This window comes from Ictalurus punctatus, chromosome 24 (assembly GCF_001660625.3).
Source record: "Ictalurus punctatus breed USDA103 chromosome 24, Coco_2.0, whole genome shotgun sequence".
Lineage (NCBI taxonomy): Eukaryota > Metazoa > Chordata > Actinopteri > Siluriformes > Ictaluridae > Ictalurus > Ictalurus punctatus.
In genome coordinates this window covers 7,691,154-7,763,242 of record NC_030439.2, presented here as the reverse complement: position 1 = coordinate 7,763,242, position 72,089 = coordinate 7,691,154, and the positions used below count along the sequence as shown (strand labels likewise).

The window sequence follows — 72,089 nt, the reverse complement described above, 5'->3', positions numbered from 1 at the left end:
TATACAGAACACACTGAATACTGGCATTAAGATGACAATTCATAATTATAATATTATTATTATTATTACTACTACTACTACAACAGTATTATCTTTTCCTTGTCATATAATATCACTCTATACAAGTTAACCTTTTTAAATAATTTAATGTGATTTACTCTTTACTGAATACTATGTGTAGTCCATGTATAAAATGTGTTATATGAATATGTTTTTAAATCACTCATGTCAGTATGGTTGATAACCACTATACCAGTGCACGTAGTCTTTAGGTCCCAGTTTGCTGATAGATGGAACCACAGTGTGCAGCCACCAAACAGCATCTCTCTGGATGGCAGCAATCTGGTTCTGAAAAGCTCTGAGCACTTCCAGATCTGCTCCAAAAGCAAAACACACATCAGAAAAAGAACACTGCAATAATAACTCCAATAATGACCAAATTTGTTGATTAGCTGATCTATGTTAGGACAAAAATTGTGTTGTGAGTTCTAATCGAGTAGGTTTTCAACCTAGCAGTGCTGATAAATGGTACACTGTTTAATTTCTCCAACATAGACAATATATGGTATACACAATATGACCATAAGTTTGTGGACACCAGAAGGGCTGGTTTGAGTAGTTCAGAAACTGCTGATTGCCTGGGATGAACACACACATAAACACACACCAGTCACTAGAGTTTACAAAGAATGGTGCCCCCAAAAAAATGCATGAGCTACGGGTATGTGTGTGGAAACGCCTTGTTGATGAGAGAGGTCAGAGGAAATTGGCCAGATTGGTTTGAGCTGCCAGAAAGGATATAGTAACTCAGTCGCTCATCTCAGAGTGATGAGAAAAGCATCTCAGCATGCACAACACTTCAAACCTTTAGACCCACAAAAACTGGACAGTTAGAAGAAAAAAGATTAGAAAAAGAAAATATCACCTGGTCTTTTTCCAGTCTTTAACTGTCCAGTTTGATGAGTTTGTCCCCATGATAGCCTCAGAACCTGACCTGGTCTTCTGCAGTTGAAGCTCATCCACCTCAAGGTTTGATGTTCTGAGATGGTTCTCTACTCACCAGAGTGATTATATGAGTTCCTTCCTGTCAGCTAGAACCAGTCTTGCAATTCTCCTCTGATCTCTCTCAACAACAAGGTGTTTCAGCCTGCAGACTCTCTGCTCACATGATGGGGTTTTTTTTGTTGGTTTCTCGCACCATTCTGTGTAAACTCTACAATTCTGTGCAGTTGGATACTTGACTTCCTGAGCAACAGACCACAGGTTGTCAGAAACGAAACACAGACCTCTGAAACCATCACGCTGTGCACCACAGGGCTGTGTACAGAGTCCACTGTTATAAACCCTGCTGACTCATGATTGCATTGCAAAACACCAAAGCAATAGCATCATTAAGTTCACTGTGGGGTTCAACGGCAATACAGGGACGAGCTGCACCAACTCATAGCCTGGTGTGATTCCAACAATCTCTCCCTGGACGTCAACGAGGCAAAAGACATGATTGTTGACTTCAGCCGTACCAAAGCTCCACATGAGCCACTATTGCTCAACGAAGCAGACCTTCAAGTTTCAGCACATCTCTAACGACCTGACACAATCACTGAACACCTCCTCCTTAATAAAGAAGGCCCAACAGCACCTGTATTTACTAAAGAGGGTGAAGACATGCCCCCCTCCATCCTCACTGGTTTCTATAGATGTGTCATTGAGAGTGTACACACCAGCTGTATCACTGTCTGATATGGAAACTGCTCAGCATCTGACAGGAAAACCCTGCAGCTTGTGACAGGAAAACCCTGCAGCTTGGGTCGTGAAGATGGCACAGCTCATCAATGGTACCAACCTTCCAGGAATTACGCACATTAACACCACAAGGAGTGTGAGGAAGGCAACCTCCATCAGGAAGGACCCCCCTGACCCATCCTACAACTGCTTTAAGCCCCTCCCATCTAGGAAGAGGCTAAGAAGTATTCAAGCCAGAATGTCCTGACTCAGGAACAGTTTTTTTTTTTGCCATGTCTATGGCAAGCTACAGCCATAGTGCTCTAGAACACCCACCACACACCAGCTATAAGTGGAGAGAAGAGAGTAATGTAGCCAATTCAGGGATAGGGATTATTAGGAGGCCATAACAGAGAAGGGCCAATGGGAGAATTTCACCACGAACCCCGCGGGTTATACCCCTACTCTTTACCAGGAGTATCCTGGGATTTTTAATGACCACAGAGAGTTAGGACCTCGGTTTAACGTCTCATGCGAAAGACTCTGCTGTTTTTACAGTATAGTATCCCCAGTGACGATACTGGGGCATTAGGACCCACACAGACCACAGGGTGTGCGCCCCCTGCTGGCCTCACTAATACCCCTTCCAGCAGCAACCTTAGTTTTCCCCAGGAGGTCTCCCATCCAGGTACTGGCCAGGCTCAACCCTACTTAGCTTCAGTGGGAAACCAGGCGAGAACTGTAGGGAGATTTGGCACTGACAATATTTTACTTTAGTTTTGTATTTTTAAATAACCTAAACTAATCCAAGGGGGAAAAAATATGATATACTGTATACAATATTACACAAATAGCCACTTACTCTTCTTTTCTCCCTTGTCCCATGCAATGCCAGCTTCTTTGACTTGTGCTGTGATGCCCAGCATCATGGATACGGTTAACAGATCCGTCACCTGGATAACAAAACGCTCCTGCATGCAAGAAAAGAAAGAAAAATAAAAAAGTAGAAATCCTATTTCACTTCAAACATGCTAATAATAATGCTAATATTAATTAATGGAAGCCAGTAGCTCAGTGTCGTGAGACACAAAGTGAGACACTTCTACTTAGTGGGTTCTAACTTTAATGATATATTTTTGTTCACATCTGTGGATAAAGTAAAAAATATTATTTATCTAGAAATGGCCTTCTTAATCAGCACCCTAAGAGTCCCACAGTGTGGAAGGCGCTCACTTTAAACTCCATGTCAGCATACGAGGCCTCCTTCCTCTCCTGCATGAGGCCCAGACAGAAAGACTGGAAGTTGATCTCATGCTTGGTCTGCTTGATGATCTCTCTGAGCAGGGCACGAGATGCTCGCAGGTAATCATCCTTGTTGGTCAGTAGGTCCTGGAATACCATGGCCAGGAACTGGATGGAGAAAGAAAGACGTGTGGAGCTTTACATCAACATAAAATGATGCTCGCGTCACGTTTATAATCAGTAGTACAATGAGAGCGTGAACGTTAATGTTGATGAGATAAAGAGACCAGATGCTTCAGAGCTTAAATCCCAGCACTGCCAGTGAACCACTGAATGAATGTGATTGTAGGTACAAATTCGATCAACACAATTACATACATTTAAGTCTTTTGAAAAAAATAATAATAGCAAACATCCAAGTAGTTTAGACGAAACAGAGTTCCCCAGCGTGACACAGGTAAGATTCGGAAGCTAATAATAAAAACGTTTCCTTATCATTTTTGGTGAAATACACTCGTGGTTTTAAAAGAAGAGATGTCAGAGTATATTACTGGCAGAAAAACCTGAATTTGGTCAAAACCCAAAATGCTTGTTCATTTTTTTTGTTGTTGGTTGGTTTAAAGAATTCTGCCGCAGCAACATTCGACATTTTCCCCACACGTTATGTGTTCTTGGGTTCTCCATATGATTGGATTTTCACTAAAAGCATCTGCTATGTACAAAACACTATTTATAGAGCCATATTGATAAACCCAAATATTTTTTTTTAAACGGTACACCTAAGAAGAAAGGAAAAAAAGAAAAAAAGAACTTGTCACAAGCAATCAGATGAAAACAATGGTATTAACTTCAGTTAGACTGTATGAGGCTCACCTTCGGGGCCTGCTCTGGGCTGTGCTGCAGGACCGTATGAAGCACTTGCATGTTGTTAGGATTTCTAGCATTGGACAGCTCGTTAAAGATCACGAGTTTAATCATGGTGCCCAGGTTATCTCGGTGTGCATTCAGAAGCTCCCTGCAACGCAGCCGAGTACAACACAAACATCAGAATACAACAAAACACTGACACAGCGAATGCCAGGAAGAGCACGGCTTACCGGACACACAGCATGTAATGATTGAGGAGGACTTTCGGCTTGAGACGGATCTTGATGAGGTTGGAGATCACGTCCATGTCGTCAGCTCCGTGAGTTCTACAGTTCATGCACAGAGACATGAGGAGGTCCTGCGCTGGTCTCGTCAGCTGTAACGAAACCGCACAGAATAACAGCGTTACGTCGTCTAGATATTTCCTAAACGTACCCAAAGGGTCTCGATAGCCAGGATCTCTTCGCTCTTGCCTTTGGATTCTGCAGCCACATCTCCAGCCTCTGGACAGCCATCAGTCGCACCTCCTTGTAGCCGCAGGTGGCCGTTAGCAGACGCAGCAGGTTCCGTGACACGTTATCCATGGGTTGTCTGCGGTTCAGCTGGTCCCTTAATACGTCCAGGACATAGTCCTCCACGCTATCTGCCAGCTCGTCGTACCTAAGTGTGTGTGAGTCAGCGACAAAACCGCCCAAAGTGACCGCACGGCAATACGCTCTTATATCTGTAATATCATATCAACTACGCTCAACAGTAGTTCACTCGGAAACTAATGGAACGGCAGGGCCGATCCATTTGTTTCTGCTGTAGACTGAAGACATTTGGGTTTGAGCTCAAAAGATGAATATGAGAAGAGAGTTTAGAATTTCAGCTTATATTTCCTGGTATTTAGATGTAGATGAGTTAAACGACATAAAAGCATCGCGCATTTTGTATCAGATCACCCATTTTGTAGGCGAATATATAAAAATACTGGAACATGTGACTGACAGGTGTTTCTTGTTACCCAGGTATGTACTGTTAGATTGATTAAATAATAAATGCCTCTGAACATCTACTCTTGGTTTTAGACTTCAGTTTCACCTGTGAAGACTGCTTTTGATGTTAAAAAGGGATAAAGCAACATGAAGATCAGAGAGCTGTCTATGGGAGAAAAGTGAGCCATTTTGAAGTTGAGGGAAAAAATAAGAGTGAAATTGCACAAACATTGGGCATACCCAATACAACAATTTGGAATGTCCTGAAAAAGGAAGAAAACCTCCCTTGTCCCAGGCCTAGGAAAACAACAACATCTGATGACAGAAACATCGTAACAGCTTCACAAAAGCAGAAACTAACTGCTTGGTGATGTTAGTCGGTGAGGCACAGGCTTGATGCTGTAATTGCAAGCAAATGATATGCAACCAAATATAAAGTGTCATTTACTTCGTCTTATCTGTTCCTATACTTTTGCTCACCTAAAAATTCATGTGGTCTGATACAAAAGTCTCCATGTTTTATGTAATTTAACACATCTAGATATAAACACCAAGAAATAAAAGCTGAAATCCTAAACTCTCGTCTCATATCCATCTTTTCATCTTAAACCCTAAATGTCTTCGGTGTGCAGCACAAACAAATCAACCGGCCTCGCCGTTCCTATAGTTTCGGAGGGGACTGTAGCGAACACATCTCTAATAATTCAGTACCTGGGCATGACCTGCCCTTCCTCTTCCGGACTAAACTTCTCCTCTGCAATTAGAAGCTCAGCTTGATTGTCGTCCTCGTCTGGAGTGGAAGGGTGAGGACTGTTTCCTGAGAAACAAAAGGGAGAACCTTTGTGCGTTACATTAGACATCCTAATTTATTTCATTCTTGAATCAGAAACCGTAGAACATAGGCGGAGGAGAGGAACTTGACATCCTATCGCTGGTCCATAAACTGTACGTTTTCCCCACCCGCGCTAGCATAGCAAATAAATATTAATGTTTCACATTTTATTATTATTATATATTATATCCGGTGTCATCCAGATGAGGACGGGTTCCCTTTCGAGTCTGGTTCCTCTCAACATTTCTTCCTCATTATGTCTCAGGGAGTTTTTCCTCGTCACCGTCACCAGGGAAACGTTTATCAATTTAAAATTTATGGATAGAGTTTATAGATTTCTGTAAAGCTGCTTTGTGACGGTGTCCCATTGTTAAAAGTGTTATATGAATAAAAACTGAACCGGCAGCCATTTACTGCTTCCGACTCTTCTGCATATACTGTACATCCCACAGTATACAGTACCTGCGCTCAGATCTCCTCCGGAGCGGCCCGTTTCAGCCTGCAGCAGCATGGTCTTTGGGGGCATCTTGGTGTTAAATGCAGTCTGTATGTTGTCTACGAATGTTTTACAGTGGGAGCTATCCACCCAGATTCTCTCGCCAAGAGAGTCCTCGATGTACACCTGAAGGAAAGGGGGAAAAAAAACCACACGTGAATATAAAACATTTCTTCCTCCAGAATAAAGGATGAGTATTAAAGTCACTGGACGTGCATGTGTCTAGCTTCTAACTTTGACAAAGATCTCAGGCCAGTTCTCGTCCTCTTCGTACGCTGCCATCAGCAAATTGCAGGCCAGAACGGACACCAGGCTGTTCCCTTTAGCCTTAAAGTTAATGGAGGCATCACGCCGAAGTAGGCTGCACAAAGCCTACCGGAGGACACACGGCAAAATGAGCAAGCGGACTGACAAAACAATAACAAACAGTAATAATAATAAAACCACAAGAAACCAAGACCTCAATGACTCCTTCAGTTGCAAACACGTTGGGTTTGATCTTGGCGAGGAACATGAGGCTGAGGTAGAGTGTGATATCAGGCTTGGCCCGGTTCATCTTCAGCTGTTTGACTGCACCACACAGCAGTCCTTCGATGCGCTCATCGTTGCCTTCAGATTCCGCTGCCTCGATCTCATCCAGTAATACCGCCGGAGGAACTGCGAAACAAACCGCAGATCATCTAATCGAGGAGCTCAAATGTTCGGCGTTTTAAACACAAACCCCTTGATATGATTAAAAAGAACTAAAAACATACAACCAAAAATGTCATCAGATTCAGTAACACTCACGAAATCCTGCCTCACCTTCAATAGGAACCACAGACGGCTCTTTGATCGAGGGTGAAATTGCTCGTTTGTCGACGGCAGCTACTTCAGCCAGACGTGACAGTGCGCTGGGTGGATTGGAAGGGTGCTTGGGGCGTTTCGTCAGGTTGGACAGGCCTGAAGAGGAGGGTAAAGACGAGGACGCCTCTCTCTTGCGGTCTGGTGGTAAACCTGTGGATGCTGGTTTGAGCAGAGTCGGGTTTGCTTTGGTCTCGCTGGCCTGGCTTTTGGCCCCCAAAGCGATGAAGTCTCCTGGAGGAGCGTGGCCTGAGAAGCAGCAAAGAAACAGAACGGAAAACTGACACATTACCAACGGTCTCTTTTCAGCACTTTAGTCAGAACGAACCGTGCCACCACATACCTGAGGTTTTGGCACCACTAGGGCGCCTAATGCTGGTCGGCTTCGGTCGATTCATGGCGCAAGACGTCGGCCAATAATCGGGAGCACGGGAGCAGAACAGTGAGAAATGTTACGATTGTGGATATCGACACCAGGGTCTGGTCGGGTCGGTCCCTGCCTGACTCGGCTGCTTCATAGAACCTGTGAGAAGGGGAAAACGATTCAAGTTAGGTGTAGGAAGTGGAGACTCTGTGGTTTGGGTTGTTGGGTTCTCGAGAAAAGCTGCACAGCTGTATCCTGTCGCTTTGGGTTAAAAAAAAAAAGGAAATAAAAACACTGTAAATGCTTTGGGATGATTTACACTGAAATAAGATCCACCCAAACTCCCTTTACTTTTCCGAGCTTGCTTTTCCAATAACGTTGTATTATCGAAGCTCTGTACAAACACACAGTCAGGCCGTTTTCCAAACGCCTGTCCTGTTCACTGAACCCTATTAAGGATGTCAAATAACGGCGCTCTAGTACCTACGTAGTGCTCTGTATGACTGTTAGATTCAGCCGTGAAATCGGTAACAAACGAGATTTAAGAAAAATCTAAGACAGAATCCTTTGTTGGAATTTTATCCGTAATGAGATAAACGATACATAATTTTCAATTTAATTGAATATCACTGTACGCAAAGTATGTATTAATTGACACATTTATTCAGACACAATATAGAGCTGCTCATTAAGGAGAATTTGCTACTCCCCCAGTGCGTGGCTCACATTTAGTATCGGCTCGGCTCACTCGGAACCTCGACCTCGGATGTGGTACTAAAAAAAGTACCAGGTACTATCTACAGTGGAAAGCCGCAGAAAAAGCGTGCAGAGTCGAGTCGTACCATGTAGTGGAAAAGTCCCATATACGACCGTGGGCATACTTGTTGAACATCTCATGCCAGATTTATTCCCCACTTCGCCGTTATAATGCGCTCCACTCCTCTGGGAAGGCTTTCCACTAGATTTTGGATGTGTCTTTGGGGATTTGTGTTCATTCAGCTACAAGAGCTTTAATGAGATCAGGTACTGATGTTGGGATGTCGAGTTCATCATTTATCCCAAAAGTGTTGAGTGGGGTTGAGGTCAGATCTCTGTGCAGGACACGCGAGCTCTTCCACTCCAAAGCTGATAAACCGTATCTTCATGGAGCTCGCTTTGTGTACAGAGACCTCGTCATGCAGGAACAGGTTTGAGCTTCTTCGATTCCAGGGAAGATAAATTTTGAAGAAGACCCACACATGGGTGTGATGGTCAGGTGTCCACATATCTGTGGCCATAGTGTATTTCAGTAATGATTGTCGTATTGTAAGCCTTTCCAGCGCTAAATTCTTTAGTAACTACAGAGCTTATGTGAAAATACAACTTTGATCAGACATAAATAGCTGTCTCTCCTGAAGCTGTCTTAGTAGCAAACAATGCTAGTTAGCATTAACATGTCAGCTAAGCTATTTTATCTTAATTACCAGCGGTTTTCCCCCTAAGTGGATCAGCCATTAATGATTTATTACGCTCAGACTGGCGGTTGTATTTAAAAACGAACTATTATAATTATTATAATGGTTATAACGACTTACTTTTGTGTTTCACTGCCGCTGCTCCATGATAAAAAAAAAAAAAAGTCGCTTCTTCTTCTTCTTTTTCTCGGTAAGGCTGTGCCCGTGCGGCTCGTGAGCTGAATAGCGCCGCCTCGTGCACCGGAAGCAACATGGCGCTTATCGGCAACCCACCACAAACAAACGTTTTACTGTTCGCGTTAGAAATTTTTACGTTCTTTATGAAGTAAATGAGCCCACACATGAAGCTCTGGATGATATAGATTAAGTTGTTTTTTTCCAGAAGTAATTCAAACACTATTAGAAATATATTATATTTTTTTATAATATATTATTCTGAACAAATTGTCGGAAGATCTGTCCATCCATCTTCTATACCGCGTATACTACTGGGTCACAGGGAACCTAGAGCCTATACCAGGGAGCATGGGGGTAAAGGCAGGGTACACCAATCCATCACAGGGCACAATCACATATACATTCGTACACAACGGACACTTTGGACATGCCAATCAGCCTACCATGCATGTCTCTGGATTGGGTGAGGAAACCGGAGTACCGGGAGGAAACCCCTGCAACACGGGGAGAACTTACAACATGCAGGAATCGAACCCCAACCATGGAGGTTTGAGGCGAACATGCTAACCAACAAGCCAGTATGCACCCTATGTCTGAATATTATCTAGGAAAACTAAGAGCAAAATGGTAATCGGGTATCCAGCTTCTTGGTTTGGTCGATTTCTACATTTTCGGTCACAAACATTTTAGGGCGTAAAATCATCTGAAAAACATCTGATAAACAATTACACTATATACAATACAATTTTATTTGTATAGCACTTTTTACAATTGACATTCTCACAAAGCAGCTTTACAGAAATACATACATTTCCAGTCTAAATTTTAAATTGATAAATTTGTCCCTAATGAGCGAGCCAGAGGCGACGGTGGCAAGGGAAAAACTCCCTGAGATGATATGAGGAAGAAAACTTGAGAGGAACCAGACTCAAAAGGGAACCCATCCTCATCTGGGTGACACCAAATAGTACGATTATAAATAAATCCCTTCTATAACTGTGTACTACATGATAAAACAAAAGTGCAGCTGTGTAACCAGGAGATACACCGCAGTCTCAACATGAAGTCTATTCTGCTGAACTCATGTACTGTCCATTGATGGAGACGTGAGCGCAAAAAGACATTGCACCAAAACTCTATATGTGTATAGGCACACACACAGAGCTCCACCCATCCATTTTCCATACTGTTTATCCTACACAGGCTGCCTATCCCAGGGGGATCAGAGTACAAAGCAAGGGACACCTTGGACAGGGTGCCAACCCATCACAGAGCAATCACACACAGCAGACGATTTAGAAATGCCAATCAGAATACAACACATGTCTTTAGACTAGAGGAGGAAACCAGAGTACCTGCAAACTCCAGGGCAGTGGTGGGATTCAAACCGCCAACCACAGAAGTTCAAGGCAAACATGCTAACCACTAAGCCACTGTGCCCATATACAATGCAAAAGTGTTAGGCACCCTATTTTTAAGTACAAATTTTGTTATAGATATTTATGTTACAACTCCTGCATTGGTGAGTCCCTACAAAAACATTTTTGATTTCCAAACATTACTTTCCAACTAAAAATTTAATGTTACACAAAACTGTTTGTATGCCCCCCCCACCAAAAAAAATCATCATATAGGCTGTGACAGTCTTCAGAAGAATTGTGGCAGAAAATTATCCGCTAATTTCCTTAACCATCACACCCATATGTGGTTCTTCCCCAAACTGTCGCAACAACGTTGGAAACACACAATCATATAGAATGTCGTATAGAATGTCTTTGTATGTTGTAGCGTTACAATTTCCCTTCACTACAACTAAGAGACCCAAACCTGTTCCAGCATGACGATGCCTCCAGCATCAGTACCTGACCTCATTAATGCTCTCATGGTTGAATGAACACAAATCCCCACAGCCATGTTTCAACATCTTGTGGAAAACTTTCACAGAATAGAAAAGGAGACCGACTCCATATTAATACTCACGGTCATGGAACCGGATGTTCGACAAGCCTGTATGGGTGTGTTGGTCAGGGGTCAACATACTTCCTGCCATATAGTGTAGATTTGTCATGAAAAAGATGAATATCTATAAAACCCTACAGTGTGTGCAATTGGCAAAGTACACATGAGCGGTATGTACAGAATGAACAGATTTCTGAACATGTGCAAATGAAACTATATGTGCAAAATTATGAATACTGTATCGAGCACACGCTGGTGAAGATACAGTGCAGTATTTCATCAGTGCTTTGGTTTGGTTTTTGCTTTTATGAAGTTTGCCCAGTCTATTATAGAGCAGGATTACAGTGTGGGGGAGGAAACTGTCTCTATGCTTGGTCATATTTTCATATGGTCTGGTATCTCACCCCTGAAGGAAGTGGTTGAAATCATGGGTGAGTAGGGTGAGAATGTTCCAAAACTGTCTTAACTGCTCACTTCTCATCTTTGCTGTCATAAAGGTTGTAGATCGAGTGACGCGTAGGAATTTGGCCTTCTCCCTTGATGTGGTACAGCCAAACCAGACCGTGATGGTGGATGTGAGTATAGATTATATGATGGCATTGTAGAACTCTAACATTGGTGCCTGTGGTAGTGTGAATTTCTTCAGTTGTCACAGGAAGTTGAACTCTTCCTGAGGTATAAGAATACTTACATTTATTGGCCGTTTGATCAGGTAAATCTACCACATTAGCGCACTTTTTAGATATATAATTGCTGACTGTAACTCATCTGTAGACCACAGGATTGCTGTGGACTGGATATATTCGATTGGTGGACTGTTTTCAACCCTTTGTTAACACTGCTTCTGTATATCTGATATACACATATCACTTCAGCACACACTATCATACCACCAGTTTGTAAATGTCATCGAAAGGTCCATCACCCAAGTAATATTCTTGGCCAGTAATGCCTGTATAGTGATAGCAGCAGATCCTGTATGTCCTGTAAGTTGTGAGGTGGGGCCTCCATGGATCAGATTTCTTTGTTCAACACATCCCACAGATGCTCGATCGAATTGAGATCTGGGGAATTTGGAGGCCGAGTCAACACCTTGAATTCTTTGTCATGTTCCTCAAACCATTCCTGAACAATTTTTGCCATTAACGTGCTGAAAAAGAAAACTGCTGTAAGGGAATACCGTTGCCATTTATCCGATCAGGCCACCTTCTTCCATTGCTCCATGGTCCAGTTCTGATGCTTACGTGCCCATTGTAGGTGCTTTCGGTGGTGGACAGGGTTCAGCATGGGTACTCTGACCGATTTGCAGCTACACGGCCCCATACACAGCAAGCTGTGATGCACTGTGTGTTCTGACTCCTTTCTATCATACCCAGCATTAACTTTTTCAGCAATTTGTACTGCAGTAGCTCTTCAGTGTGATCAGACCAGATGGTCTAAGCTTCACTCCCCACACGCATCAATGAGCCCTGGGCATCCATGACCCAGTCGCCGGTTCACCGGTTGTCCTTCCTTCGACCACTTTTTGTAGGTACGAACCACCGCATACCGGGAACACCCCACAAGACCTTTCGTTTGGGAGATGCTCTGACCAAGTCGTCTAGCCATCACAATTTTGTCAGCCGAGTGATCTGTAGATTATATCTTATAGAGCCAAAGTTTCCAGAGATCCTCTCAAAATCTGTAACTGTAGCTTATCAATTGTCAAATTCATCTTAGATGTTTTAGGGATACACATTTACACACCATTAAACCGTGTAAGAAAACCACGGCAGAGCAGAGAAACACGACCTTACTACACCCCTAACTGTTGCCCAAGCCTTAGTCAGCAGTCTCCCAGTGTGTCTCATTTACCTCATACTAAATAAAACTTACGACTTAAGAGCTTTATGAGAAAAAATTACATTGTTTTTTTTTTCTGTGATACATAATCAGATCATATTAAACTTTCAAATGAACAATGCCAAAAGAAAATGACACACAGATTTCAGACACATTACAGTTTCTCACAATTAGAAAGGTTGAAGGTTCCCACAAAGGAGCGTTTAGGAAACTTCAAGGAATAGGATTATGGTTCCTAAGAATCCTCACATTACAAAATGATGTCAGGCATGGAGACAGACATTACTTGTGCTTCCTGCCAGACAAACTTTCACCCAAAAGAGAACAGCACATAGAGTGAGGGCTGTGCTGAAAACAACATGTGCTTGTTACCTAACCTCAGGGATGTAAACACACACAGGGTTTATAGCCACAAACATGTATGCACTGTATGCATGCTATATTTCTCGTACGCTATATTTTCACTGTATGTGTACAATATATTTCTCTTTTGTGAAAAATCAAACAGAATACAACGTGCATTTGGCTTTCTTTAATCTAGCGTTCCAAGTTCTGGAATAACTTCATACTTTTCCTTCCACTCACACATTACTGTGAGCACAGCGTGGCGGTTCAGGTCTTTTTTTCTTTTTTCTTTTTTCCTTGCAGGCTGATTCAGGGAAGAGTGATATTAAAAGCAAATGCAGCATGTGACTCAGTATGTGATCACCCTTTTTTAAATAGTCCTAAGGTGAACCCTGTCCAACACTCTTAAAAACTGAGAATAATTAAAAGTGGCAATGCACGAAACGATTGCTTCACCATCTGTCTGTGCCACACCAACTTGTTATTTAAACTGTTTTTCATATTAGGCATTTTTTTGTTTTTCATGAAGTCAGTGGAATGCTTAGTCAAGACTCCCAATATAACTCTGGTCTCACAAGAGAGGTCTATAAACCTGCTCAAGCATTTTGCAAATAAGCCCTTTCTCCCGAAACCACTATGTGGTTATGAGTCACTGTTTTTGAGGTAAAATGTTCAAAACATTGGAATCTCTCCTCTTTTTTTGAAATAACAATAAAATCATTTACTTATTTTTTTTAACTACTATTCCCTGTGGCTAGAGTTCAGTTATGTTGTTGAAGCTCCAATACAATTTGATGTCTGCACCACACCTTCTGCTAGATTTACTACTACAATTCAATGGGCTCATCATGGGCTCGCCACTAAACATTTTAGGAATGTTTGAAAACCTGCTAGAGATGGCGCACTTGTTTTTAATGTAAAACGAGCTTTCCTTGTCTCTGTGTTAAGGCAATGGTTTCCGATCAGTGTGCAGTAAAAGCCACCCAGAATGCAAACATGATTACTCATCAAGTCGTGCAGCCAACTTGCACTCGACTTTATACTGTGCATGAAAGAACACATTGCACTACTATGCAATTAGATCCATATGCCTCTTCAGAAACAAATGCATGTGTGGTGAGTCACTCAGTGGCGGTGCTGTTCAACAGAAGAAAAGAATGAGCCAGCTTGGCTGGCACGCTGCCTGTAGGCCCAGTGGATAAGGCCCGCACTTAGTCAGTTTCTTTGGAAGGAAATGATATGGCAATTTAGCATCTAGTTGTTAGATCCAATATTTGCTTAAGGGGGTCTTTGATTTACTCAGCAGATTATCCATGACATGCCAGACTGCTGAAAGTAAAAACTGTCGCATATGTGACTTGGTGAGATCCGGAGCACAGTGCCACAAAGTAATATTTCCATCAACTCCAAACTGCTCATGTATAAATGCATGAAAATTGAAAGTCTGTTAGACTTTTAATGCCAGCTGCTCTTGCCAGAACAGAGTGCAGTTTGTTAGAAATGTGGTATGCAGAACTAAGTTATTTCCATCCTGCACCCGCTCTTGACTGTAGATAGAGGGCGCTGCTGATGCCTTTTAGTGTCTCACTAATACAAAATAACAACACATGATAAAGTTATTAAATTGATTAGATTGAGTAGGCTGATTGGACATTATTAGTTATTTGTCATTTTGATGATTCACCGCAGGCTGATAGCGGCGAGAGCAAAATGTTTAAAAGAGATAAAAGTACTGTAGTTTAAAGGCAACAAATGACCAAACTAATTTTAAAAATACTTTAGTGAGAAAAGTAGTGTAATTTTAAAACAACAAGTAACCAAAAAATAATAATAATTTAGTTGGAGAAGTGGTGTAGATTAACTGCAATAAGTGATGACAACAAAAATACTACTACTACTACTACTACTACTACTACTACTACTACTTTAATGAGAAAATCAGTGTAGTTTAAACTCAATAAATATCCAAAATAATAATAAAAATTACTTTAGTGAGAAATGTAGTGAAGTTTACAGGAGCAGTTTTTGTGAGGCTTACTCTGAAGATGACGTGTGCCAAGTTTGTTCATTATTGGACAAAATTTTTAGGAGGAGTAGTGAAGAAAACGGTTTCTGACAAAATCCAAGATGGCAGAAGATCTAATTAGTCTAATTAGTTTGTTGAACTTGTCTAGACCCAGGGAATCCAGGGATGCCTGGCTTTTAAATTTTGGACTCACGGTATAAAAGTTATGACCATAAACGTACTTCCAAATTAGGCCCAAATTTGACCTGATGGTGGCGCTAGAGCATTGGCAGAACTTGGCCCAAATTTGGTCCGAATGCTCATTAGACCCTCCCAAACCAGTGTGCCAAATTTCACAACTCTTTACCAAATGATTCTATTGGCTGTCATAGACACACTAGCCCGGGGTCGGGAACATATATATATATATATATATATATATATATATATATATATATATATATATATATATCTATATCTTTCAGTGATTGCCTATGGTTCACTGGTGGGAAAGCTAGTGTTTAATAATTCAACTGAAGTGTTAATTCAATTAAAACACTACATATTACATATTTTACAGTATTACGTTGATCATGTATACACCAACTTGTTGCACCACAAGCTCAAATTTCATTGGACAATGTGGAGCAAAGTGTTAATTTCCTGGTCTAATTCATAAATTGGTTGAAAACTCCATAGCCAATCTGTTTTCAGTTTTTAAGTAAGTAATAGTAAGTAATGGTAAGTAATATTGAATTTACTCTTGCTCATGTACTGCATCTTGTGTTGATTTATCATTTGATGAAACGATCATAATTGGTTAAATGACGTCCAAGTGCCACCTACAGGCATATTAGGTGAAGTGCAGGCTGTTAGGTCAAGAACATGCAAAACGTTAAATGGCCTTTATTACATTACCACTTTTATAATTATGCAATAATATAAAGATAATAAGAATAATAATAAGTAGACATAAAAACATCAAAACATTTTTAACTTTTATCTGGCTCTTTAAAGAAAATTAATAACTTTTTTTTGCTTTCATGGCTCTGCTAGCTGAAAAGTTTCCGACCTCTGCCCTAGCCAGACGAAGAAGAAACAGAAGAGGAAACAGAAGAAGAAGAAGAAGTAAATGTAGAATAACAATAGGGTGCCTATGCACCTTCTGTGCTTGACCTCCAAAAATTCTTCTGTGAGAAATGTAGTGTGGTTGAAAGGGAAAAAATGGCCATAATATTAATATTAATAATAATAATAATAATAATAACAACAACAATAATAATAATAATACTTTAGTGAGAAAAATAGTGTAGTTTTAAAGCAATACAGCTCAATAGCTTACAAAATACTTTTGTAAGAAAATGAATTTAGGTTAAAGGCAATAAGTCACCAAAATGATAATTAAAAGAAACAAGTCTTCAGTGAGAAGAGTAGTGAAGATTAAGGCAATAAATAATAATAATAATAATAATAATAATAATAATAATAATAATAATAATAATAATAATACTTTAGTGAGAAGAGTGGTGAAGTTTAAAGGCAATAATAATAATAATAATAATAATAATAATAATAATAATAATAATAATAATAATAATACTTTAGTGAGAAGAGTGGTGAAGTTTAAAGGCAATAATAATAATAATAATAATAATAATAATAATAATAATAATAATAATAATACTTTAGTGAGAAATGTAGTGTAGTTTAAAGCGGAATAAGTGACCAAATACATTTTTTAAATTAATTAATACTTAATATTTGAATACATCATTCTCTCTCTGTTTTTTTTTTTTTAATCATTATTATTTATTTAATAAACACAGATATTTTACTCACTGGTCAGATTAATTTAGCTAGCCCGATGAAAGAATTTGCCAGCTGCGTCTATTTCTGGCCTCCCCTAGCTAGTTTCCCGCCTGGCTGACGTCAGCAGAAAGTTATTTTCATGAATGGAGGGGGCGGTCACGAGGAGCCGGTGACGCGCGTGCTTGCGGAAGCACAGAGTGGAATGTCGATACATTGTTGTTGTTTTCGTGGCTGCCTGACTTAGTTCACGGTTACCGCTTGGGCTCGACGGCGGGACGCGCATCCCAACAAGTGCGACGAGGAGCCGCTGACTGTTCAAGGCTACTGTCAGGATATTGCTCTCCAGGCTCGCGCGACAAATTCCGCGTCCACAAGGTAAGCTGAGGTGGTGCTGAGGTGGTGGAGGGGGGAGATGTTTTGAAATTCCCGACGAGATCTCTCATGTTCTCCTGATGATGGATCTGAGAGTGGAGTAGAACCGATTCAGACCTGTTCAAATCGGATTTAATGCGTTAGATGTTTTTACTTACTAACATAAGTCTTTGGAAGTTATATATATATATATATATACACACACACATTGTTTTTTTTAATTATTATTATTATTTTTTTTTTTTAAAAAAAAGTTTGCAAAATATTTGGGCACGTGTGAAAGCTTAGGTAGACTTGACAGCTAGGCTGTAAATAACAACAACAACAACAGCAGCTCGTGCGCATTTTCCGATTTACTTAGTAACTACAAGCTGTAAACATTGCGCGCGCGTTCCCTCTTAAATGAAAATGACAAGTTCTTCCTAAAAGAAAATGATTCTCTGGTAAACTTTAGGTACGTAACAGATTCCATTCTTATTGCAAGGAAAGAATGAACGACTGAAGAACAGTAAAAAATAAAATAAAAATAACTTTTCTGCGTGTTTTTTGTGATATTTCTTATGGCACGAGGGAACACGTGGTCTGCGCTTCAGAGTCGTAGCACAAAGGGCGCAGTGGTCCAGTGGCGCGAGACTCACTTTGGGGGGGGTGTCTTTCTTTCTATCATTTAACATGAAAACCCCCCCCCCCCCACCCCCCCCCCCCCCCCGCTCCGAGCCAACACCCCCACACCCCTAGCTTGCACATCTGAGCGGCTGTGATGAATTTGGGTGTTTTTTCTCCGCGTAGTTAGCGCGCACGCGGAGCTCAAGGGGATGAAGTGAGTGCGACGTTACGTCACGTCGCGTTAGTGAGTTCACGCGGTCGTGGGCGTGGACATTTTCATCACTACCCTTCATGCACCATCACCCTGCAACCTCCTTTAAGCTCATGACAGGGACTGTACTTGTAAAGCAAGCTTGTCATTTGTTAATGACAAAATTCTGCCATCACTTGTCTCATGTCTTGAACTTTAATGTGACCTTTTACCTACAGTCCAGTTTTACACCTTAGACCTAGACTTTATCCAGAATTCCACAAGTAACATACATTTCAAAAGACACCAGACACAAGGAAAGGTTGTTTTTTTTTTACTTTCCTCCCAGTTTTTTTCCCAAAAAAATGCCTGCTTGTTCATAACCGATTATATTAATCGAATTAGGTCGATACGAAAGCCTTTAAAGTGATCCTGAACAGTCCACTTTGAAGAAACATTTCAACAATAGGTCATTCTGTGACTGGTGGTAGCCTGCAGCTACGCCCTCGAAGGGAAAGTGAGTCATAAGTGGATAATGTGATTCATTTCCACAATGGCTGATAAAGGAGCTGCCATTAGCCCAATTCAGAGGCAGCAAGCCATTCAAGGACCCCTTGCAGGCAAGCAAGCAAGCGGTGCACTTGATTCCTGATGAACACGTGCTGTGCATGTTCGGTCCGAAGCGTTACCATTTATGGGGAATAATTTAACAGGGTGTGCGGTTTATGTGTGTGATGGAGTGCTCTCTTTATCTGTGTTAGTGTTGAGACTGGCCTTTTGTTGCTTGAGCAATGGGATAACTGTTCTACTCAAGGCTTCCACATAGAGTATGCTACTTGTGGTTATAATCTTGATAACCTTGCTGTGGTCGTTTTTGCTGAACTGGCTGTGACGGAAAGGATTTCTTTATTGAATGGAAGCACTTGGATGAAATGTAAGGTGTGCCAAAGAGAAAAAAGAGACATCCTCCTACGTTGTTGCAGATTGCATGGCTCAGAGGTGGTAGCGTGTGCGTGTATTAATGACCTTTGCCTTGTGATGTGGAAAGTCTTGGAGGAGTCCCACCTCAGCATGCCTCTTTATGTCACACTGTACGCAAGCAGTGTGACCTCATCCGTGGCTTACTCTGACTCACAGTGGCTTAGGTGTCTGTGGTGTTGACCTCCCACACCTACTGCGTCGTCTGCCTGACTTTTTTAGAATCCTGGAGGAAGTGCACATTCGGTGCTATCATAAGACCCACACGTGGACTGATCATCAGTTGTTTGTACTACCCTACATGCATGTAGTTTCAATCGTCAGCGGTGGCCACATATCTCGCTGGAGGTAGTTAGTTGTGTGTGGAGTTTTGATGTTTCTCAGCAAAAACTTATTGTCTAAATATGACTGTCTGTGGCTTCTTGTGGTAAGAACTGCATGCTTGGGTGAACAGAACAGGATGCTTACTGTACCCGTTGTGGTTTTTCAAAGCAGACATTGAAAGTGAATAAAACTGAGGTGGCTGCTGAATTAATCACTAAGGTTGCAACATGGGGAACTCCAGACTGCCTAAACCTTTCTATTTGAGTAGGAACTTTTGCCTGAAGCTGCAATATTAGCCTTAGTCATCATGATACAAGCCGTAGCTATTTGGATTAATTTCATCTCCAAGATCAAAGGGTCGAAGGTCGGCCAATATCTGATGATTTCAGGATACGCAGTCAGTTCATGTGTAATTCAGGAGTTATTAGTGCTGCTGGATTTTGCTTGGTGCATGTTGTAGGGCATGTCTTAGCTGCGTCTAGGCCCCAGTGAGAGAGCCCTGTGGGGGTGTTTAAGCCATAACGCGCCAACTTTACCCTGCCCTTTTCCTGCTACTCTCACCAATTCCTGGATCTGACAGGAGTGACCACACCATGCTGTGGTTTTGGGCTGCGGGTGAGCCGTCTGGAACCAAGAACCCATTTGGGTGATTCGGTGTTTATGCTTTGGAAGAAGCCTCCCTGTCTCATTAGCTGCTGTCTACAGACATACACACACGAGACTATGAGATTTGCTCAGATCTGTTTTCCGAACACACCTGCACCAATGTGGAGTACACCGGGTTTATCACCATAGCCTGCACACACGTTCTTTCCGTGGGATCGTGTCGGTTTACTTTCTCCATGTTGCCCATGGGCTTGTCTTTGTTTTTGTGCATACTTTGCATTCCTTCGGATCCCCGCGTCCCAAGTTGGAGGGGGGGGATAAAAATCGCCTTGCTTAGATATCCACCTCTCCTCCTTATCCGCAGAAAGTTCCGGCAGTCACGCCAGTCCTTTTCCCCGTACTTTTCCTTCCGCTCTGCGAAACGGTGGGATTTTCCAGGAAATGTCAGTTCGGGAGGGTGTGATTCCCTGCTGCTCGTCCTAGCTCTTACCAGTAAACAGCATGACTCACTGCTCGGCTATGTGCTCCGTTTCCTTTACATAAGATCCTGCCGATTGTGCCGCCGCCGCTGCTGCGCTACAGGCCTTTTTTTTTTTTTTTTGCCTCCTTGTGAAAAACCGAGCAGGGAGGAGCTATTTCCCTTCAAGATTTCTCCACAAAACAGAGAGCAGTGAAATGTGCTCAGTGTTGAGACTGACTAGTAGATAGAGAGACAGGAAATCAAACATCAAGGACACATCAGTATTGTATGTGAAATAGCCAACTGACCGTCCACTACAGGCTGATACCTCAACGCTGAAACGTGGCGGCTTCATATTTCCGTCCACATCTGGATTCTGTAGCTGGGCTGAGACTTTGCTTGTCTGAGACAAGCCTCGAATTCTCAAAGCACTAATACGGCAGCCACCCGACCATATCGCTGTCTGGCCCCACAGTCGACCTTTGCGACAGTAAAATCTGAACCGTGTAATGCTTAGCAAATATTATCACTTTTGGCTGGAGGTTTATACATAAACCAACTACGCAGATTGTTTTATTGGTATCAAAATCAACCACACCAGGAAAAAAGTAATGACACGGCTTGCAACACTTTACGTCATCGACTGAGGTTAATGGAAAGTGCTCAGGATTTGGCAGTGCTTTTTTTTTCTTTTTTTTCTTTTCAGAGATGTACTTTTTTCCTTGTTGTGAAACCCAGGGCTACACATTACAAAAGTTAGACATGTCTTCACAATAATATTATGGTCTGTAACCACCTCATGGGCTTCGGTACCGTGACTAACATCCTCATGATACCACCTACATGCTTGAGAACAGGGTGATGACCAACTTTCCCTTGTGATCCTCAAAGTTTTGGTTCTGTTTTGGCTACTTCCGCCTGCAGTTAAGATTCTTGTGACTGCACTCTGGGCTTGCATCGAGCGGTGATTCTCAGCTCACACAGCGCCAGGTGTGGAATTACATAACCATAGCCATAATTACCTGACTGCTTACATTTTCGGTGATGATGTAATTCATGGTCATTGGCCAGAAATCTCTTGCTGATGACGCCATAGCCTCTTAGACTGTTCTGTAAGTTGATGGCTTTCCAATATCATCATGTCCTGAAGGGGTTTATTCAAAGATGATCGTACTTTTTAACCGCTTATAGCTACGTTTAATACTATGGAACATCCGGGAAACAAGTTATTTCAAGTTATAACAAGTCTCCCTGATTTTCTTCTTGGTTTGAAGCCATGTTACCAAGAACCTGCAAAAACACAGTGTGATCTCTCCCGAAGAGGTAAAGGAACCTCGATTACAAACCTCCGACACTGGAGACTCCTTCTGTAAACAATAAATAAACACGAAAGTTGTCCTTTTGTTAAATAGCAACACGATATTAAACGGTTATTTATTATAATTATTATACGCCGTACAACTCCATGCGAATGAGGACGAATGAGGATGAGCGCATTAATGTAACGTATACCTGTGAGTTGTCATGGAGCAGGAAGTACTGTCGGAGCCATGCTGTTTTAGAAAATGAATCAACACCTTCTGTCTAATCAGATCTGAGAATATAATGTGTATCTATATAACATCGGTGCGGGAAAAATAGGTTGTAACACATAAGCATATCTTATGAAGCTAGAATCAACACTGGTTACTGTATGTTGGCGCCTGCCTTGCGTTTTATTGTTCATAATGACGTCTGATCACCCGATTCATTGAGGAAATACTTGATTGTATAGTAATGACTGACACACTGATAAGTGTGCAACAGAATGACTGTAGTTTACGTCTATTCTGAATGGAAAGTGCACGGAAAGCAAATTAACGCCGGCTGATCGATCTATCTATCTATCTATCTATCTATCTATCTATCTATCTAGTCTGTCTGAGAAACTGAACATTTTTGAAGCATTACCAAATTTCAGTCACTAACTCTGTCCAAAAAAAAAAAAAAAAAAGCACATTTATAACCTTCTAAATATTTCAAATGACAGCAGATTTGGAACCTTGAAGCTCAGCCAGAATGTACACTACTCCAAGAGCACAAGCATTACATGCACAGACACACACACACACACACACACACACACACACACACACACACACACACACACACGCACACCCTTATCAACATAGACATAACACCACGCACATAAAATCTGTGGATTGTAAAGCTTTGTAAATCAGACACTCAGAGAATTTGTAAAGGAAGTAATTACAGGACGGATAATTAACTCCGCCAAGATCTTAGGCCTCGAGGAGTAGAGTTATTCTCCATGTCTTTATTTAGACGATTTACAGCCATTCTGATTTGGCCCGAGTATGCCATATACCAGTGCAGTCCTTCTCAGCAAATCATCACAAATCAAATCACAAATTGTCTTCTGAAGTTGCTACAAAGTCGGAATCTTTTTTTCTTTCACAAACCACTTCCTTCTTTCTGAGACTTCTCACTTTCATATTTTCACTTGGATTATTAGTTTAACTTTGGTCTTTTGGTTTTTTATTTTTTATTTTTTATTATAAAGATATAATATATATAACGCTCCCTGGGATAGGCTCCAGGTTCCCCCACAACCCTGAAGAAGGAGTAAGTGGTAGAAGATGGATGGATGGATGGAATATATATATATATATATATATATATACATAACTGAGAGTAGCTAATACACAGGCTTTTCTGAAGGTGAGAAGGTAACTACAGTATAAAGCTTTCCAAAAGGAAAATAAAGCCCCTTCCTCAGTACATGTGCGTGTATGGTGAGAAAAGTTACCCCGTTATCCCTGCTTTTGCACATTCTCTATGGTGTCCCTCCCAGGGCCCTTCCCCTATGACATGTTTTTCTGTTTTCCTAGCCTGGCTCTCGATAGCCTGAATAAGAGCTCCAATGTTTCGGCGTCCCGTTGAACGCACGTCGCCAAAGGCAGTGCTGAGTTGGGCGGAGGGGGAAAAAATGTGTCCGTTGTTCTGAGAGAGCGATGATGAAAACACGGCCTTGGAATGCCAGGGCTTTTCCTTTTTAGCAGGACTGAGCAAGTGAAGTGGGGCCCCACTCTCTCTCTCGCTCTCTCTCTCTCTCTCTCTCTTCACTGTGGACTGGGAAAAGTGAACAGCGAAGGAATGTAAAGGAAATTCACTCTGTGTGTGTGTGTGTGTGCGTGCTTGGGTTAAAGGAAGAACTCAAAGGTTAAAAAAGCCCTATATATAGAGAAGGGGGTGTTTTGTTTTTTTTTTCTTTAAAAACTTGATTTGTGGTCTTCCCTGGAAAGAAATGCAGGAGCCCCTTCTCTCACACAGCACTTATGAAAGCTTACTGTCTATGAAAGCTTCTCTCATTTCTGCTAGCCTTGCATGACTTGTCTAATATTTGTGGGACTTAACCCATAGGGACTTTGCTGGTTTTTTTCCATGTTGAGAGAGAGAGCGAGAGGAAAAAAGAGAGAGAGAGATCATTTCTGGATTGCAAGTTCAGAGCCAAAATACAAGCCATGTTGTCATCTCATGTGCATACCACTGTTGTGTTCCCCAAACTTTAGCTATATATGGTTTCAAGTGGCATGTTTTTTTTGGTTACATTCTCACTATACGCTTCTTATTATAATTAGTTCTGTGTGGCGCTATTTTGATCTGAATCAAACGCACAATGGGGCCAGTTTGGAGACCTACGCTATAAAGGTCCAGATGGTACGAATCAGGACTTGAGCGTATTCTTCTGTGGAGTTTTGTTTCAACGTTGCGGTTCATTATCTATGCTGAACCTGACCGAGGATGCCTAGGCTCTGCGTTTGATCCCGTCATGGCCAAACCGTGCAGACTGCCGGTTAATGCGTGGCAGGTGTGTTTTACTCGAACTCGACCGAAGAGTGACTAAGAACTTACTATTACAGCCCCAACATCTGTGCTGGAATGGAATATCACTGGTGGCACAAGAAAATCTCTGTTTCTATCCATTTCAAATCAATCCTACGCATTACTTTCTTCAAACGTTTCATACTTCAGTCTAATATGGTTAAAGGGTTTTAGGATGACGTGAACAGGCCGCAAAGACATAAGCAGATAACTTGCATTCCCAGGCAGGAAGTCTTATGACACCAGACAGGAATAGATGTTTTTCCTTGGAGTAAAGACTTAATAACTCGCTGTTCTTTTGATAATCGCTGGATGAGAATGTTACTGCCTTTGGTCTGCACCAAGAGCTCTTTCCTCACTAATGAGGTATCACTTATCACATTTCCACTTAAATCGCATTGTTGGCAGAATTTTACGGTCAGCACACTGAGCTAAATATAACCGGGAGAGTTAAATAAGGGCATGAAGCGAGCCAGGAAAGCCCGGTGTAACACAATCCTGTCAGCCGTGGCCCTAAAGCTGATAAAGCACATTATGTAAAACAACAAAAATATAACCGTGACTGTGTAAGGGAAACTATTCGTAGTGACACAGTGCCTTCTGGTATGTTCAGTATATCTCTTAAACAGACAAGTGTAGAGTACAGTGTGTACAGCTTAGTGGAAGTATATCCCAACATGCTCCCAAGAAAACTGCATGACCGTTGTCTGGTGACATGTTGTTCTGTTTTTCAGGGTGAGGTAACGTTTGCGCGTTAAAAGAAGCCCATCAGGGACTTTCAGTTGTCATTTGACTTTTGAGCTCATGCTGTACAGAGGAACTGAGTTATAAATCAGAGAGATTGTAGCATCGAGGAGGTACTCTATATGTTATTGTACAGTCGAGGTCATAAGTTTACATACGCCTTGCAGAATCTGTAAAATGCCGATCATAATAATTTCTATTGTTATTTCACATAACAGATGTTTACATATGGTCCACAAGGGAGGCGGTAACAGGTTTGAACAGGCTGATTGGTGTAATTTGTTATAATTTTATTTTAAAGATCTTCTTCTTTTTCATTTTTACTGCACTTCAGCAGCTACATAAGCTACTTGCACGTTTCCCAGAAGACAAAGTCATGAATTGTTTTCTTCCTCCCATGATCCTCAGGAAACTCAGATGATGCAACTTGTGCCAGCACAAGATGTTAAATGGATTCTGGTACACAATTAACACAAGAAATGAAGTATTTTAATGATATTTCAAGATGAAGTGTAGTTCTACCGGGCCTGGACGCTGTTAACTTTAATCGATATTGGAAGTTATTTATATGAAGCAAGCTTGTTGTGACGGACACTGTAACTGTGTTTGAAAGGTCTTTTACTTTTAAATGATAATGAGTCTTTCATTTCTTTGCATATCCAAGCATGTCAGGAAGTTGGGGTCAGAGTGCCAGGTCAGCCAGAGAGGGTTAAGGGCCTTGCTCAAAGGGTCCAACAGTGGTAGCTTGGCAGTGCTGGGGCTTGAACCCCTGACCTTCTGATCAGAGCCTTAACCACCAAGCCATCACTGCCCATACACATTTGGGAATGTAAGATCCATAGAACACGTATGACACCCCAATCATCCACTCAATGGCCTTTGCATTGACTCAAATTATTTGTCGCTATGCACATTTTGTCCACCCGCGTCTGCCTGGACCTTGACTATCTATTAGTGGAAAGTGTGTGTAGTGTTGGTTTACGTGTATCAAACACAGCACCACCGAGCTGTTTTAAAAACCCAAGCAATGTCACTCCTGGGTTAAGAATAGATTGCCAACCAAATCTATCCAGCCAACAGTGCCCTAGTGGACAGAAACCGACCGCTGATTAAGGACCATACGATGACTAATGTAAATTGCGCATTGGTGGAAAACACGATGACGTGTAAGCATATGCTTACAAGATGGAACACTGAGTATGTCTAACAAACGATGAGCTGTCTGAGTTCTAGGCCGTGCTTTAGAGGTTGCTCAGCATCCTCCGGTATGGTTATGAATGAACATTGTTTATCATAGGCCTAATCACACGCACACACTCTCATTAGGAGGGAGGCTCTATAGCAGCCAATGTTTCGGTGCATTCTAATGCTGGTTCACACACACACACACACACTCAAGAAATGGAGACTGCCTGCCTTTGTACACCGTCCCTCTTGTTTTAAGAAAGTACGACCACGATGTCAAGACCGTTGACCCTGTACGCTGTACAGAAAACCTCGCACTGTCCGAACAGAAACCGAGACAGATCGCTGAGCAAACAAAGCTCAATGCTGAGACTTCTATTCCTGTACTTGTAATGGTCCCGTGAGAACGCTCCTTCAGCACATCAACACTGGGTTTGTTGAGCATTGCTGACCCCTGATGGCCAAAAGGAGCAAATGTTGATTCTCAGTCGATCTCAAAGCAAGCACTTCAGGCTAGCACTCAGTCATTCCATGTTCCTATGCTTGCTCAGTGTGCTGTGGGCTGTGCCAGCTGGTGCTTATGAAGGCCTTGTAGTCTTGTCCAAATTCTCATTGGGCAGATTTATATTCTCTGTATATATATACTGCACCTTAAATCCAGCATACAACCCTGTTCTAAATGAACCATTCAGACACGATCTGACCGTATACACAAGATGTCATATCAGGCATTCACGACTTCTGTAAGATAAGAATGACTCAAGCATATTTTCCTGTTCTACAAGACAAACACTTATGTTCACAAAATGCTTTCACTAGGAATTATTATTTTTTTTAGAATTTTTATTAAATATTATAGCCAAGGACCTTCTATACCTTTTTGTTGTTGTTGTTGTTAGATTTTATTGTTGTAATACTGGTAGGATTTTCCTGAATGTCCTGTTTTTAATCTATCTTGATCTCACCACGATGCTGACATGGCGTTAAAAGAGGAATAAATGTATAAAGTCAGCGTAACAGCTAATGCACACTACTTCCATGTAGCTGGAGATGTACTAGAGCAGCTGACTTTGTACCATAAAAGTCAACTGAAATACCTTATCACATTGAATCAGATGATACTCCAACAGTCTTCCTTGAGATCTACTTTACCTTCCTGCCGGTTTCATCTGCAACCAAAACCTAACACATGTGTATTAGTTGATCAAGAACTTCTTAAGGCAATGATTTAGATGGCCACGATTATAGTTGGGACTAAAGTCTTCCTTCAGGAAGGTAGATCTCCAGGAACAGGGTTGGTGACCACTGCTCTATGTGCACTAGTGATGGTCTGTCATTCTCTCCACAGACTTTCAGGGTATGACGACTCATTTTAAACCAAGCAAAGCAGTAAAGGTAAGTCCTGGTTTTAAAGTCGCAGTTAGTGATGTTGTTTCTAGACCTGTGATTTAGTGAAACTACAGTATGTAAGGGATTCTGTGTTTTTTCCAGCCTAGGAATTAGCGCCACCCTCAGGAGATACACCTTCTCAACTCTTCCCCTTTTAACGTAAAAGGTCATTTAATAGTCATACAGAGTTTTAGCTGGAAGGTGGGGAAACTCTGATCAGTGTTTCTTTTTATTTAGTTATTTTTATTGCAAATGCAGTTCTCCTCGTAGGTGGCAGAGGCCTATAAATGTGTGACAGCTGCTTTAAAAACAAAAAAACCCCAAAAGCCCCCCAAAAAACAAAGTCTAATGCTACACCAGTATTACACCAATGCTGGATTTAACTTGGGGGAATTTGTTTATCTCTGCTGAAAAAAAGGCAACCCAAAACAAAACAATAGAAACCATCACAGAAATTTTAATGGTTTCCACTACAAATACCATTACAAACCACCAAAATCTAACACACCTGTTCCAATTAATCAAGAACTTCTTAAGGCAATGATCACGATTATGGTTGGGGCTAAAGTCTTCTTCAGGAAGGTAGATCTCCAGGAACAGGGTTGGTGACCACTAAAACTACTACCATTACTGGTCCTTAATGGTATCCGCTAGACATAACATGCCACCAATAGAAGGCAACAAATTACCAGTAGAAACCTACAGGGACCATTAGATTTTCCATTAAAAGCAGTACAATTCCCATTATAACCATTACAAATTCAATGAGGGTTTCTGTTGAATTTTTTTTTCCAGCAGGGATATATTTGCCGTGTTGACTGTCATCTATGAAATAAGTAAGGAATAAAACACAATAGGGCTATTTATGACAAAATAATAATAAAAAGACTGACACTGGAGACTCCTTCTACAAATGCTAAATAAACATCTAGTGACAAAACTCTCAACCATATCAACAATTAAACACGTTTTTGTCATGTGGAGCATCCACAATGTTACTGTTGTTACTATAGAAACGGTAGTATTACAATGAGTGCAATGAATACATATACATATATATATATATATATATATATATACACACACACACACACACGTGTGTGTATGTATAATATATATGTCTGTGTGTAATGTGTATATATAATATACATATACATACATTATCGGTTATTTGCCTTGTTATAGAAAAGGAATCAACACTGACCAATCAGATTTCAGCAGCACTCTTTGTAGGTGTTTATTTAACCTTAAAAGTTTTTCAGGAAAAAAAAAAACGTGTCCTTAATCTATAACGTATTACACTCAGTACATCCAGGACTAGGCTTAATGTATAGCCATAGCTGTGAATTGTTCTGCTACTCCTGATGCAGGTGAAGAAGGAGGCGGGCGAGAATGCGCCGGCGCTGAGTGATGACGAGCTGGTGGCCATGTCGGTGCGCGAGCTGAACCAGCACCTGCGCGGCCTCACCAAGGAGGACGTGGCGCGGCTGAAGCAGCGGCGGCGCACGCTGAAGAACCGTGGCTATGCCGCGAGCTGCCGCATCAAACGCGTTACACAGAAGGAGGAGCTCGAGCGCCAGAAATCACTGCTGCAGCAAGAGGTGGAGAAGCTCGCTCGTGAGAACGCCAGCATGCGCCTGGAGCTGGATGCGCTGCGTGCCAAATACGAGGCGCTGCAGTGCTTCGCCCGTACCGTGGCATGCGGCCCGCTCACACCTGCCAAGGTGGCGACCACGTCCGTCATCACCATTGTCAAGTCAGCCAATCATAGCACCTCGTCTCCGCCGTGCTCCGCTCCGTCATAGAGCGAGGGAAGGACCGAGGAATTCTTCCGTCTGGACCAAACTGGTTCCAAACCTTCCCAGCCTAATTCTCTACTGAGAAGACACTCAGTAATCAGACTGACGGGGTGGGATTGGGGAGGCAGACCGCCATTTTACCATAACTTCTCTTTCTATATCTTTTTCTTTTCATTTTCTTCGTTTCTCCCGCACACACACGCGTACACAAACAAAACCGTCTACGTCGTCTGTGCACTGTGCTCTAAAGCTCCGGCACCGGCAGGGCACGCTGACCTTCTCACCCTTTTCTCCGACCCAGACTGAGACTTAGCAGATACGAGACTTGCAGTCGTGGAGATTCAGTACTTGATCGAAGCTGCCATGGCAGTCTGTGAATGCGCTGATGCCTGTGGTATCTTACATTTTCCATCAGAAAGTGATCAATGTAGAACAGTATTTGCAGTATATTCTTCTTACTGTGCTTGTTTTTGAAGAAGTTTGATGTGTAAAAAACAAACAAACAAAAAAACAAACAAAAAATGTTGCGTATACATGCAACAGTTGACGTACAGTATATTTGTCTTGAGCTGTTGTTAGCCGTATACGGATTATACCCGATTATACCTGCGCATATAGGATTTCAGGACTAAAATTAAGGTTCAAATCTGCTGCGTGCCTAATGGGTATGAGAAACTGGTGGTAGACCGGCAAAGTCTTAAAGCCATGTGATTTTAGTTTTAAAATGGTGGTTTTCTTTATACGTTCTTACAACCGAGACAATGAGGAAACACATGGAACAAGCTGTAGAAGAAAACAAAACAAAACAGCGAGTGATTCTTACTCAGCAACTAAAGAAAATTTGAATAGCACTTAGACTTTTACTGTTAAATATTATACAGTTTAATATTATAAAAGCTCTCGCTAATTAGAAGTACACAAGACTATTCAAGAAATCATAGGATTTTTTATTTACATTTTTAAGAGGCACTTGTCAGTTACATTGACTACTATTATAAGAAGCCTAGTATAAGAATACCCCATTAACTTCTAGCACATTTGCCTCAACCCTCCGGGATTGGGGGTTCGAATCCCACCTCCACCCTCGGAGCTTGGATGCTCTCCCCGTGCTTCGAGGGTTTCCGCCGGGTTCTCCGCTTTCCTCCATGAGGCTGATTGGCATTTCCAAATTGTCCGTAGTGTGTGAACGTACGTGCGATTGTGCTCTGCAATGGGTTGACCCACCCCCTCCAGGTTTCCCCCCTCCAACCCCGCCTTCCCTGCGATCGACTCCCAGCTCCCCTGCGAACCCGTGTCGGATGAGCGGTATGAAAAATTAATGAAATGGATAGATATTCACCTACTTTCGAGTATGTTTTTCCTTTTCTTTTTTTTTCCTCCTCGTCAGCGCCATAACGAATGGAAGGTAATCCATATTGGATATAGAGACGTGAGCTGTCTTGGCAGAAGTAACGCAAGTCCATTATTACCTGTATATTACAGATTCGCTATCGCCTCACGAACGAAAAAAAAAACCCCACCACACAAGAACAACGAGCGAACCCGAAGATCTTGACAACTTCAATTCCGCATCGAGAATTCCGTCCGTTCAGAAAGCATTCCTACTGCTAGGTCACAAGAGGTGGCACTGCCGGTGTTGGGAACCCCGATGAAACGTTTTATGAATCGTAAATAATTCGAGACAGACTCTTGGGTAAAGACGATCCTGGTGTTTATGACGTGACTCGACGTGCAGCGTCCTTTCCGGAGCATGTGTCAGAATTAGGTTAACATGACGCCTACAGTACGTGGAAGCGCTCGTTCTGTCGATTGATTTCTTACAGAAATGACCAGTTGTGAGTTACACGTGCAATCAGGATTCTCTCTTACCCAAGCGACTATGACTGTTCCTTCTTCCCTCAGGGGGAAAATAAACCGTGCTGCTGTGTAGGCCGCTGCTAGCCCTGGCTCTGCGGCCTGCTGCTGTGCTTTTTGTGCATACTTATTATTTTGTACCTTTTCTCTATGTTTTATACGTCCTTTTCATATTCAAACGCTATTTAGGTTTGTTATTTTCTGCTGATCGTCTTTGTATTTTATACGGTTTTCGGGCAAGACCTGCATATCTTGGGAGAAGGATGAAGTTCAGAGATTTACACATTTATACTTATTCCCCCCCCCTTCTCTAATGTGTTTGACAATAGCTTACAATCTGCTTACAAAACCCTCCTTGCACATGTCTAATCAGTGAACATATCAGTGTTTATGGTGATCCAGTGCTCTTGCTTCTCAGATGCTGTTGTAGGTTTATGCAAGTCACATTATCGTCTGTAAACAGGTGCAGGTCTAAATTCCGTTTTTTTTTTTCTCTTCTAGGCTTTGTTGAGACTTACCATGCAGTTCTAAATAAATGTCAGAGTTCAATAGACATTTTCAACCCCCACACCTTTACTTTTGGATCATAAATGCATAATGGAAAAAAAAAAGAAAGAAACAAAAGTCCAGAAATTCCCCAGCCCCATGCTTACTACCCCCCCCCCCTCCTATTCCATAGAAGGACTTAATTTTCCCCGTTCACTCTTTATCAGTTCCTCTTTATGAATTCCAGTTCAATTTGATCTTTTCCATGTAAAAAAAAAAAAAAAAAAAAAAAAAAACCCAAAACAAAACCATCCCTTGTTTGTGACTTGTACTGACCTCTAGTGGTGAGCTCTCAAAATGCTGTGAACAAATGCTGGTGAATCCGGTGAAGACACTGCATATCTTCTTGGACGAACGTGGCTTTGTTACTTTTCTGGACCAAGAAATAGAATTTATGTATTTTTGTTTGTCAGAACATTAAACACATCAAGGTTGCTCATAAGGCTAAGGATATTCTAATTAGGCCATATTACAGAAGGAACAAGGGGACAGGAAATCCTCCAACATGGTCGCCAGTGTTCAGTTGGCCAGTTTGGATAGAGCGTGTAATTTATTGTTGGAGAAAAGACATTAACCTCCAGTGAACTCCACTGACGGCTTAATTATGTGCGAACTCTTCTGTACCAGATTCTCTTCTCCATACAGCCCCCTTTTTCATTTCTCTCATCTCTTCGCATACCTGGAGATGCTGTTCTCACTAAGTGGGTACTTTTTTTTTTGGTCTTCATATACTATGTATGCTGTATGTGGCCTTTTTTTCTGGCTGAACAAGTTAAATTATTCTATATTTTACATATGACTATATCTATTTTTTTTTAAAAAGTATATATTGTATACACGCTCAGCCAGTTCTTAAAGCTATTTACCATGAACGCACATACAACTTTAACCATTGCTCTTGAACACACTTGCCTAGAACCCCAGAGGAAAAACTCCATTAGGTATGGTATGCTGCTCCAAATGATCACCCTGTGCAGTAGCTGTCCACGTTAAGGTCGAATGAAAAGGTAACAGAGGAAGAAGTTGATGTTAGAGAACAGCAGTGCCTACAAGGAGCTTGAGCTTGATACCGCTTTACGTACTGTAGGAAAGGAGAACGTAGCGGGACGTTTAAACGGCCAACCGCAGACTAAAGGTGTGGAAAGTTTTTAAACGAGGCGTAAATCCATACAGTGATTTGTAAATACAGACATGAAAGGCAGCAAACCTCGGCTTAGATTAAATCGTATCGTATGACTTGCGCCATTACAGAAATCTGTGTATATCTATTACACTTGAAAGTTGATATTTATTTTTGATTTGTGTATTTTTTTTTTCCAAACCTCCTAAATTATTGTATTTACATTCATTTATTTACTTTCTGTCAATGAACTACCCTCATGTACAAATAAACTCATGCTTTTTTTTTTCCACTCTGGCTGAATATAAGAAAGTAAATTATTCCTGTACATAGTATGCAGTGTCCATTTTGTACTTTTCAATAAAGCTTCTTCGATTAACAAGCTGGCAGTGAGTGATTCATCACAAGGCACATCATAGGCCACGTCCCAATCCGAGCACGCCTACTATCCATCCTAAATAGTATCCGAGATGAGAATTACTGTGTCCCAGATCGTAGTATGTTGAAATGAGGTACCCGGGTGGTGTACTATTTCCGGTAGCGTGGATCCATGTACGCTAATATTTTCAGCTAATAATGCCCACAACTCCTTGCGCAAAGGAGTGAGAAGGAGGAGTTTTCTGACGCCGAATTCAACCAGCAAAAACGGTGGATTTTAGAGGAGTGTAAATGAAATACGGGAAAAAGCTGAAACGCAACAAGGAGTTTGTTTACAGTGACTGTGTGCATAACCAGGCAACGACGTTCTTGTCAGTTACATGACGTGTTCGTACGTCCCAGTACTTACATACTCTTTGTTACACGCTCAAAACTATGTTCATACTTTTAGTGCATAGTAAAAGTAGATAGTAATAATATAGACATCATCATGGAAGCAAAAGCTGAAAAAACCCCCAACACAAAACACATCTATCCCTCAGTTTCATTCGTTTTAAGTGAGCTTTTATTCGAATCCAGAAACGATCGACAGCGTCTTAACTTCATTTAAAGGATGTTATACTGTTTATACGTGACGAGCCCAGGTAAAACATTTCAAGAAGCATTCCAAATACTTTATGAACAAGGTGTACAAGAACTGACCGCCTTTAGAACCTAATTAAAGAGCCATAGTGATCGTTTGTCCTGTTTAAAAGGGTGCAGCCGTGAATAATAACTATTTATTCTTAAATCGTTCGTCAAGGTTTGTCGCAATATATACTGCTCGTTTAAAAAGTGTCCAGATTAATGATCTTTTTAAAAAGAAGTTAAAAATGTTCGAGTGAAACGAAGTGAAGCAACACCACTGGATAGCGTTAATCAATACAACACATGAACTAATTATTCCTTTACAATAACATTATATTAACCTTCACATTTCCCATCATCACCCGTGCGACTAAATTATTATATACAAATTATTTACAATTAAAACAAACATACATACATAACTTCCTTGTATAATATAGCACAAGACTGCTGAATTGTTCGGATAGGATTAGAGATGCTGAAGAGTGTGAGGTAAGAAGAAAAATGGCGAAGCTTCCTTGTCAGGTAAGAGAAGTTCTTAAGCCGTTCGTCGTGTCCTTGATGGAGGAGATATGAAGTGTTTCAAAGAGCCCAGGTAAACAGTTTGAAGTGCGGCGCTCCGAAACCAGGGCGTCTTTGAGAGACGCTTCCGTTCATCGGGAGACCGGATCCAAGGGCCGCCGAGTAAATACTTCAAAAAAGAGGCGCTCTGTGAAGTGTCTGCTCCAGCCCGTCAGAGCTTCCTCAGCACCTCCTTCACGCTTAGGTTGTTCTGTAACACAGCCAGGAATCACAAGGGATCCCCACAACATTGTCAGCTTGAACAGAGCGGGACGACGTACGAGCGGATCGATTAAGCAGCGACGAAACCCGCGATAACTGCGAAACCTGCGGCTCTTTTCTTGACAGTCGAGGGAACACTGAGATAATTCTGTTAATCCTTTTCTTGTAACCTAATGAAGTCACTGGAATTTGGGAGACATTCGTTATTAACGTTAGCGGGAGGCTGTAGAAGACGCGGATTAATCTGGGATTATGTAACCTTAGACGTCACACGTTATGTGGTCTGGAATATATCTGTCTGGGTTTGGAAGATGTTCTCTGTACCTGTGGTTCCCCGTTCCCCTTTCCCCTTTACATACACACATACATACATACACAAACGCGCACACACACACTCTTTAGAGCTCATCATCCGTGTCGATCAGGGTGATTTTGTCAGACTTCTTCGGGTTCTTGCTGACGGCAGGGCCCTGCTTGCCGTTCTGGTTCGGCTGCACCACCTCCTGCGTGGACTGCTGCGTGTACTGCTGGTAGGCTGGAGAGAAGTTGTGGATGGCGTCCTGCACCATGTCTCCAGGATTGATGGTCTCTTTCAGTCCGCTGGAGATGCTGTGCATGGGGGCGACATTATCTATAAAGAAAAAGAATAACTGCTATTAATGATGTAAAAATATATCTAGAGACCTTTTAAATACACCTTGCACAATCTGCAAAATGTTCATTTTAATATGAGTTTTTATTTATTTATTTTTTTATTTAGTGCTGTCCTGAATAAGCTACTTAACATAACAGATGTTTACATATAGTCTACAAGACAACAATAACTGAATTTACACAAATGAACCAGTTCAAAAGTTTACACACGCTCGATTCTTAATACGGTGTGTCGTTACTTGGATGTTTTTATGTTTTGTGATAGTTTTTGTGTTCACGAGTCCCTTGTTTGTCCTGAGCAGTTAAACTACCCCGTTCTTCAGAAAAATCCTCCAGGTCCTGCACATTCTTTGCTTTTCCAGCATCTTCTGCATATTTGACCTCTTTCCAACAGTGACTGTATGATGTTGAGATCCTTCTTTTCACACTGAGGACGACTGAGGGACTCGTACATGACTATTACAAAAGGTGCAAACATTCACTGAAGCTCAAGAAGGTAATACGATACATTAAGAGCCAGGGGTGTGTAAACTTTTGAACAGGATGATCGGTGTAAATTGTTATTATTTTGTTTAAATATTTTTTTTTCCACTTAGTCCCACCCTTCAGAAGCTACAGAAGATATTTACATGTTTCCCAGAAGACAAAATAGCAACAATTTAACTGATCATCCTGTTCAAAAGTTTACACCCCCCTGCCTCTTAAGGTAGTGTGTGTCTTTTTTAAAAATTGACAACATTTTGCAGATTCTGCAAGGCATATGTAAACTTAGGACCGCAACTGTATATATTTAAATATGGCTTACAACCCCGTTACATTAAGAAATGAAAAACAATGCAATGACAAATTTCATCTTATGTGCAGGTAAATTCTGATGACCCATGGGCATAAAAACAAGTATAGACAGGTAAAGTGCAAATGAAAGGCATATGACGTTATAAACCACCTTTCTTTTTTACTATTACGAAACCCACGATTTACTGTCTGCATTTTATACGACCTTTCTAAAAATCTAATCTGTCCTCACAGTCACAAAAGGTTCTGCCACGCGTGAGTTACAATGCATTATTTTCAGTTTTGTGAGCAGGTTCTGCCAGGAGCACGGCCACACTCTGACCTGGCTGCTGTCAAAACAGAAGCTTGGATTAAAAATAAAAAATAAAAAAAACCTCCTTTTGAACCTTGTCCCAGTGCTCCCTGATGTGGACTCTCCTGCTTCACTTCTCTAATGTTAGAGATGTTCAGTGAGGAGAGAAAGAAAGGAAAAAAAATTCCCCAGCCTTGCTGCTTCTGTGCACAGCTCATCTGTGGCTTTATAAAAGGATGTTACTCAGAGCAGTCTGGTGTGGTCGTAGATGAAGAGCTCCATCTACATGCTACAGAAAATCATCATACCCCTTTGAAACAGTCACTTTTTTTTTGTCTTGCAGCCTGAAATCAAAACCCATTAAAAATATGCATTTTTGTTCCAGCTTTATTTACACATCCTGCCTTTCACGTAATGTAAAAAGGCAACAGTTCGGAAAATGTTAAAAAAAAGAGAACTAGAATAACAGAGTTGGAAACGTGATCAGTCCCATGATTTAATACTTTAAAAAGCTACCTTTTGCTTTAATTAAAGCCATCAGTCTGTTTGGATATGTCTCTATTAGCTTTGTGCACCTAGATCAGGGAATATTTGCCCATCCTTCCATGCAGAATTGTTCGAATTTCATGGTGGGCGGCGATTGACTGCTGTCTTCATGTCTGTCCACAGATTTTCAATTGGATTTAGGTCAAGGCTCTGACTTGGCCACTCAAGGACAGTCACCTTCCTTCTGAGTACTACCATCCACTGAGTAGTTTTTTTTTTGGCGGTGTGTTTAGGGTTGTTGTTGTACTGGAAGGTGAACCATCTGCCCATCTTCAGCTGTCTAGCAGAGAGTCGCAGGTTTTCCTCAAGAATTTGGGTGTACTTGGCAGCATCCATTTTCCCTTCAATCCCAATTGCCCAGTCCCAGATGAAGAGAAACACCCCCACAAAATAATGTTGTCACCACCATGCTTCATAGTAGGTATGGTGTGTTTTGGGTGGTGTGCTGTGTTTAGTTTTCACCAAACATAACGCCTGCAGTTCAATCTTGGTCTCATCTTACCATAAAAGCTTTTGCCACATGGCAATAGAATCTATATTTTTTGTCGTCATTTTTATCGCAAAGCGCAAACGAGACTCTGTGTGGCTTTGTGTAAACCTTGTGAGTTTGTTGTCACATGCACAGACCGACCAATCTCAGCCTTAAGTCCTTCAAAGTTGCCACTGGCCACTTGGTAGCTTGATCAAGATCCTCCTGGCTCGGTCGTATAGTTTGGCAGGACGGCCCGATGTAGGCGAGGTGTTGGTGGTGCCATACACTTTCCACTTCTTAATAATGCTTTGAATGGTACTCAGAAGGATAGTTAAAGCCTTCAAAATCCTTTGTGCCGTTCCAAAACTTTGTCCCAGGGCCCTTTTGAAAGCACCTTTCCAACCATGGTGTATTCTTTGCGTTGCCATGCACCGTTAGTAATGGAATCCTCAGCTGATGTCAGGTGTGGGGCAATTAGCATGGTGTGTGATCTGGAAAGTGACCGGGAAGTTGTACCTGAGCAAGTTTATAATGGTTACTCTAAGGTTACTCTGATCACGTATACAAACCAGGTATTTCACTAATTAAATTTGAATAATTGTTCAGAAAGGAAAAAATAAAAAAGAAGTTATTTTCACTTGGATGTCGAAGGTTATAATGTGTAAATACAGCTGGTAAAAGTTGATTTAATTTATTTTAATTTCCAGGGTGTAATGTGACAAAAGGTAAGGGTTTTGACAGGGTATGATGATTTTCTATACTCACTATAAGCGCATTTTGATCTTGCTGTTGATGAATGAGCGATCGGACAAAATAAATACATAAATCAATCAATCACTGACTGCTACCATGACAATACCGCCATCTCTTCTTCTGCCCTCTAGTGGACCACAGGAAGTCCTTATACTCCTGAGGTCAGTGTAGAGGACTGCTCCATTATTTCAGTATAGCGCGTGTTTGAAGGTCAGAAGGTGGTGTGAGATGTGCAGTGGAAAGGGGTTAAGTCTGGGTCAACACACTCACTCACTCACTGAGCTTCAGCCTGCTGTTGGTTTGCCTCGGGAGAAAAAGAATAGGCCCAGGCAAAAACACGCTCCTCCACTGCCTTCTTCTGACCTTTTCCCCAGCTGCAAAAGGTCAGTAGATCAGTCGAAGTGTTACCTTCTTACCTTCAGGGTCCAGTTTTAGCCAGATTTTAAGTTACACGTAGGTATGTGGCATCACACCAGGCTGCTAATCGAGGAGTTTAAAAGCAAAGCGCTAGTATATTAAGCTGTAATAATAATTTACCAACAGAAAATCCCATTCATTTGCAAACGACATCAGCTTCCGCACTTTTTGAGATTTCATTCTTTGGCATTCAAAGCCCACACAGACAGACCCAATGAAATGGAGAATTTGAGCTGTATTTCATGCAGAATGCACTGAATCATAATACAGGTCTAATGAAGTGCTTAACATTCAGGGGCCACGATGTCATTAGAGCGGAGATTGAAGAATATTAAATAGAAATTTTCTGCACAACCCGAAACCTTGCACACTGCCAAACAGGACTGAGGGTTCAAACAAAGGTGCTTTTAAAACTCTTGGCAGTATAAAGGGGGGAAAAAAAAAAACATGAAAAGGCCCCACTCTCCAAAAGCAGTTTCTTCTTTGTCTGCTTCCTCACCCACATACTAAGACTGAATCTAAAAGCTAAAAAAAACAACAAAAAAAACCCCCTCAGTGTCTAAAATGGTATCAATTTATCTTTAACCTCAAATGAATTGTTCTTATGCCACATGCTGTACCACAGATGTCTGTTTTTTTGGACTCTCCGTGCTTCAGAGGAGAGCTGATCTTTACAGAATTGCTCTGAACCCTGACTCCTGCCGTCTCCAGCTGCCCCACTGAGACGCACAACTCCGTGCCCATCTCCTCTGAAGTACCCTGGCAAGCCTTCTTTACAACAACAAAAGTGTAAACTCAGAAAGGTAGACAGATTGCTAGGCAACATGCCAACCTGGAGCTTGGCTCTTCTTCTCCTGGTATACGTCGTACGTGAAGGCGTAACGGAGTGCGATAGCGGCGAAGAACATTTCGATGCAAGTGATGAAATTCTGCCAGCCGGCTGCTACCGTCCCTGCACCCACCTCATGCCCGTCTATTAACAATGCTTCTGGGATCACACCACAGCGCTCCAGGATGGCCAGGATCATGCCTGGAGAAACAGGCAAGAAATGGTTGGTTATTAATTCATCATCATGCCATATATCTGCTGAAGTTTAACCCTTTCAGCATATTTGTACACATATCCAGATTCTACTGATTCTTTATTTCTTTCTTTTTTTTTTTACTTAAAATGGCATAATACGAATTTTGATTCTGTCTAAATAGTAAAAAGCAATTGGATTATCCACATGTTAAAAAAAGGCTAACAGTATTCTTGAAATATATCAAATAAATAAATCTTTCCATGTCCAATAATGTCAACATTCAGATCTAAAATATGTAATGAAGACAAAAAATTTGCACACTGTAATGAGGAAAAGAAAGAACCCAGAAAAAAAAAACCCCAGAAGCCACTAGATTTAAAAAAAAAAAAAAAAAGTGGAGTCTGATACAAAACATTTTACTTAGATTTTTTTTTGTTATTTATTTTTTATAGCCCATACAGGAGATTTTTATTTTATTTTTATATAGTCTGTACAGGAGATTTTTATTTTATTTTATTTTTATATAGTCCGTACAGGAGTTTTTAAAATTTTATTTATTTTTTATATTCAGTCCATACAGGAGGTTTTTTTTTGTTATTTATTTTTTATATTCAGTCCATACAGGAGGTTTTTTTTTGTTATTTATTTTTTTATATTCAGTCCATACAGGAGGTTTTTTTTTGTTATTTATTTTTTATATTCAGTCCGTACAGGAGGTTTTTTTTTGTTATTTTTTTCTTTTTATATATAGTCCGTACAGGAGGGTTTTTTTTGTTATTTATTTTTTATATTCAGTCCGTACAGGAGTTTTTTTTATTATTATTTATTTTTTATATTCAGTCTGTATATATTTTTTTTGTGGAGCAGTGCTTGAATTGGCGAAATTGCAATTGCATGAAATCGTTTCGCAGTGATGTTTGTTGGTAAATGAGACCTTTTAGCTGTACTCGTGTTCGACACGTGAATCAAAGAGGGATTTGTGATGATGTACAGATTTGGGCGTCTCCGCCCAAATCTGCCGAAACTCTGCCGTAATTTTAAAAAACCGCAAGTGTCTCAGAATATTGCGGATTTTGCGTTCATTTCTGCGATCGTAAAGTCCTGGAAGGGACTGAATATATTATGTAGGAAGTTACTAAAGATTGAGAGCAATAAATAGTCTAGAAAGCTACAGAAGTTCTGAGAACTCTACAAAAGTGGAAATCTGTCGAAATGATGTGTGTTTCACCCAACTTGATTTTCACAACACTACTATGTTCGATTATATGGTACTGAAGGCTGATTTTCATTGTCCTCTCACAATTATTCTACTATATCGTCCTCCTAAGGCTCAACCGGACTTTTTGCCCACCGAACTCTGTGGACTGCCAACTCTTGCCTGCGCTTCGTCATCACGTGTCCTCCCGCTTGGTGACTTTAATATTCATTTAATATACAGTGTGCTCCAACTCATCTCAACTATTGTCTGTTTTCCACTGTTTCAATCTGACTCAACGTGACTTTTCCTACTCACACCCATGGCCATACTCGTGATTTAACCTGTACATCTGGGTTTGATATTGCTTCAATCTCCTCTTTTGACCCCGGGATCTCTGATCATAAACTCATTGAATTTAGTCTCAGTCTACCTGTTCAAACGAAATGCAGTAACACAATGATACCCTACAGGGACCTTAAATCTGTGGACGCCACATTACTCTCTGCTTCCATTGCTTCCTCTACAATTTCTGATGTTTTTGATATCTCTTGTCCTTCAACAATACTCTAAAAATACTCCGCTGTTATTTTCCCAAATTACTCCTCTGTTATTTCTGATAAGACTAGGCCGCCGGTCCCCTCCTCCCACACTTCCCCCTGGTATACACCTGAGCTCTGGGCCTTAAAAGTGATTGGTAGATGCCTCGAGTGGCTTTATTGGAAAACTGGTCTTACAGTTCACCATCTAACTCGCACTGATCACCTCAACACATTCAAAACTGCTCTGAACTCTGCGTGCTTCCACGTGCTGATCTGTGCTTCCACAATAATCAATAAAGCAAGCAATAGGTCTAAGGTTTTGTTTGACACAATAAATAAGCCTCACCCAACCTCCAGATCGTAATGTTCACACATCTGAAAAGCTCTGTAGCTCTTTCCGGAATTATTACTGGGAAAAGTTGAATGCTGTCTGCCAGTGCTTTAAAAGCAATGCCTCAGATTTGAGTTTTCTGCCTGACCACTCTTTTTAATAGTTGTCTAGCTTTACTCCTACGAGACCCTCTTCTATCAGTGACATAATACTGAAATCCAGTTCTTCATCTTGCCACTTTGATCCTGCTCCTACGTTTTTCCTCAAAACGCTGTCATTCTATCATTTCTGCATCTACTTCTCACTTTATAAACACATCATTAACTTGCGCCTCTCTCCCTCTACCACTTAAAACTGCGGCAGTGACTCCACTTCTTAAAATACCTAACTTGGACCCTACTGTTCTTTCTAATTTTCATGCCCATCTCTAACTTACCTTTCATTTCCAAAATACTGGAAAATACTGTTGACTCCCAACTCCAATCTTTCCTTGCTCAAAATAATGTCTTTGACCTCCTTTCAATCTGGCTTTCTTCATCTTCATGGCACTAAAACTGCCCTCGTACGGGTTGTCAGTGACCTATTACTCCTAGTTCTCTATCTATTCTTCTATTACTTGGTCTTAGTTCTGCCTTTGATACCGTCTGTCATGACTTGCTTCTCTCACGCCTCTTGGATATCGGTGTCACGGGTGCTGCTCTTTCCTGGCTTAATTCTTATCTCACAGAGAGACACTTTTACATTTCTATGCAGGATTATCAGTCGCCTACAGTCTCTCTGAAATTAGGTGTCCCTCAGGGATCGGTTTCAGTTACCACTGTTATGCTGATGACATTCAAATCTATACAGCTTGTAGATCTGCTCCTGCTCTCCAGACTATCAGCATGTGTCAATGAAATAAAAGGATGGCTTAACTCCAACTTTTTAAAACATGGACAAAACTGCGATCATTATTATTGGAACACCAACACATACTAAAAATATCCTTTATGACATTACTGGTGACATTGATAGCACTGTCATTAAACCATCTAGTACTGTAAAACCTTTAGGCATCATCTTTGATCCCTCCATCACCTTTGAAGCTCATATAAACTCCATTTCTAAAACTGGTAAAAATTCTTTTCACCTGTGTCACATTGCTCGCTTCCGTCCCTTCATTACCCTCAAAGACACCGAAACACTGGTTCATGCATTTACATCCTCATGTCTTGACTATTGCAATGCACTCCTCATTGGTTTACCTGCTAATTCTATTGCTAGGCTGCAATATTTTCAAAACTATGCCGCTTGACTTCTTACACATACCAAGCGCTCAGCTCACATTACTCCAGTCCTGTCCGAACTGCACTGGCTACCGGATTCGTTTCACATTAAATATAAAATAATCCTTCTTACATTTAAATCACTTCACAGTTTGGAACCTCGCCATCTTAGTGCACTGCTTCTCTGCTACAACCCACCCCGCTCTCTCAGCTACTCCGGGCTCGGACTCCTCTCTGTCCCTAGATCTCGACTCTCTACCATGGCTGACAGGTCTTTCAGTGTTGTAGCACCCAAGATCTGGAATTCACTCCCTCGGACTCTTCGCAGCATCACATCCATCTCCGAGTTCAAATCCCAACTAAAAAACGTATCTGTTTTCTCAGTGATGTCCGTCCTAATGTGTTGCTATGCATTTTCTCTCAGTGACTGTACTGTCTGTTCTGTTTTTAATTTTTTTGTGTTTCATTGTTTTTCACATTTTGTGTTGTTTATGTTTTATTAATATTGTAAAGCGTCCTTGAGCTCTGGAAAGGCGCTATATAAATTAAACATATTATCAAGTGATTTGGAGGTGATTTGCATTTTATATTTACCTGAAATATTAAAGAGGTCTAATCGATTGTCCATGAATGGACGCTGATGCATGAAAGAGGCCTCATTAAAACATTTTTAAGCAAATCAGATTTGACTCCAGAACCCTCGGAGTTTCTCTTACGTTAACAGTGACGTACAAAACAAGTTTTATGAGTTTGGTCTTTTTTGACAGATTTAACAGATTTTTGACGGCTGCCTGTGGAAAGGCAACATAAATAAAATCAGTTCAGAATTATAAACACAAGGTTTGTATCCCTCTGATAAAGCCTGGATGGACCTACCAACAGCGTGTTACACAGAGAGCAATTATCTGAGATTGATTAGTCTTTTCAGCCACCGTGAGTGGCTTACAAATTAAGATTGCTGTGACTAATTACTTAACCAGCTGTTAACGCTAGTAGCATCCCACAACATGAGGACACTCAAGTAGGAGGAGTCTGAGTGTCCAGGTCCTCAAGAGAATCTGCTTGTTTAGGTGCATATTTCAGATGATCCCCCCCTATGCTTCTTTCATCTCTGTTTTAAACCGTTACCCACCTTGCCAGAAGGAGAGGAAGATGACCGATTTGATGGTCAGGAACTTGAGCACAGGTTCGAAGGGTCTCAGAAGGTCACTGGTGGCTGAGTAGAAGAGGAAAAGCGCGTAGAGTGCCAGACTCACAGAGACGTTGTAGATGATCATAATGTAAAGGTAGCCTCCGTTCACGCTATAGGAAGACACACCTTTTAGAAGAATTTTGTGTTTTGCCTCATTTTTGCTTTACTTAAATATAGCACTGATCTGTTCACAATATAAAGCATGTAATTAGCACCTTACTGGATTAGGATACATCAAGTAAAATGTAAAAACTCACTTAAAATCTCCATCGTGATATTTGCCAAAGGCTTGTAGGAAGATAGTGATGATGGCCATGATGGGTTTCACCACACAGAACTGAAGTGTGGCCTAGATGACAATCAAAACTGAGCATTATTGAATGCAAAGGATGTTCAAAACCTAATCCTGGTAGTATACTGATATTAGGGGTGTAAAGAGACATCGACGCAAACACCATGTGTATCGTAGAAATGTGCGATGATTTCACATTGGGGAAATCAGCATTCTATCAAATTATGCATGCAATGCAGTTGCACTGTTTGAAAACTAGGGGTCCCAATCTGTGAATCCCATAAAGTTAAAATTTATATATCGAGCACGCATGATATGTTATACAGTTACCCAACCATTTCATAACAGTTAAAAAGAGCTCTTCAGTAGCTTGCAAACACTAAAGGCTGCAGAAGATAGGCATTTTAGCCAACTTTGGAGCTCTAGTCGTGTTATGGGGCTCACTATGCTTCGGCTGATTGTTTGCCCCAGATCGGACACTTTGTTCATGCAAAACATTTATTTTTAAGATACAGGAAGGTGAGCCTGCAGTGTATTTTGTTTACAATATTAAACCTCTATTCAGGGCAAGTTTTGAATGATTGCGTTTTATACAGACAAAAACTCACATTGTATTACATTGTTTATGATTCAAAAATAAACAAAAGAAAGGAGTCTTTTCAGTCATCAGTTTGCTTCACTTAATTTTGTTCGAAATATTCCGAGAATCAAACCGCGACCGGAGTGTATTGTTACACCCTTAACTTATACTGCTTAAAATGTTCCAGTGTTTGTGGGTCAGTATTATTTGGTGCGATTTGAACATGCACCAAGGCAATAATTATGCGGCTTTAACAGCTCACGTCTCGTACACGCAGGCAGGACTGTAATATCAAGTTAATTAAAAAGAACTCCCTAATCAAAAATGTCTACTCAATGAAAAACAGAAATGGGGGAAAAAAAAGCCCCCTCACTCAGTATGCTTCGACTGAGCTCGTGTCTGAACACATCGCAAGGAACTGCTTTGAAAAACGGCCACGTAGCCGTCCAGTCAAAGAGAACCATGTGTTTAGCAGTTTCCATTTTTCTATCTAAAAAAAGTTCATTTCACAGACTATTCACTGTTTTGAAGACGGAGCTCTCAAATCCAATTTCCATCAGCGTTATGCTCAGAGTGCTGGGAGCGTCTCCGCTCCCTTTGCGGACAGCCTCACTCTGACAACTCCTATTATCTCTCTGTGTTTATTACCAAGTTGATCATACCTAGTCCTCATTGTTTTTCTTCTTGAGCTTTTTCTGTTGGATGTTATTTGAAGGAAAGTGGACCAAAAAAAAAAAAAAAAACCCTATTGTGTGGCTGCTGCTTTATGATTTAGAAGAAAACAGGTTCTATGATAGTTTAGGTGACAGGACATCCCAAGGCAAACATTTCTGCACTGTTTTCATTTTTCATTCTGAGGAAAAACAGAATTGAATGTCGCTGGTTTCTGGCATTTGAATATAGTCATGAATCCTCTTCAATTTCGCCTGTGGCATTTTTCAACAAAGAGCGCATATCAAGAGGCAGACCACCTCTGAAGATTACATATCTGTGTTTGCACTCGGGCGGCTGTTGAACGATGCATAAAACTTAATTCAGCTCTTAGAGGATCACAACATGTAACCTACAAGGTGCTTAACCTTCAGTGGCCGTGATGTTATTACCAGTGATCGTGGTAGCAAATGAAATGTACAATATTCACAGTAGGATGCACGCTACACCATGCAGATGGTTCGCTCATCATCAAGTAGAAAAACAAAACAAACCTGTTTGCAGAATCTTAAAAAGCCAATAGAGTAACTCATTCCAGCCAGACAGCAGGTGCCATACATGCAGCTTGACCTATGGGGAAAACAGAAAGTGAGACACAGCTGAAATAAATGACATGTAGGTGAGGTGGTAGATTTCTAGGAAAGCTTGGTTTGGATGATCCAAAGGTGGCTACTTCTTTCCTTTGTCTGTACCGTGTCATTAATTTGAACATGATTTCACAGGTAATGTTAACCTTTCATTGCAGGAAGACCTTTACACAGCAAAAATGACAAGATCAAGAAAGTTAAAAAAAAAAGAAGAAAAAAAAGCCTTGTTTCTGGGAAATAAGTCTTAGTTTTAGTGTAAAAGAATAATAATCTTGTCAAACATGTTTTGCATTAGAAAGGTAATCTCATTTTAGCAAAAAAATATCTAACTTCGTCTTCATAAGATCTTCCAGCTAATATCAAGCTAGATTTAACCAGGAACAAGCTACAACAAAGGTTTGCATACTCTCCCAGCAGAGCAACAAGATTATTTTCCTTACTTTAAGACTAAGACCACTTGCACACTTCAATTTTTCAATGAAGCAGCTGTGTGTCATGGTTATGCTGAAATACACACTGAACTACATTATCCATCAGCCCTAGCATGTCACATGACCATGTCACATGTCCCACTGATCACTCTCACCTGTTCTGTGTTACCCCTAATAAACACCCCTATAGAACTTCTAGTTTTTCAGCACCCAATTGTCAAGCTTTTGTTGTTGTGTTCATGCGTCATGATGTGTGCTACAGTTGCTCTCATAGTTAGCATGTTTACGCCTTGTGTCCATTGTTATGTTTATGGTTCTCGTTTTTTTTGCACTTTATTCAATAAAAATCTGCGCCTGCATCCGTCGCTTTCTACAATCATCGACACTATGTTGCAGAGTTTTTTCCCTATTTTAATAAAAATACTAAAAATAACAATGATTGTGGTGCCTTAATTTAAGACAAAGTTGCTGTTTGAAGTAATTGTGTCTTATTGAACTTTTTTTTTGTTGCTAATTATTAATATTGGATTAAGGGATAAATTCAAATCAAGAGAACAAAATACTCAGTTTTAAGTAAGTCTATCTTGAATAACTGAGTTTTCATTGCTTGTAATAAGCACAACTTGCTCACATTTAGGCATTTAAAAAAAAATCTAGTTTAAAGATCCAATCGCATTTTTAGTCAATAGATATTTATGCTATTTTCAAGAATTCTTACCAAGTCGGTTTTGCTTACCCCATTGGCACATTTGTTTTGCATAATTTTAGTACACTTTAACAAGATTTAAGCATGTCTTGCTTGTTTCAAGAAAGGCATTTTTTGCAGTGTAGCCTTTTATTTAATCACAGCGACTAAAGAAAATCAATTTTCCTCCCTTACCTTTATGTGGGCAGATGGCAAAACAACATTAAAACGTTAAAAAGTTTTCTTACTTCCCCACTTTATATATAGTCGGAGCCAACAACATTCAAACCAAATGAAAAAGCCAACACATTATTATGCTGAATTTATAAAGAAAGTAAGAAAAAAAATAAAGTGTAGGGACAAACAAGCCGGGATGTTGGTTTGGGACATTTAGCACATCCCTTAACTGTAAATGAGCACGGATGTAGCCAATTTCCTTCCAAACAAAATGCTAATTAGTCCCCATCTGTGTATAACTGTAGTGATTCTGATTAGAGCAGAATAAATCCAGCTGTTCCTTTAGCACTCCTTTTGCTGGGTATTGCTTCTTAAAGTAAAGAGGGCTACAGGGAGCATTCAGAAGCCCTCAATGTAATATTATTAGAAAGGCACAAAACAGGAGGGGAAGAGAGAGAGAGGAAAAAAAAAAAACCCCCACAACATTAAAAGCCTCAAATCAGGCTTCCCTAGAAATCTACCACCCTCCTGAGTTAGCATTTTAATCAATGTCTTTCAGGAGCACCTGGATATTACAGCCAGGTGTGTTAGATTAGGCAGGTCAATTTCACGATGATTCAGGAAGATTAGGGTTGGTACGATTGTGAGCTGTGAGTGAGGCTAGAATCGAGTCAGTGTTTAAAACCCATGAGGTCCTGTTTAAAGTGTATAAAGTGATGCTAAAGAGATTGTTGAGACTCTGGAGGAAAAACAAACAAACAAAAAAAAAGTTTGTGCTTCCTGTATCACACCAAGATAAAATGATAAGCTTACACAAACAGTGATAAGAAGAGGAGGTAATAAGGTATTGAACTTAACTTTTCAAGAAATGAACAAGAATATACAATGAAAAAGAGGAAAACACTCTGAAACTAAAAACAGTGGAAAAAAAAGGTAACAGTCTTCAAATAAACAGCGTTCTTTGTTAACCGTCGCATCATCCGGGTGGATGCTACACACTAGTGGTGTTTGAGGAGGCACAAATCACTCTCATTGGCTAGTGAGATTTGGCTCAACAGCTCCCTGACCTGGATGTAGAGATGCTCCTGAGAGCTCATCTCGAATAAAATAGCCGGTCGAGACTATCCAAACCTCAAATATGAATTATAAACGAATATACTAAGTAAGTAAGTAAGGAAGTAATAGAGATGCACCGATACTAAATTTCTCAGCAGATACCGATAACCGATAATTCACAGTGATATTGGCCGATACCAATTGGCCGATAGTTTTGCCTTCTTTTAAATGAATAATAATTAATTCCACAATTCTGAAAGAAATGCAAATTAAAACTTTATTCTCTCCATTTCAACAAGTTGTTTCACAGTAACTGGTCAAATAAACAGAAAACACATTACTCTAACATTAACACATGAACTAAATTCTGAAGATTAAAGTAAGATTATTAACTTATTGAATGTTATTAATTCTTATTAACATTGACTGAATTCTAAAAATCCTCCTGTTAGTCTCACATTCACTCTCCATAAACATCTTCTACTTCATCGTGAGCAGGGCGGGGAAAAAAATATTAGACTCGACGCTGAAATCCCGCTTCACTGCCGCTCACTTCTGGTGTAAAATTTTTAGCATTGCAGAGATTACAAACTGCAGTTTTGTCGTCACTCCAGACGAGACATCTTTAAACACAGCAAGAATTCAATGTGTTTTCCCGCCCTCTTTTGATCGACAGGTTATAATCGGCCCTGATCATTGGATGTTTTTAAACTATCAGCCGATGGCCCATAGCGGGAAAAATTGCCTTTTTTTTTTTCTTTACTTGCTAGAGATGCACCGATGTATCGGCCGATAATCGGTGCATCTCCTGCAAGTAATTTCCACTACAAAGTACAAAACACTATAACTATACAGAGAACCACATCCAGAACGCTCTCCAAAATTCACACCACTGAAGTCTCTACTTTCTGGACAGGGAGCTGTCGATCCAAATCTCACTAGCCAATGAGAGTTAATCGCTGAAGTAAACTTGCAGCGCGGAAACGAAAACTCCGGCAGCGAGCATTCATAAACCATGATTAGGGTAAAGGAGGCTTAGAAAACTGTTAACAAAAGAACGCTGTTTATTTCAAGACCATGTTACAGTTTAAAGTTTCACAGTGTTTTTCTTCTCTCTTGTATATTTTTGTTCGCTTCCTGAAACGTTACGTTCGAAACTTTTGGCACTAACTTAATTCCATATGCTACTAGCAGTCTAGAAATGTAGTTAAACTTTTTAAATGAATGAGACTTTTAATGAATCAGTGGTGTTTAATGAAAACACCACTAATATGGGTACTTTCTCTAAACAAAAGGCCATTACATTAATCCAAAATTCCCAATGAATGGGTTTATTTGATCTTAAAGCCACATTTTTTGTTTTTTTTAACCAGCCTAACATTTGTGTGATTGTTTCTCTTTAGTGAGAAGTGGGAAACATTTGAAAACAGCTCAAACGTGCAAACCAGACAGATTCTTGAATCATACTGTAGTCCGGCCAGAATCTGACCTTAAGCTCAGTGTTATAACAGAGTGGATGGGATAAAAAACAGAAAGACGTGTGCAGGACGATCCCAGATCTCGGTCTGACTGAAAACCTGAGGTGTTGCCCGAAGTGCACTGTCGACCCGAGGCCCTTTCTCACACTCACAGAGTTTGATTAATTTGCTAAGGGTGAAACAGAGGAATACTTTGATCATTTCTTTCCAACAAAATGAGTCAGATTTCTTGTTCATACCAAGATAACTAACCTGGTTTAATATTGATTTAAATGTTCATAGGCCATAGCAATCACTGTAATCGCAACATTCCGGACACCAAAGTACAGTTATACAATCAAACTACACCAGTGGTTCTCAAGGTCTGAAGAGGGGCACAAATTGTTTTCAAGAAAAGAAAAAAGAAAAAAAAAACAAAAACAAAAACAAAAACACCACACAGTCAGGGCATTATTTGGGTTCTCTGTATTTTATTGCTTTTCAAATATAATGTGTATAAATGAAAAACCCCACATTCCCTCTCCCTCTGCATTTTCTTTTTGCTGGGGAGAGGCGGAGCTTAGCCTGCCTTTTATCTAGTGGTCAGTGCAGACCAGTGTTGCCAATTTAGCGACTTTTTGCAAAAAAAGCACCCAACGACAAATCTAACGGCTTTTTGGACAAACCTTAGCAACTTTCCAAATGTCACCAGTACTGTAAGTGCAGACCATAAGTACAAGTGCAGACCATTTAATGTCCTGCTGCACTTTCTTTCCTGCTGCACTCACACCTCTCTCTGCATCCACTCTGTTCAGCGAGGGGCCGAGAGCCGGAGATTTAACAATGTCATGGATAACGAGACGCGCCCTTCGTCCCAATTTACATCATTCGCATACGAATGTTTTTAGAACGCAAGACGAATGTAATGCAACATGTTTTACATGTAAAATAGTCCACGTTATTACAGCCTAGTTCTCTTGTTCTAAGTAGTTATAGTGTTCAGAAGCATTTTATATCATTCATGGTCCATACCTGTCCGTTATATAGTTTTATAAAAGTATAAAAGTTATTTTTTAAAAATCATAAAAAATTATGAAAAGTTAAAAAAAAAAAAAAAAAAGGTACAAAAAACACAAAATAATTTTTTTTTTTTTTTTAAATGTATCTATCAAAAACAGATTATAGATTGGGTTATATATAGACAGATTTTATATAGAATAGATAATCATTATACCTGGTCTCCTCCAATATAGGGGGAGATGCCACATGATAGGGGAGGCTTGGGGGAGGGTCTTTAGTTACAAAGGGTTGAGAACCTCTGACCTACACTAACATTTCTCCGCGAAAATAAGAGAACGCACTTACGGAATCGGCTTTCCGCGTATTTCGGCCATGATTGCGCTCTCTCCTCCTAGATACTCAAAGGACAGGCTCAGGAAGTTGTAGATTACAAAAGCTGAGAAGAACAAAATATTTACATCAGCAGCAGTTTCACAGATGTATTTAGAGAAAAAGGTAAATTATCTTCCTCTAGACACCCCAATACAGATCACATTAAAGAAAAGGTTTCGATTTAAAGAATCTTCTCTCTCACTCTCGTAGAGTATTAAATGAATCTAGAAAAAAAAATACTACATATGAAATTACAATTAAAAAAAGGGAAATAATGTATAGAGAAAAAAAGAAGTTATTTGCATGAAACCTTTCCACATTTGTACATAGTGCTTTTGTGTAGTACTAGTATTAGAATATTTTATGCAGAGCCAGAAATACTAATAAAAATGCCTGCTTGATATTACAAACTGCAACTCCCTTAAAAGACTGAACTCGTTTTTTGGTATATTAAAAAACAAAAACAAAACTAAACTAAAATAACAGCCAGTACTTCCACTGACAGGCGTATTTATAACTTGTAAAACACTTGCTCTCAGTTCTGCTGTCTAACAGAGGACAGGACGGTGAAAGAAAAAAAAAGAAAAAAAACAGATGACATGATAACGCTGCATTGTAGTTTGTTCTTTGTACTATGAGGAAAGATGAGAGGAACAAGTTTGGGCAGTTGGATGTCTGCAGCTTATTTTAGCTCAGCGCAGGTGTCTTCACTTGTAAAGCCCTGTCTACAGAGTATTAGCAGATAGACAAAGAAAGAAAGGAAGAAGAAAAAAAAAAAAAGAAGGGTACATACCTTCGTAGCAGTCACGGATGGAGTCAAAGTAGACGTAGTACTGGTCGTTGCTGATTAAGAGGAGGCTAAGCCAGGAGTCAAAGGCGTAAATGGGCACGATGAAGAGGATGCGGATGATGTAACGCTGCTCGTTTGGCACCGTGTATGATCTCAGGTGCAAATAGATCTAACACACACACACACACACACACACACACACACACACACACACACACACACACCAATATATTTGAGCTTCATTAAACAAGAATCTACTATGAAAAAAGTTCCACTTCTCCTTAACCTACCCACCATAAATAAGTGAAGCAAACCAAAGTAGTTTTAAAGACATGATAGGAACTGAATAAAAACAGGCAATGAATACAAAAGTATTCCTCTCAGATTTTTTTTTTTCCCCTTTGGGCAAAATATTACTCCTGAGGTAGGGATGATAGAGCTTTGTGATGAAAAGGGAATGGAAATTATTAATACGGAGCAGAGACTGAGGAGTGGCCACGTGCGATATAATATCTCAAACAGGTCGTTTGTCAATGTGAAAGACGGGGTCAATCAATAGAAAAGTAGGTAGGTAGGGATAAAAGAAAACAAAAACAAAAAAAGCCATCTACAAGAAAAGAAAAGAAAAGAAAAGAAAAAAAAAAAAAAAAAAAAAAAAAAAAAAAAAACCTACCTACATTTGTTCCAGCAAAACATCCTGACAGGAAGCAGAGCACTGACCTTATCTCTTCCCTGCTGTTTTATCACACCCATGATGGATATCGTAGTTAATGATTACACTTTGTAGGACACCTAAAGTAGGATGATCTTGTAAATCATACAAGCATTGGTAAATATTATTATTTAAAAAACTATATAAAGTAAAACATTCGCTGAGATTTCAGGACAGTTTCTTTTGGCAAATCATGACAATGTTTCATGTCAGAGACATGTACAGTTACAATTCCAGCCCACTCCCTTGTCTCTATATGCACAGACTGTGACTCACATGAAAGATTTCTGTTCAGCCTTGGCTATTACGTGGGTGGAGGACTAATGCACTGTATTAAGGCGCTCTAGAGAACCAAGGTGAGTCAGGATCTAGATTGATCTGGTCCAGTTCTCCTGTAGTGCAGGAAGAGAAACAGACTCCACCAGGCACAGCTGAAAGAAAGAGAGGGTAAATATTCCCTCCACGGACTCCGCGACACATCTAGATTTGTTATTCGTCTTAATTATTCTTCTTATTGTTGTTAGATGATTGATGCATTTGACTGAAATCAGAGTTTTTAAACTACCAGTTAGTAAAACATTATATGATTTTATTGTCTTAATTTTACAATACCAGTCTCAAGGACATCTGGCCGTGGAGAGCACATGATGAGATTCCGTCCAAGGTGCGGTAGCGGATTTATAAACGAGGACCTTGTTTATGATAAGGGCATAGTTTATCCTACTTAAAGAGTGACAACAGAAAACCGTTCGCTCTATTGCCGGTAGATTGCGTGTTGGAATCCCGACAATGCCACGGTCATCTGTGGCCAGTGCCAAGAGAGCAAAATTGGCTGTGCTTTCAGAGTGGGAGGGGCATACGTTCTCTCTCGTGTCAATCGGAGTGACACTAGCCAATCGCAGGCATCTGTGAGCTCATGCATGCAGAAAAGTGCAGATTGTGCTTTCCTCCTACTGTGTTATGAAAAGATGTGGAGGTTGGCTTCACGTGTCTCGTAGGAAGCACGGTCTTGTTGGTGGCCATCCTGTGACTGAGAAAGTGGGGACGTGGTGGGAATTGGCAAGACCAAATTTGGGATCACTCTAAATCAATTAAGAGTCCTCTTATTTATCATCAACACTAACACATTTGATAACGATCTAATTTGTGCTCCCTCACCAGATATCACACTGAGACAGGAAGCGCCAACATACATCCTGCATCGTGTCGCAGGTTCTCCGGTTGTCCTTCCTAGGACCACTTTTGGTAGGTACAAACCACTGCATACCGGGAACACCCCACAAGACCTGCCGTTTTGGAGATGCTCTGACCCAGTCATCTAGCCATGACAATTTGGCCCTTGTCTTTCCTTACGCTTTCCCATTTTTCCTGCTTCCAACACGTCAACTTCGAGAACTGACTGCTGACTTGCTGCTAATAAATACATCCCACCCCTCGACAAGTGCCACTGTAACGAGAGGTGGTGTACTGACAGGCAACTGTTGATCTTACATAAGTCAGACATACTAGGGTTTCCGACTCATGCATTCATTTCAAATGCATGCACGATGTTCACACTACTACCCAGCCTACTGACAACTGGCATCAAGCTTGGCTTTTGTCCCAGCGGATCACAATTTCCTGAGTCAGCAGTTTTCCAGTTTTCATTAACGGAATGGCTGCTGTTTAGACAAAGCGATACAGCTGCCGAATCTACTACGCTACCTTACAAAATGATTCCCAGCATGCGGGTCTAAAGCGCTAAAATCCATACGTGACGTTGGAATACCTGTGAAAATGCTGGGAACATTTTTAGAAATACCTGCGTCAGCAGTTTTAGTTGAATAGTGCACCTGTGATGTCTGAAATACTGGCCATCCAGCTCGGAGTATTTCCTTCCTATTTCTTTTAAGTGATTGAACGTTGGATTTTTATCTCACTCCACACACCTCTTCAGCATTCAAGAACAGGCAAAGGGCTCAAAAAAATCGTTTTTTTTGGTTAATGTTTGCACGAGCATATGGAACTGAGAGCATATGAGCTTATAGATCAGCCGAGCTATGTTAAAATACACTGTGGGACTGTGGGTTTGTTGACCTAGTGTTCCTAAGGCTTCTTTTCTGATTTGAGCTTTTTGTAGTCTGCAAACAGTAAGAAAATATATATTTTTTAAAACTGATTTGAAGTCTTGTTTTCTCTAGTCTTCATTTGAATTATTTTGGGGAAAAAGGCATGAGAAATCAAAGAATTTTACTATGGAATATACATACTAAAGGTTAGTCAGGTAGGATTGTCTTTTTGTTTTTTTTAACTTCATCCTTATAAGGAGATTGGTGAAAAGTTCAACACAGGAAGAGGATAAACTTAGAAGAGACTGTACTCTTGAAGGACAGATAGCTTATTGCTAATACTGGTCTCTGAAGAGAATGCCTTTTTTTGAGCCAAGTCAACATTGCAAGAACAAATCAATCTCGATCTTACACTTAGTATGAATGGAGAACTGACATCATCACTGAAGGAAAAAACTGCTTTAAGCTCGTCAGGATTTACATACATTTTCATTGCAAAACCTTTCCACCACTCCCGTACAGGTTGCTGTTTGCAGCGCCTCAGATGAGCTGCCAGTGGAAGAAATTGCTTGGCTGCTGGTCTATATGACGAAATGTAACCGCACAGACCTTTTCTTTTTTTTTTTTTTTTTTTTTGGTGAAGGGACAGCGTTTCATGGAGACTCATTTTCCGGCTTAACACCAACATGTCATTGTATAAGCTGCCTGAAAACCTCCTGCTTCACAAAAGGCATTATACTTTTTGGAGGGAGGACAAGAGACTTCGGTGGCAATCAAACATGTCCTCCAGGTGCCCTCCAGGCACTGCACAAAAGAAATTCATTCTGTGACCCCTTCTCCCATCACCACTGTTCTAGCAGTCCGATTACAGAATACAGAGGATCCTGTATTACATTTTCATGGGTCATGGAGTGAACAAGAAAAGTGCATTTCATTGTAGGCATCATTGTAACCTCCTTCTCACCTCTACCACCCTAAAAAAAAAAACCAAAAACACACACACCCACACACACACACACACACACACACACACACACACACACACACACAGAGACCACTTTAACAAGAACACCTGCACATTTATGCAGTTCTCTAATCAGCCAATTATGTGGAAGCTCCACAGTGCAAAAAATAAATAAATAAAATAATTCAATCATGCAGATGCTTCCTAATCTTCAACTGTCCAGTTTGGGTGAGTCTGTGCCCATGATCGCCTCAGATTCCTGCTCTTCACTAACAGGAGTGGAACCTGATGTGGTCTTCTACTGTTGTAGCTCATCCACCTCAAGGTTTGATGTTTTGTGCATGCTATGATCCTTTTCTGCTCACTCCGTTTGCAAAGAGTGATTATATGAGTTACTATATCCTTCCTGGCAGCTCGAAACAATCTGGCCATTTTCCTCTGACCTCTCTTATCAACAAGGCGTTTCCACACACAGACCTGTCACTCACTCACTGCACCATTCTGTGTAAACTCTAGACACTGCTGTGTGTGAAAATCCCAGGAGATCAGCTGTTTCTGAAATACTCAAACCAGCCCTTCTGACACTGACAACCATGCCATGGTTAAAGTCACAGAGATCACACTTTTTCCTTCATTCCGACGTGAACATTAAATAAAGCTCTTGACCTGTATCTGCAGGATTTTCTTTGCATTGTGCTGCTGCCACACGGCTGATTAGATAACTGCCTGAATGAGCAGGTGTACAGTAATTCCTATTAAACTGAACGGTGAGTAAGGCTTACTGCTCCTAATATTAAAATGCATACTGGAAAGGCTCCCATTACTGATTCATTATAGTCTATACTACTGATGACATCAGTTCTCAATAACATTCTGCATAAAGTGCTGATACAGCAGTATTCTGAATAAATGCTTATACAGCATGGCAGAAGGCAGAAATATGCAAATGAACAATATAGCAAATAAATGTATATTAATCTGTGCTGTGATCATTTTGATCCCATCACGTTTTAATGAACACACCACAGTCCACTGTTGCACTGAAAAGTCACAACGTCATGCACAAAATGAAGTGCGACCAAATGAATATACAATGATAGCAGTAGTTGAAATATATGTTTTTATTGATATTCAATTTGTGACTTACTTACAATTCAAACGGCAATAAGCTCTTGGCTAAAGCTTATCGTATCCAGAAACAGACTTCGCTAAGTATGGCCAAAAGTATGTGGACACGACCATCACACCCACGTGGTTCTTTTCCAAACTGTTACCACAAAGTTAGGGATGCACACGATTGCATAGAAAGTCTCTGTATGTTGTAGCAATACAATTTCCCTTCACTAGATCTAAGAAGCCCAGACCTGTTCCAGCATGAAATATCCCTGTGCACAAAGTGAGCTCCATGAAGACACGGTTTGCCAAGTTTGGAGTGGAAGAACTCGATTGTCCTGCACCTCAACTCCATTGAACACCTTTGGGATGAACTGGAACACCGACTGCACCCCAGAGCTCCTGATCTCATCACTGCTCTTGTAGCTGAACACAAATCCCCACAGCAACGCTCCAAAATCTAGTAGGAAGCCTTCTCAGAAGAGTGGAGTTTATTATAAAAGGAAAGACGACTAGATCTGGAATGGGATGTTCAACAAGCTCATATGACTTTTATGGTCAGGTGTTCACAAACTTTTGGCCATATAGTCTAACAATAACTGTCCGGAAGCTGCTAGTGGGTTTGTATTCATCTCTGCAATTCATTATTGTTCACCTGTGAGAAAAGACTCGGAGACGGATCAGACAGGTGTGCTCAAATTTCACTAGCTGTCGTGAATAGTCAATCACCTCAAGGGAAGGGTGGAGGGAGAGGACACAATGCAGCACCACACAAAGACTGTGTCCTCCATCTAGCTGATTTGTTTTTATTTATTTATTTTATTTTCCTGACCTCACTTTCGGCTATGGCTCGCGCTTCTTCTTTTCCGGCTTGTGGTCCACATATCCATATCAACACCTTCTTTAGACATCAGCTGTACTTGCGTTACATTTTGGGGGAACACACAAAGCGCAACACGACCCAACAAAGGCAACTTACCTGGTGACACGTGATGAGCACCGCAGACCAAATAAATATCCCCGAGAGGGCCTGAGCAGTAACTGTGTTGAGAAAGATCTTGTCCTCCACCAGAGTCCCGTTCTCCGATACGACTATTGTCATGTTAGACCTGGTAGAAATGTTGGACAGCAACATTGAAGAACGAGAGGCTGAAGAGCTCATGCCGCTGTCTGAATCCATCCTCAAAGTACTGTTAGCAGTGTCCAAAAATTCATCCATCTGAGGAAAAAACAACAGCAACACCACACACGTTAAAAATGTAGAGACTAAAGCAACAATGCTGTATTTTTGCTCATTAGCGACAATTTGAGTCTACCCATGTACCCACTAATACAATATTAGTGTAATTATATATATATATATATATATATATATATATATATATATATATATATATATATATATATATATATATATATATATATATATATATAAAAAGAATAATAAATAAATAAATAAAACCTTTTTTACATGGACTACCGACTCAGCTTTGGACTGTTGAAGATTTTACATGATCCTGGATTTCTTCAAACAAGTCTATAAGCACAACTTTGCTCAGAAGCAGACTTATTCAAATGCAAACTAGATCAGTTTGCCAATTTAGAAGCATTTTATAAACAGTGGGGAAATTTTTTTTTTTTAAATATCGCACCCATGATATATTACTATGCATCACGGAATTCTTTGAATTAGTTATAAAAAAAAGAAAAAAAGAAAAAACAAAAGCAGTCACCATTTGAAAACACAGCTTACTTATACGGTATCTATGGATAGACCTGTCTAATTTAGGCATTTGCGTGTTTTTATATATCGGTCTATATGGAGATTAATGTACACCTACTTCAATTAACTTGCGTGCGCAGTGTCCCTAGACGAGCAAAAATAAGAACACGAAATAACAAATCGAGTACAAATTCGTCCAACCGATCTTATTCTATTTTTCGGTGGGATTGATGAAATGACTGAACTTCTTTAGTGTCCACTTGAAATAAAAATAAAAAACCTTTTCAAATGTTTTTTTTTTTGGTTATCACATCGCGACCGTTCTCATGTAGTGAATGAAAGCAATTGAGTTAGTAATAATAACTGCATATTTGAGACTCTCCACAGGCATCACCGAATCTCGCACAATCAGGAAATCACCGCAATTAATATAACCGCAGCGCACTGAAAATAAATAAATAAATAAATAAATAAATAAATAACTAAATAAATAAATAAATGACATGCACGGGGTGTAACGATACACAAATTTTGATTTGATACAATGCGATACGACGGTGTCTTGATATGGTACTTTTTCGATACAGTAAAAGTAAACACTGCCTGAATACGTACAGAACATTCAACACTACTCATAGCAGCGTATAAAAAACCCCAAAATAAACATACACTCAAAATAAACAAATAAATAAATAAGTGAATAAAGCTGTGCTTTAGAATGTTGCAAAATTATGCATGGCTAAACAGGTGTGACTCGTGACCGGGTGTGTCTGAAACACGGGGCTTTCCTTATTTGGCACTTCGCTAGACATTCTCTGAGTCACGCAGCTCTCTGTAGCGCTAGATGTGGTTTTGAATTCTGCTTTCTTCACTACTTAATATGAACTTCCAAATCGCACCGGCGTTTTAGTTTTCTTTAGAGGTTGCTGTATGTGCACGCATGCTGTATTAGCGCCAGTACATTGTACGCATATTTGGTAGTCTCTAATATCTTGGTCCGACAATCAGTTTTTTTCAACTCACACTATATCAGCGGTGTTTCATGATGAACAGTCTACTTTATTATGCAGTGCCGAATGTATTGTTCAATATGCAGACATATCGAATCCTGGATAATACATGCTGTAATGTCATGAATACCAGTCCTCGCTGGAAAGGTGTTCGGAGATGAACGGAGCACACTCACTCCACAGAAAGTGACTATGTTACACTAAAGGATAAATAAATATTGCGCATGAGTAGGAGATGCTACATGTAGAGTGGCATGTCATGGTAGGAGTCAGTAGGCCATGGTCATGTTGTCCATCACCCAGTGTGCCAGTGTCTGTTTAGAAAGTAAAGCTCCTCAGGTCTTTCCTCCATGACAGATGACATGAAACAGGTTCTCGCTCACGGTGACTTGCAAGGTCGATCGAGTAGTTCTGAAAAAAAATCAGTGGCATGGAACCGCAAAAGTTCAAACACATGGCCACTCTGGCACAAAATGGCGGTCTTTCGAGAGACCCGTTTCAGTTCGCTATCCTGCATGGATAGATGATCTCATAAGGAACCGAGGCATTACACTGCCTCCCAGCCAGTAAGAGAGGCGGCTATAGTGACTTTCGCTCTTTAGTGGAATCCAGGCAGACCCCCTGCTGTGCGCCTCTCACTGAGAATAGGATGCGTCCGTCCGTGGCATTTGGGTTCAGCCTCAGACCGATATCCCACTTCTAAAAGTTCCTTAACACCAAAGGAATTACCACTGCATATGCAGTTAGTGATCCTCGAATCCTCGGCAAGAGGTGGCACCACACATCGCGACTTGCTTCAATTCGACTGGCAAATGTGGTGATGTCTGCTGAACGTGGGGGGTGACACAGTGTCAAGCATTCTCAATGAATCTCACTTTACGCTATTTAACGGTGTAGCCTACTTTGGTTCTTCTTTCCAAATGAACCAGGAGTGCCATAATGCGTGTAAGGAGGCTGAACATGTCCCAGATGGCCTTCTCCTTGGGTGAGGGCACATTGGAGCCAGTCATGTTGGCCATCAGAGGCGACAGGGCTGACTGCATACATCTCGTGAACACCCATGGCACTAGAAAGAGGCCAAATGGTAGAAACTGGAATGCATGTCCTTGGAAAACAAACCACAGAGAATGTGTGTTGTGGAGCAATGGGGACATGGAGAAAGAAAAAAAAAAAAAACCCATCATGCAGATCCACCAACCTTGAACCAGTCTTGTGACTGGATGGCACATAAGTCCTAATCAATACAAACACAAGAAGCGCAGAACTAATTTGGTCTTGGGTGGGCCAGTTGCTCACTAAACACGTATGAGTAAAAGATACTTGAAATAAATCGAGTGTATGTTGCATTCAATCATTGTTCATTTCAAAATAAAATGGGGGAAAAAAACTAGGAACAAGGATCATTTGTTTTTGGTTAAACATGCTATTTAGATATTTAGCTAACATTAACAACCAGACAGTCACTGATCTACTACGCTACCTAACAAATGCACTCAATACAATACATTTAGGAGATTAAAATCCTGCTATGTTTTTAGTCGCCATGTTTCCCTTCTTTACCGTCCTCCTCCTAAATCAGGCACTCTTAGAGACTAGCAACTTAGTAATTGCTGACGAATTGACGAACCGGGTCATTAAAGATCGTTCATTCATTTTGGCTCAAAAACGAATCTGAAACGATGACAAAACAAGCAAAGGCGAAATACGAGTGAGACGTGCGAATACGAGTCAGTGTTCCAGTTCAACCCAAAGTTCAGTGGGGTTGAGATCAGGGCTCTGTGCAGGACACTTGAGTTCTTCCACACCAACCTTGCCAACATGGAACATGTTTTGGCTCCTTCGTTCCAGTGAAGGGAAACGTTTTCCAGTGAAGGGAAAGGGTTTTTGGAAGGGCCACATATAGGCATGATGTTCAGGTGTCCACAAACTTCTGGCTGTATAGCGTGTATACAAATGCACATGAAAATATATAAATATACTTAATTTTTTTTTAAACGAACCAGAGTGGGACACCAGCGCAGCTTGCAAGCGTATGAGGTTACTGGCCCACTAAGATTCATACTATAGACTAGAGATGTGCACTGTAGATTTAAAACTACATCACGATATTCCATGGTAGTTTTTTTTTTTTTTTTTCCGCTAACAGTATAAATGACGATATTAAAATACTAAACATTCGACACTCTTTTTGGCCACAAGTCACAACAGCATACAGTCCTGAGAGCTGTGTGAACCTAAACACTGATCCAAATAACGTTCAACTCAACCCTGACCATCATCAAATACTAAACTACACCAGTTAAGCAGGCTAAAAAAAATAAAAATATGAATTTTATTCACAAATGAAAATTCCAGTGAAAATGCAAACAACCAGTACACACAGGATTCACAATCTAACCCTAATGGAAATGTCTTTTCTTCTGTAAAAGTGCTTATAATATTTCAATAGTGAAAGATCTTGAACTACGCTGCAAAACACAAAACGAAAGACAGTATATAAACACAATAACAATTCAAATCAACTACAAGCTTGAAATGTAAACACTGATTCTGACATTATTATTAAACTGTATACTAGGGATGGAACTCCGACTTGGTCTACATCTGAAATTCCCACGCTGCGGTGCGTAAACACTAGGGATGGGCGATATAGCCTTAAAACTATATCGCGATATTTTCTGGTGTTTATTGCGATAAGGATATCTGTGATGATGTAAATATAGTACCGTGCACCACTGTTTTTAGCTACAAGAGATAGCTGTCATCTTGAGAGCCTCAGAAACCCAAACATTGCTCTAAAAGTAAAACTGATTTTCTGTAACCGAACCAGATCCAGATTGTAGAGATAGCTCTTCATTTAGCGATGAACTCCTCCTCCCGCCGTACTCGTATTCACTCTGCACGGGAGCTGCGAACGGGTCACACACCATCGACACAGACACATCATCAACTTGGCTTTATCATTATTATCGCAGGAAGACTAATTCTTATCGTGGGGAGAATTTCTACCAGTATATTGCAAACAATAGGATATCGTCCATCCCTAGTAAACACACCATCAGCTACATCGTCAATATCGTGGGATCATGGAGAGGAATTGTACCGGTATATCCTGGATGATACGATATGAAACAGCCCTACTACAGACTTCATTTCATCATGAATGCCTCAGTCAATAGTATTTGTACTGTAAGCAACTTCAGTTTGACATTTAAATACATTTTAAAGTGGTTTACACAGCTTCGGTACAGGGTACAAAGTCTGTGGGCAGAATAATTGTCTTCCCTCTCACCCCACCCTCGACACCTGGCCAACCAACTAGCAGACATTAACCGACAAAGATAGTGAGGTTTAACTGATTTTAAAAAACAAACACACAACACATGTTCAACACAAATTCTGCATGGATCACTCTCATTGATGACTTGTGTATTCTTCCGGATCTCAGACACCCGTGTAAGAATACAGGCTCAATCAATGTTTCAGTGTCACGTGCCAATTGATTAGGTTTGAGCAGGAGCAGCATTGTTTCCTCTGGGACTGGCAACCTTCTGGATGGGATTTATTCATCAAATTAATCCGTGAAGCTTCTCTAAGAAAGGAAGTTCTTGTCAGTGTCCAGGAATAATGTTCTGTAGACTACTGAAAGGTTTCTCACTGCTCAGAGAAGGCTTTGTGGAAAATGCGCTAGACAATACACTTTAAAAGGTCTAAACAAGCAGATAATGTTAATGGTGTAAATACAGTCAAAACAGCAAGTAAACAAACAAACAAAAACAAACCAAGTGGTTTAGAATGAATGTAATAAAACTAAGCTGGGTTGCATTGTGACAAGCTGGCTGTGTGATGTGTCTTTTTCTTTTCAATATTATCACTTTCAATAAACGAGGAGAAGTGCGATGTCAACAATATAAGAAGAAATAAAGAAAACATTTGTAAACAGGAGGGGGAGGGAAAAAAACAACAACAACAAAAAAACAATACTACTTGCCCCACTTACCCTTCCCAGAAGTCTGACACCCGTCTGGATCACTTCAGTCACTCTTCAGGCTGTTTGAACCGTTTTCCTTTTCCCACAACCTCACTTTAAAACCCAAATATCACCAATTTCTTTTACGGAATTAAACGCATACACGCTTTTTTGAAGGAAAGTGCGGCGTTCAAAGTTGCCATTGGCGGAAATGCCTTTCTACTGACAGACGCACTTCCTCGTTATAGTGTAGTCGACAGGTGAGTCAAACACAAACCCCCCCCACACACGACTCAAGTGTACCAAACACGTACTGTACCATAAACCCCAGACTAAAGTAAATAAAATGTATATTTCCTTTTCCCTTAAGTAAAACGTCCTAAACCAGGTACAAACCAGGTACAAACCAGGTACAAACCCGTCACACACGGCGCGCGTTACTGGATCACGTGACCTATCAGTGACGTCAGTGCTAACAGTGTACAAAGGGTTAAATGCACCTGCTGGCCCTAAATGCTTCTTTGCTCTAATATTTCATTTACGCAATATATTTATTTCTTATCACATCTTACAGCATGAAGAAAATTATACTGTCTGTATACACGGTGTCCCAAGTCTCCATAGAGAGCAATTAACACTTTTATAAAATAATTTTCCATACTTAGTTTATATTAGCCTATATGTATACTTTTTTCTTTTCTTTTTCAGATAGCCTTTGAGAAATGAAGAAGGTACAGTATGGAAACCATTCTCATGGGTGGATGGGGGCGCTTATTTCGTAAGGTCGCAGTGGACTTTAACAGGAAACACGGGAAGCACATCACACACGACATGACACTGCTGCCAAACTTTTTAACAGATTCAAAAAGACTGGAAGTGTTGTGGACCAACCGAGAAGTGGACGTCTACGAACATCCACTGACGAAGACGCCACCGATGTGGTGCTGGAAAACTTAGTTCTGTATGTATAGAGACGTTTTGAAATGTACTGTATTATATTACTACACCAAAATGTGGTTCTTCCATAAACTCTTACCTAAAAGTTGGATTCACACAATTCTATAGGATGTCTTTGTATGTAGCATACAAAGTTCCTTAGTTCCTTCACTGGAACTAAGTGGCTAAACCTGTTTCAGCATGACAATGCCCCTGTGCACAAAGTCAGCTCCATGGAGACATGGCTTGCCAAGGTTGGAGTGGAAGAGCTCGATTGTCCTGCACGTCGACCCCACTGAACACTTTTGGGATGAATGGGAACACCGACTGCACCCCAGACCTCCTCACACAATAACATCAGTTTCACTAATGCTCTTGTAACTGAATGAACACAAATCCCCACATCCACACTCCAAAATTTAATAGAAAGCCTTCGTAGAAGAGTGGAGTTTATTATAACAGCAAACAGGGAATAAATCTGGAATGAGATGTTCAACAACACATATGGGTGTGATAGTCAGGTGTCCAGATACTTCTGGCCTTATTGGGTACATTGGAGATTTGGGTATTCTGTCCATCTTACTCCGAGTCTGTAACGTTAGTGGTCAAAACATTAGGGTTTAAATTTTTGTGTTGCTTTAGCCCACAAGTTCTCAATCCTGTTCCCAGAGTACCCCTTGTCAAGTCCTATACGTTCCCCTTCTCCCAATACACCAGATATAACTAATTAGTTAATTAACACCCTGTCCTGAGTAAAAGTGTGTGTGTGTTAAAACAGGGAAAACACTAAAACCTGTAGGACCTGTGATTTATCTTACAGTGAACAAACAAATGAATCAAAGGAACCAATCTATTAAGCTAAGCTTTGTTTCTACGGTAACACTGTGTACTTACTTCAGCTTTGTCACAGTGGTATTTGTTACTGTGACTTACCTGAGGTAATGTGTTTATAGTACATTCTCTTTATGAAAAAGGCTCAAGACAGAACTCTTTTTAATCCAAGCACAGTATTATATAAGCATTATATAGTAGGCAATGAAAAAGAAACATGAATTTATTCTAGAAATTATGAAAGGATATGATGTTACACACATGTCAGAAATCTATACATAAATAGAAAAGTAATAAAAGTAAATTCACAACCGTCATCAATTTCTGTCACAATTTCTCTCAGGAGCATTTTGCCCAAATTCTCTTGGTCACCATACTTGGCAGGTTTTGATCATTTCTTTGAGCGTTTTCAGATTTTCAGCACTGCAGTCTTTAAGCGCAAGCCCCAAAAGAACCGGTCGATTTCCTGCTTCTTGGCAAACAAATGCTGCGACGTTTTTTGCATAGACGTGCGTAAGCGCCTGAAAAAAAAAAGAGAAAAGTGGAAATCTCAATCACAAACGTAGCTGCTGCTGAGCCATATCCTAACAGATAAGATGTACAAGTACCTCGTCTTTTCCGAGCAGCACTTTCGTAGTGAGCATGGATGTGCTGATGTCGCTGGATCTCGAGTCAGGTGTTACAGATACCAGCGTCCCAATCTTCCCATACTGTGTAAGCACAATGAAGATGTAGTTACTGAATTCCGTGCAAACGACTTGAGTCGAGATCCCATCGATTGTTTTCTCGGTCTGTCGTGTCCGGACGAGTGGTGCCATGATGAACCCTGTCCAGTAAAAAGCATGAAGATGTAAACTTTTACAAACGGTAAATGTGGCAGATGCAGTATTTTCAGAACGTTCAGTCAACATTATGAATATTTTAAATAATCAAATTTTAACACAACAAACAGGAAGGTAAACTACAGCAAACCTTTTAAAGGCCACACGTATTTCTGAGAGTTCAAGTCCTTCTGGGAAATTTACGAGTTGGGAAGTCGTAATTTCGACGTCAGGTGCATTCAAGTCACTTTGGTCGGAGCAAGATGGCGGTGTACGTTTTCTTAATTAACTACAAAGTAATACAGCAAGGTTTTTTAAATGCTACTTCTAGAAAATGAAGAACAAAGAATGCACATCAGTCAGTCCGTACAGGATTTCGGAGTTATTTTGTGATTGTTGCAACCGAAAATGCTTGATTTTTGCGAGGTTTTTTTGTAGAAAACTTCTTGAATTGGCAGAACTGTAATTCCATGAAATTAATTTGCACGGTCTTTCGCAGTGACCTTTTAGCTGTACTCATTTTCAACGCACATGAATCGAAGAGGGCTTTGGCTGAAAGCGTGTTGTGATGACGCCCAAATCTGTGAAAAATCTGTTGTAATTTTGAAAAATCGCAAGCTCCTCCCAATATTGTGGAGTTTGCTTGATTTTGCGTTCATTTCTGCGGTCACCAAAAATAATAATAATAATAATAATAATAATAATAATAATAAACTCACAAAATCCTGGAGGGACTGATCAGTTGTCTTTTGCTTTTTTATGGATTCAACCAATTTATGAAGCCACTGTAAACTTTATCGTTACATATTATATCGTAATTGTACAACGCTAGCACATTTGCTTGTATTTCAATAACTTGCTGCATATCCCAAACACGTAACAGTGAGTAAACATTCAATTTCAGCAAATTTACCGTCAACTGCAGACGCTGCATCCATCAATTCCAACATGTAAAGAAACGATTACAGATGCTCCTTCTGATAAACGAATCCAATCTGAATAGATTTTAACCCTCCTATTATGTTATGCATCTTTGTCCCATTTCCACATTTGAGATGTGTGAAATACCGGTTAATCTCTCTTTTTCTCTTTGAATTTTTTTTACTTTCCTCATTTAGGGTCATGAACTTATATACAAATATTTCTTCTCATGGGTTTTCTCGGACAGGCCATAATAACGGTTTATTGTTTTAAGCGGTTCTTTGCTGTTTTTTTGTGTGTATTTATATCATGGAAGTCAATTTGACCCATAACATAATGGATGTAACTTTTTCCCCCCAACATAATAGGAAGGTTCAGTCCCCATGAAGTGCCCTGAAACGTGCAGTGTTATTCGATATCTTGATGTAATTTCCACTGAAACAGTAAGTCAGGGCTGGACACAGCAAGTGGCTCCTCAGCCTTTTTAAACAGCTGATAGTGTTTAGCTTACGTCACAGTTAGTACCACGGACACAAGCCATTTCCTTCTTAACCAACCCACTGTTGCAAAAATGAATAAAACACACCATTTCCAATCCATGCTTGCTGATATGATTTCTCTCTCGCTCTACAAAGGCAACTTCGGTAAGGCGATTTTTATTTTTTATAATACTGGGGGCGGAACACGCAATCTCAGATTCTAGAGAGCGTTTGATTGGACAGAAAATCTGATGAGAAGCTGAAGTGCAGAATGATGTCATCAAAACTGTTGCTCCGTATCGGTGGTAGAGAGCACGACTGTAACTTTTAAATGATTTCTGAATGTGAATTTTGTCATTCTTTTTGGAGCAGCTTATAAATAACATTAAGGCGAACATATTCATGATAAAAGCCAGACAATCAAGTCAAATTTGATTTTATGGGACTTTAAATCATGTTTTTTTTTCCCCATGAAGTGCTTCAGGTATTGAGTTTGGCCGATACTAAAGGCTTTATTATCGATGGAGAAAAAGTGTTACCTCCCTTTTAATTCAATTTGTAATTAATTCCACTAATTAAAGTATGTACCCTTCTAATTACTCATGTATTTATTTATTTATATTATAGTTTATCTTGAACATGATGTAGTCTGATAAAAGTTGTTATATAGATGAGGCCATATGATGCACAACCTCAGTTTTCTAACACAAATCTCAACTGATATGAATCTGATGATAAGAAGTAAGCATTAGACTGTGTGTTTTCATTTCCACTGTTAGCACTGCTAACCGGACCAGGCCGCGTGTCCTCACCGGGGAGGAGCTGCTGAAACCCTGTGTACAGTGCGCTGAAAAACCCGAGGATGTCCGCTACCTAACCGATTAACCTACTCTGCCTTAACCAGAAATAACAATCATGACTACATATACAGAACATACAAATCACACCACTGTATATATGCGCTCTCTTTCCGCCATTTCACCTTACCTTTCTCTCGACCACGTGACAGGAAAAGCAAACGCTCATTGGTCTAAGCAACCTACACAGCTACACTTATCTGAGCTAAGCCTCATGTAGTCGTACTACTTCCTGGAAATATGTTTTGTAGATCTTCAACAGACAGCGCATGCGCTACACCAACACGCCCGTGTTGCGCATGCGCACTCTATGTCGAAAGCTGAGGGGAAAAAATTGATTTCTTTAATTTGGAACAGTTAATACGATAGTATATATAGTATCTACATAAAAAAAGAAATAGAGCACCTTAAGTCAGTGTCCTAAGGTTCTAAATAAATAAAATACTTTATATTTAGTCCTTTAAGATTTCATTTCCTTGTATAAGTTGCACGTATACATTGTGCAAAATAAACAAAACAAAACAAAACAAAACAAAAAACAACAACAACAAAAATAACCCGACAATACAAATAATTTTTAAATCTCTTAAAAAAAGGTTTTATTTTTTCCAAATGTTCATTTTGATTAAATTCAAACCCAGTGCATAGAAACAAACTCTAAAATTATAGAAAAACTACACCTTTTTTTTTTTTTTTTTGTATTATTATGAAAGGAATTATTTAGTGAATCCCTGCATATGAGATGTTACTTCAGAAACAATACCATATTAGAATGAGTGCATTAATGTCACCCTATTGATTATGTTACATCTGGAACTACCATTTTACGCGGTTTTACAAAAATAAACTTCTGACCAATCAGAATCGAGAATTGAGCCATAATATTATTCCACATTCCACACAACAACACCACACATTCTATATAAAAAAACAAACAAATTGATCTTCCCATAACCAGAGACGATGCTGAAGGGCCACTACTGATATATTATTGGCCACCCCAGTTAAACAAGTATCTTCAGTCATGACACATTTTTTGGCATTTTATGTACTTCATTTTCAAAGACAAGTTGCCCGTAGTGAATGAATGTGTTGGCACCCCGTCCAGAGTGTCCTCCGTCTCATGCCCCGAGTCCCCTGGGATAGGCTCCAGGCTCCTCACGACCCTGTGTAGTATAAGCAGTATGGGAAAAGAATGGATGAATGGATGTACTTAATTTTTCAAACCAACATCCAGTCAAATCAGATTAATGTTCAAGACCCAAAGGGAAAGCAATAAGCTCTCATCTCATCCCACAGTTTGGTTTTGAAATCAGCTACCTGCTGTTTAAGCTGTTTAATGTAGCCTATTGTATTGTGTGATTGCCAGATTTCTAACAGGATCCTAGAAATAAATTCATAAGATGAGATCTTTAACTCATTTTGTGAGACGTGAGTTGGCCACAACAGCACAGTGCACATGAGTATGTTGTGTAATTTATAACACATTAGTAATATATGTCCATTTTCATGCAGGAAGAAAACTAAACATTACATTTAATGTTGTGGGACATCAGTAAAAACAAGTTCCTATTATGTTATATTATATAAGCAGTTAGAAGCAGCCATTCCCTTACCAGCATCTCTTTATTTTATTTTATACTCTTTATAATTAAAAAAAAAAAAGCACTTTATACATATTTGGCACGTTACAATTGGCAAACCTTGACTGGATTGTCACGGCAAAGTGAGTACATTTTAAATATGGTTTGAATTAGAATAGATAATAAGATTTTAATAGACTACGGTTTGTGTTGTTTTTCATGCTGTGTCTCATGAGTCTCATCAATTTACTGTATTTAGAGAAACAAGGCAGATATATAATGAAGGCCAGGGTGCACAGCAATATTACTATGCATAACATGGACTAAGAAACATTAAAAGAGTTCTTTCAGTCATGGTCATGGTTGTTGACTGAGTGACAACAATGACTACGGACCAGTCTCTGACAGCTTGTGAAGATGGCTTGTGAGATTATCATGGCATATGTCATAATAGTGCGTTGGTGATGCGAACATAAAAGTCTAACTGGCATGCATTGTAGCAAGCCTGTGTGATTGACCTCTGCTCATCCAACACACCCATCAGTCACTGGTGTAGGCTTTTGTTCTATACAAACATTTACACACCCAGCCCAAGAAACAATGATTTAATTGGTTGAATTATCTAGGAGTGCAAATGCTTGGTTGGATTTACAGTTTGAACTTTTTTTTTTTGAGGTACATCCAAGCACCTCAGCAACACCCTCAGTTAAACACATGGAAGACATCTGTTATTTTTTTGTCTCTTAATTTAAGCTGTGTATGTTGCAGTGTTATGTTGGAGGGTAACAATTTATTTGGAAGGATAAGAAATTACACCAGAGCCTACCAACAAAATATCTACCTGTCAAGCAGAAACAACGCATGCTTGACAAGAGTTTTCAAGCCGATCCACTCTCTCCAGCGTGAAAAAACCTCACTAATGTTCACTTGTCTTCCTAATTCCTTTCTGGACACTTTATTATCCACTGCACTGTTTTTCCCTCTAGGCTGTTTGGTACTGTAAGATGTTTGTGAAACCAGAATATGTGGCTAAACATAAACCTTGCCTGCTAAGATAAATTCTGGGATTATCTTGTACTCCTTCAAACTAGGATGTAAAGCTTCCCGTTGCACTTGTGTGGCTGCATATGCAAACATAATTGACAGGCAGAAAGGACTGCTTCACAGAGAAGTTTCCCAAATGGTTTACATATATAATCATGGACTTCCATTTATTTATCTAAAGTAACGGCTTTATCCTGATCAGGGTTGTAGTGGCTCGATCATCGGGCACCATTCACACACTCATTCACACCTAGAGTCACTAATCCATGCACTAATCCAGGTGGTAGGAGGTAAACAGAGAACGCAGAGAAGATCCATGGACAAGCATGTAGAGAACATGCAAAAATCAACACAGAGAGTCATCTGAACTCAAGAGCTGTGCAGTGGTAATGCTACCTGCTGAGCCACTGTGCCACCCACGTCACTGGACTGTGTTGACATTTTTAGTTTCTGATTGCATCAGAGCCCTGGGAATTAGAGACCTTTGTTTCCCTCAGAGTTAGAGACATGTTATTCCCTAAGAGTCAGAGCATTTATTTCAGCTATCAGGATATAAAGACAGACAGTAGTCAAAAAATCAATTACAGCAAATCTGCCTTTTTTACTGTATATTTTTAAAGGTAAAAAGATTAAAGTTATATTCTGTATTATTCTGTATTA

General features: G+C 40.3%; 4 protein-coding genes across 10 annotated transcripts in view; 1 reads left to right on the top strand and 3 right to left on the bottom strand.

The window, feature by feature from the left end:
- The window catches only part of ints1 (integrator complex subunit 1), a 32,944-nt gene extending 23,943 nt beyond the window's left edge, over positions 1–9,001 (bottom strand). For all 3 annotated transcript variants that reach the window (XM_017454658.3, XM_017454659.3, XM_017454660.3), the window contains exons 1-13: positions 8,918–9,001; positions 7,323–7,502; positions 6,941–7,228; positions 6,597–6,793; positions 6,371–6,508; positions 6,103–6,262; positions 5,520–5,625; positions 4,305–4,491; positions 4,062–4,207; positions 3,838–3,979; positions 2,956–3,132; positions 2,585–2,693; positions 254–374 (exon numbers count right to left, since the gene is read on the bottom strand). In XM_017454658.3, coding sequence (XP_017310147.1) covers positions 254–374; positions 2,585–2,693; positions 2,956–3,132; positions 3,838–3,979; positions 4,062–4,207; positions 4,305–4,491; positions 5,520–5,625; positions 6,103–6,262; positions 6,371–6,508; positions 6,597–6,793; positions 6,941–7,228; positions 7,323–7,377 — 1,826 coding nt within the window. In that variant the 5' untranslated portion in view covers positions 7,378–7,502; positions 8,918–9,001. The remainder of the gene's footprint in view (positions 1–253; positions 375–2,584; positions 2,694–2,955; positions 3,133–3,837; positions 3,980–4,061; positions 4,208–4,304; positions 4,492–5,519; positions 5,626–6,102; positions 6,263–6,370; positions 6,509–6,596; positions 6,794–6,940; positions 7,229–7,322; positions 7,503–8,917) is intronic.
- Positions 9,002–17,081: 8,080 nt separating this feature from the next.
- mafk (v-maf avian musculoaponeurotic fibrosarcoma oncogene homolog K) lies at positions 17,082–33,284 on the top strand. Of its 2 annotated transcripts, none has more exons than XM_017454636.3 (3): positions 17,082–17,309; positions 27,633–27,679; positions 29,014–33,284. In XM_017454636.3, exon 3 carries the CDS (start codon positions 29,038–29,040, stop codon positions 29,476–29,478), a length of 441 nt encoding a protein of 146 aa, XP_017310125.1. In that variant the 5' UTR covers positions 17,082–17,309; positions 27,633–27,679; positions 29,014–29,037; the 3' UTR covers positions 29,479–33,284. The 2 variants fall into 2 exon arrangements, with proteins under 2 accessions (XP_017310125.1, XP_017310124.1); XM_017454635.3 differs by having other exon boundaries at positions 17,087–17,309; positions 29,044–33,284.
- A 628-nt stretch (positions 33,285–33,912) lies between these two features.
- tmem184a (transmembrane protein 184a) lies at positions 33,913–64,406 on the bottom strand. Of its 2 annotated transcripts, XM_017454634.3 has the most exons (11): positions 63,988–64,406; positions 58,234–58,473; positions 53,406–56,151; positions 53,138–53,209; positions 52,421–52,586; positions 51,601–51,691; positions 46,337–46,412; positions 44,517–44,608; positions 44,200–44,369; positions 39,542–39,739; positions 33,913–35,411 (listed from the first exon to the last, which is right to left on the bottom strand). In XM_017454634.3, exons 4-11 carry the CDS (start codon positions 53,168–53,170, stop codon positions 35,179–35,181), a joined length of 1,059 nt encoding a protein of 352 aa, XP_017310123.1. In that variant the 5' UTR covers positions 53,171–53,209; positions 53,406–56,151; positions 58,234–58,473; positions 63,988–64,406; the 3' UTR covers positions 33,913–35,178. The 2 variants fall into 2 exon arrangements, with proteins under 2 accessions (XP_017310123.1, XP_017310122.1); XM_017454633.3 differs by lacking the exons at positions 53,138–53,209; positions 53,406–56,151 and having other exon boundaries at positions 63,988–64,405.
- A 1,525-nt stretch (positions 64,407–65,931) lies between these two features.
- On the bottom strand, positions 65,932–69,029 carry psmg3 (proteasome (prosome, macropain) assembly chaperone 3). Of its 3 annotated transcripts, none has more exon segments than NM_001201065.2 (4): positions 65,932–66,245; positions 66,333–66,550; positions 66,697–66,834; positions 68,933–68,952. In NM_001201065.2, coding segments are annotated over 2 exon segments (363 nt in total). In that variant the 5' UTR covers positions 66,543–66,550; positions 66,697–66,834; positions 68,933–68,952; the 3' UTR covers positions 65,932–66,092.
- Positions 69,030–72,089: the final 3,060 nt, after the last annotated feature.

What these genes read in the sequence shown, in the direction of transcription:
- mafk (XM_017454635.3), top strand. Translation starts at nt 27,644, where the DNA reads ATGACGACTCATTTTAAACCAAGCAAAGCAGTAAAG. An exon ending in AACCAAGCAAAGCAGTAAAG is followed by an intron (nt 27,680 to 29,043) that starts GTAAGTCCTGGT and finishes CTCCTGATGCAG; the next exon opens with GTGAAGAAGGAGGCGGGCGA.
- tmem184a (XM_017454633.3), bottom strand. Translation starts at nt 58,473, where the DNA reads ATGGATGAATTTTTGGACACTGCTAACAGTACTTTGAGGATGGATTCA. An exon ending in CATCCGTGACTGCTACGAAG is followed by an intron (nt 51,692 to 52,420) that starts GTATGTACCCTT and finishes TGTTCTTCTCAG; the next exon opens with CTTTTGTAATCTACAACTTC. An exon ending in CTTCCTCTCCTTCTGGCAAG is followed by an intron (nt 39,740 to 44,199) that starts GTGGGTAACGGT and finishes CTGTTTCTCCAG; the next exon opens with GCATGATCCTGGCCATCCTG.
- psmg3 (XM_017453950.3), bottom strand. Translation starts at nt 66,542, where the DNA reads ATGGCACCACTCGTCCGGACACGACAGACCGAGAAAACAATCGATGGG. An exon ending in TGCTGCTCGGAAAAGACGAG is followed by an intron (nt 66,246 to 66,332) that starts GTACTTGTACAT and finishes TTTTTTTTTCAG; the next exon opens with GCGCTTACGCACGTCTATGC.